The following is a 72,089-nucleotide window of genomic DNA, read 5'->3' as shown; positions in this document are numbered from 1 at the left end:
TGCCCCCGACAACGGGGCAAGCAAGATACAGCCCAGTATGCCCGGGAACGTGCCTTAAAGCAGTGCCCCCGAAATGGAAACAGAAGAATACCATAGTGCCCCCGACAACGGGGCAAGCAAGATACAGCCCAGTATGCCCGGGAACGTGCCGACACCCCCACACGGACCCCACGGGGTAGCTGCCATCAGTCGGAACAACCCCCAGCAACAACGGCATATGTCAGCCCGGGCCGTGCGTCCCTATGTCACGCAGCCACCACGCTGTCGCCGTCGTAAGAGAAGGACACTACCTTCACGGAGTGGGACTGTTGAACCAGCTAGGGGTGGAGTTGTTCTAGACACTCCAGACGGCGCCCCTCCTCGTAAGACGGCTTATTGTCGCTCCGAAAGTGTTGTGGTAGAGACGGCCTATTGTTGCTCCCGCCCTCGTGAGACGGCGTATTGTCTCTCCGAAAGTGTCCCGGTAGAGATGGCCTATTGTCACTCCCCTCCTCGTGAGATGGCCTATTGTCGCTCCGAAAGTGTCCTGGTAGAGACGGCCTATTGTCGCTCCGAAAGTGTCGTGGTAGAGACGGCCTATTGTCGCTCCGAAAGTGTCCTGGTAGAGACGGCCTAATGTCGCTCCCCTCCTCATGAGACAGCCTATTGTCGCTCCGAAGGTGCTCCGGTAGAGACGGCCTATTGTCGCTCCCGCCCTCGTGAGACGGCCTATTGTCGCTCCCGCCCTCGTGAGACGGCCTATTGTCGCTCCGAAAGTGTCCTGGTAGAGACGGCCTATTGTCGCTCCGAAGGTGCCCTGGTAGAGACGGCCTATTGTCGCTCCGAAGGTGCCCTGGTAGAGACGGCCTATTGCCGCTCCCCTCCTCGTGAGGCGGCCTATTGTCACTCCGAAGGTGCCCTGGTAGAGACGGCCTATTGTCGCTCCCGCCCTCATGAGATGGCCCACTGTCGCTCCGAAGGTGCACAGAAGGAGGCAAGGAGCGAGATGTCACCCCGGCAGGAGACAAGAGCCCAGGCCTCCTGTACCAGAGTGGCCCAGACAGGCCTCACAGCCTCCCCTGGCCTCCGCTCCCTATGCCTGGCTCTGGAACAGATGCACCTGTCAGGCCCCAGCGTAAGCCGATGCCGCAGCCCTCCCCTGTCGGCGCCCCTAGATGCTGGAGACCACAGTCTGCAGTCTCTCCCAATCCTCCCCAGGACACCCGGGCGAGATCTCCATATGCCCCCACGACGACGTAAGGCCCCCACCTCCGGCCGAAACTTACACCAGAGGTTCCTGGAGCTATTCGGCCCCAGTCCCAAGGGCCATACCCCTGAGCCCAGCCCGGAAGCCACGGGTAGCCCAGGACGAGAGAGGATGCCCCTACGAGTTGTCCCGTGCCCTCTTGGCATGCCTCCCCTTGGCGGTGCCCCTAGCCTGGCAGGATTGCCGACGGTGTGTTCCCGCCCCTGCCCCCCACGATGAATACGTGTGATGCTGCCCAGAAACAGTGCAAGTGATTCAGGTTAATTGTGACTTTGCCTAGTGTAGTATCGTGCAGTGACTTAATATAATGAATATCGGGGCAAGTAAGATCACATTGAGAGAATAAAGGACGAGTGTGCGAACCAAGATCTGATGAACTATATTTATGAGTGACGTCCCTTATATACAATTAGTAAGACTGTGCCGCCTGGAAATTCCTCCATAGTAATACCCCTCTACTGCTGTGAGCTCTAAAGAAGTAATACGAGAAAGTGTTAGTGATATTCCCTCACTCCCGCTACCCGTAAATCCTGTATGACATTCCCTCGTCCCAGTATCTAATGTAAGTGTAAACCAAGAATAGAATCAATTACCAAAGTCCCTTTGCTATTGGAAAACATGTAATCCTCATTGTTAATTCTTGCCTCTCTCCAGTATTACCATAACTCCTCCCTAGCTGTCACAAGTCACTCCCCGCACCCCCCCCTCTTTTCTTCCCCCCACTTTGTGAGACTCACTCCCCGCGCCTCACGCGCGCGCCTATATTCACTGTACCCTGAAGACACTAGGTTTGACCGGTTGGCATTAATATCAGATAAGCAAGTATCCTGCGAGATACACATGTCCTAGATAAGGGTTTTATATTGCTATATATTATGTTGTAATATCTGCTGATTTGTCCCGTGTCTAATTGTGGTAATATACGTGTAAAGGTTATTGCCTAGAGTTTTTGTGTCCTGCCTCTATTACACTAAGCTCCAGTCTCGAAAGAAGACCCCGCTCCACGTTAGGTGTTTTAGGAACGAGAAGTCGAGCCTATTTACACCTAGCATTACACTGGTGGCCAGCGGTGGTTCTTGACCTGGGCGTAAAAGAGAGGTAATCAGGAATATTTGGCAAAACGGTAACTAAACCGCACGTTCAGTTACCCAAATTTGACCCCGACCAGTATGATATACACACATATCTGGCAAATAATTAAACCCTTATTGGATATTGGCTTTGAAAATGACCAACAGAAAATTGCAGTCACACTACCACTATTGGGTAAAGCGGAGGCGAACATAGCACCGAAAATCGTCCCAGAACTCACCTGGCAGAACTTTACAAAGTTCACTGTACAAGCCATCACCCCATCATTAGGGAAAGTGGTCGCTCTATCCCAATTGGATAGTTTTCATTCGACGGGGATTTAGATAATACCCTGATACAGGCAAGACGCCTGGTTACTGCTGCCTACCCGGAGGCAGATGAGGAAACCCGGGATCAGCGTACATTTAACACTGCTCAGAGTGCTCCCGAGTGTTGTTAAGCAACACTTCACAATCCATGACCCAAATGGAGACATGGATAGAGATATACAGCTGATACGGCACCTCCTGACCGCCTGCCCTTCTCCACAGCAAATCTATGTTGTTTAAAAATTCCCCACGCGACCCCAAGCTCCCCCAGCCACACCACGTCCACCTCTGCCTCACACCAGCCCGACCCCGGCGCCTAGCCCGCCCAGGGCACACCCCTCCCGGCGCCCCACGCTGCGAGAAAACCCGAACCTAATTCTTGTCAACCCATGGGAATTCACAGTCTGCAACTCCCGCTGCCCCCTTCATGACATATGGGACCAGCTTAAAGCTGCTCGCCGCAGAATCACAGCCCCGGGTTCGTGTAAAGTGTCCGCCTTAGAAGGCGAGGCCCCAGAGGACGAGCTGATGCCCATGGACGAGCCCCATTCAGGAGAACTGGAACAGGGACAGGAGAATGAAAGCCCTAGCCAGCTGGATTTTTAGGCCCGCCCCCGCACCAACCCACGGTGGCGGGGGCCATTACCTCTAAGTATCGCCCCCCAGTATACCACAAGATGAAAATAAACGGCGTGAAGGCCAGACTGCTAGTCGATACAGGAGCGGCCAGGTCCTGCCTTTACAGCCACTATTTCTCCCGCCACAGATCACAGTTTGGCCCACTCCGCCCTACTATCACTCACCTTGTGGACGCGGGGGATGGACCCCTGCCCGTCTGTGGGGAAACTCGGGCCCTACGGGTCGACACCCACCAGCCGGTGTCCACCCAACATCCATTCATCATTTTTTATTCCTCCTGCCGGAGTTATGACGGGTATTTAGGACTGGACTTGCTCCAAAAACTCGGAGCTACGATCGACTGTCGCCACCGATAACTTCAGTTCTGCCCCCCACTCCGTTCCACCCTGGCCGTTTGCACATGCACGCCGTGGCCCCGGCCGGAGGATTCGCCCCCTTCCTCCCCCCAGTGCCCCCCTTCCCCCCCTTCCCCCATCCCCCTCTCCTCCCCCTCCCGTGCCTTTTCACCCCACTCCTGCTCCTTTCCCCGCCACCGTCTCCGCCGCTGTTACCATCCCCTCCCACCATGAGGCTTGGGTGCCCCTCCACAGGCCCTCAGGTCCCTTCGTTTTGTTCTCTCCCCTCCTCCCCTCCGAAGCCCTTTCTGTCTGCCTTGTGTCCCCCACCTTCCTCCCACCCCACCACGCCGCCATCCACATCGCCAATCTCGCCCCGTCCCCTCTCACCCTCCCCGAGGGGCTTATCATCGGAGAGATGGAGGAAGCCGAGCCTTGTGCCCCATCCTCCTCCTACCTCCCCACCCCTCTACCCCCCATCCCTGACCATCTCTCCGACCAGCAGACAGACACCCTACGCTGCCTCCTCCTGGATTTCCAGGATTTGTTTGCGACAGGACCAGCAGATATAGGGCATACCATGTACCTGTCGCATGAAATTCATATGACAGGCCCACCTATACGACAACCATCCCGACATAAGAACCCCTGACAGAGAGAAGAGGAGGACCACCAGGTGCGCGAAATGGTAGAGGCAGGTGTTATTTCCCCCTCCACCAGCCCATGGTCCTCCCCCATCATTCTAGTAAAAAAGAAAGATGGCACGATGAGATTTTGCATCGACTACTGCCGCATGAACGACATCACCATTAAAGATCCCACCCCCATCCCCCGCATTATTCCCTAGCCTCTCTCTATGAGGTCTCTTGGTTTTCTACCCTCGACCTCCAGTCTGGATACTGGCAAGTCCCCGTCCATCCGGACCATCGAGGCAAGATGGCCTTTTCCACCAGTAATGGCAAACATTACGAATTTAATGTTCTGCCATTTGGCCTCTGCAACGCCCCTGCCACTTTCTCCAGACTAATGGAATCTGTCTTGAGCAGCCTCATTGGGAAATATGTTTAGCTTATCTTGACGACGTCATTGTTTTTAGCCAGACCTGGGCCGACCACTTGCAGCGCCTCCGTCGAGTTTTCACCAGAATTCACCAGGCAGGCCTCAAGCTACATCCTTCTAAATGTGTCCTAGCCACTAGAACCGTCTCATTCCTGGGACATACTATTTCCCAAGCAGGAATTTCCCCAGATCCTGACAAGCTCCGTGCCATAGCGGACATACCGCTGATGCAGGATGTCCACGGCGTCCGCGCCTTCCTGGGACTCACGTCCTATTACCGTCGCTTCGTGAAGGGATTCGCGCAGATTGCCAAGCCTCTTCACGATTTGACACGGAAAGGGGAACCTTTTCTCTGGACCGAGGACCAACGAGCTGCTTTTCAACAGCTAAAAGACAAGCTCGTCTCTGCCCCCATCGTAGCTTTCTCCGACTATGCCCTCCCTTTTCGCCTCTACACCGATGTGTCCCTTACCGCGATAGGCGCCGTCGTAGCCCAGGTACAGGCCGGCAGAGAACACATCATTGCGTGCGCCAGTTGCACTCTGAATCCAACTGAAAAGAATTATGCTGCCACCAAGCAAGAATGCCTCGGCATAATCTGGGCCCTCCAATATTTTAGGGCTTATCTTTCCGGGACCCAAGTCACGATAATCACTGACCACCAATCACTCCAGTGGTTACGCCAGTCGAACTCCCATAACGCCCAACTCGTCAGGTGGCGCGACACCCTAGAGGAGTTTCAGTACGAAATTTCATACAGGCCCAGAAAGCTCCACACCAATGCAGATGCCCTCTCCCGCCTCCCCATCCACACGGTACAGCCAGACCCGGACCTCCTACAGCTCTGGCACCACAAGGAACGGCCCCCCTGGATACCTGCCCACCTATTCCCTAAGCTATGCCGACAGGGCGACCACCTCCTAACCCCATCCGGGCATATCCTCTTGACCCCCGATGCGGCACGTGACACCCTGCGCCACCTCCATGCCCACAACGGCATCCACTTGGGCACCAAAAAATTATTACAGGTGTTCAACGACATTTACAGTACTAGGCCCCAAATCCCTCCACCCTCGCCAAGGAAATTATCCAGACTTGCCGCGCCTGTGTGCTTGGGAAAGATATCACCCGGACCGCCGGACCATTGGGCCATATCACCGCCCACAAGCCCTGGCAACTCCTGGCGATCGACGTAGTAGGCCCTCTTCCCCCCAAATCTGGATATAAATATGTGATCACTTTTGTAGACACGTATTCAAAATTCATAGTAGCCTGCCTGGCTAAGGAACATCATGCCGTCGCTGTCGCCGATGCCCTTCTCCGACACGTGTTCCCATACTTTGGCATCCCACAAGCCATCCATTCCGATAATGCCCCCAAGTTCTCCGGAAAAGTCTGGGAGGAGCTAGCCAGAATTTTCGAATATAAGATCTCCCACTCCTCACCATACTGGCCTCGAGGGAACGCCGTATGTGAAGGTAGCCATCGCACCCTTATCAATCAGCTACGCACCCAAATCGAGGCTACAAAGAACAACAACTGGCCGGCGCATGTGAAAATTGTCCAATGGGGCATGAATTCGTGCCCACGAGAAGACGGGGTTTCCCCCCATGAGAGAATCTTTGGGGAAACTCCCCTCCTACTACCCCTACACCACCACCTGCAGCCGCCAGCTTCCGCTCCCACTACAGACCTGCTACACCTGCTAAAAGGGCGGATACACCACCTACAAAAGAATCTGGACCTTGGACCCGACACAGCCTCCAACCCCTTCAACCCGGGTGACACAGTCGTCATCGCCCAACTCCCCACTCCCCACAAGCTCGCCCCCCGCTTCATGGGGCCCCACACAATCACCCGCGTCCCCAACCCATACCAGGTGGTCATAGACTACCACGGCACTCCCCGTACCCTTCGCAACCGCCACGTGCGGCCTTTCCACACGCCCACCTCCCTCACCCTGGCACCACACCCCCAGCCCCCTCCAGCCCCCGCACCACCCTCTACATTTACATATGAGTGCTACGTTTCCTCCTCACCCTCCCACTCCACCCCCCCTACCACCTTCGCCTCCCCGGCTGCCACCACCCCCAGCACCTCACCTGACGCCTCCCCCGCCACCCCTTGCTCACCCTCACTCCTTCCCTCCGTTGCCCCCCCCTCAACGCCCACTCCCACCTCTTCCGCCCACGCCACCACACCCTCACCACAACCCACTACCACCACCCCTCCCCCACCCACCTTGCGTACACCCACTCCACCAACTGCGCCCACAACACGCGAAACAACCTGCCCACCCCATACGCCCACTTCCCCTCCCACCCCGACTCTCAAGACCACCACCACCTGCTCGGGCCACCTCTCACGCCCGCCCGCCTGATACACACACACTCCTACACCACCCACCTCCCCACGACTTCACACCATCAAGATACATCAGGCTCAAATCCCCCCTACCTGTACTACCCAGAGACTCAACGCCACATTACCATGGCACAAAACCCAGCCCTTACCCTCGGTATCCAGCATTCAGCTTCCGACCACACCGACAGCCACACCAAGCAAGATGAGAGTGAAGCGGGCTGTATGGGCGCCTACCCTTGGCAGGAACCACAGACTCCACGGGCCACACCACCTGCTAACCCTCCTCCAGTCTACCACCACCGCCTCCACACTCTTCCTCACCTGTGACCCGGAGCAGGAAGAAAACCCCTACACCGTTGCCTGGCAAACCGTGCTGCAACACCTCCAGCCCATGTACACCACCTACAACACGCAAGCATTCCACCTCCAGCCACGAGGACGTGACTTTTTACAGGGGTAGAGTGGTAAAATGCGTGACTTACAAAGCAGTGCCCCCAAAATGGAAACAGAAGAATACCATAGTGCCCCCGACAACGGGGTAAGCAAGATACAGCCCAGTATGCCCGGGAACGTGCCGACACCCCCACACGGACCCCACGGGGTAGCCGCCACCAGTCGGAACAACCTCCGGCAACAGCGGCATATGTCAGCCCGGGCCGTGCGTCCCTATGTCACGCAGCCACCACGCCGTCGCCGTCGTAGGAGAAGGACACTACCTTCATGGAGTGGGATTGTTGAACCAGCTAGGGGTGGAGTTGTTCTAGACATTCCAAACGGCGCCCCTCCTCGTGAGACAGCCTATTGTCGCTTCGAAAGTGTTGTGGTAGAGATGGCCTATTGTCGCTCCCGCCCTCGTGAGACGGCACATTGTCGCTCCGAAAGTGTCCCGGTAGAGACGGCCTATTGTTGCTCCCCTCCTCGTGAGACGGCCTATTGTCGCTCCCAAAGTGTCCCGGTAGAGACGGCCTATTGTCGCTCCGAGGGTGCCCCGGTAGAGACGACCTGTTGTCGCTCCCGCCCTCATGAGACGGCCTATTGTCGCTCCGAAAGTGTCCTGGTAGAGACGGCCTATTGTTGCTCCCCTCCTCGTGAGACGGCCTATTGTCGCTCCGAAAGTGTCCTGGTAGAGACGGCCTATTGTCGCTCCGAAGGTGCCCTGGTAGGGACGGCCTATTGTCGCTCCGAAGGTGCCCTGGTAGAGACGGCCAATTGTCGCTCCCCTCCTCGTGAGACGGCCTATTGTCGCTCCGAAGGTGCCCTGGTAGAGACGGCCTATTGTCGCTCCCACCCTTGTGAGACGGCCCACTGTCGCTCCGAAGGTGCACGGAAGGAGGCAAGGAGCGAGACGTCACCCCGGCAGGAGACAAGAGCCCAGGCCTCCCGTACCAGAGTGGCCCAGACAGGCCTCACAGCCTCCCCTGGCCTCCGCTCCCTACGCCTGGCTCTGGAACAGACGCACCTGACGGGCCCCAGCGTAAGCCGATGCCGCAGCCCTCCCCTGTCAGCGCCCCTAGACGCTGGAGACTGCAGTCCACGGTCTCTCCCGATCCTCCCCAGGACACCCGGGCGCAATCTCCATACACCCCCACTGTAATGCTGCGTTTTTAAGGCGACTTCTCGTCGTAAAAACACTAGCTAATGAAGCGGGGTCCTCTTTCTAGACCGGATGTAAAGCACTAACAAAGGAACAGGACATAAAAACCAGGCACTATACCGTATCACATCTATTACCCAGGTCCTACCCATAACAGTACACATAGAATGATATTTAGGATACAGAGACACAGAGATACAGATTTAACACTTGGCTTCACAGAATGATCATATGCATTATCACTATTACACAGGGAGATCGCGGGTATTCTTTAATAGAGTTCTCATGTCACTTGGAGGTAATATATAAATGGGGTTGTTCACTTTATGTTCTTGAATGGGATTCTTATGTCACTGGGGGGGTAATATATAAATGAGGTTGTTCACTGCAAGAATACCGAGACTGAGAGTCTGGTTCAAGGATATTACTATAATAGAGGTAGGGTGCGGATAGCGACACTCGACACTGTCACCTGGTCACAGAGACACGTATACTTATCTTTCAACTCGCCCGCGCTCCTACCTCTAGACTCACAGAAAATTCCCTGGTTCCTTGATGTGGGGAGGGACTAAACCAATTTACAAAAATACACTTTCTGCCCTGATAGCACTAGATTCTAGTGGGCCACTGTTTAATATATTCTACTGTGTAGGCACTGTCACTGTTCTCCTGGTCACTGTCACTGTCACTGTTTCCCCTTGTTTCCTGGGTTTAGTATTATCACTGTTGCACTTAGGATACAGGGAGGCTCTCCCATCTGGGGGCCTCGACCTGAGAGGCGGCCCTCGTATTAGGGCCGCGCCGGTGGGGTGCAGGGAGGCCCTGTGGTCTGGGGGCCTCGACCTGATAGGTGGCCCTCAGGACTGGGGCCGAACAACCGGAGCAGTCGGGCCTGTTTCCTCCGACTCCGGGGAGTGAGGGAGCCTGGATCGCCTTCGTCGTAGGTTGTGGAGTCAGGCCTGGGCGTCCTGGGACTGCGGGTACCAAGAGGGAGAGGCGCCGTCAGGACTGGACTGCGGCAGCGTCTCCTACGGGGCTCCGGCAGGAACAAGGAACTCCCGGGTGTGGGCGGTAGGTCCAATATCGGGCCTTGCCACCACTCTAATGTCTCATCCGGGACTATATTCCCGGATGGCGACGAAGGGCTCCCCGAAGGGAAAGAGGCTAGAGGAGGACTCACGCTGCCCGTGGTCTCTCGAGTGTGTCTGGAGGCCTGAGCCGGGGATCTCCTTCCCCTATTGCACACCTTGGCTGTGGCTGTGATCTTGCCCGGCGTAAGGGGTACACCTATAGGGTGATCGGTGTCGCCCTTTCGCCGTGGCAAGGTACCGACGGCGTGGTGTTCCTCCCGTAGTAGGAGACAAGCCGGAGGGAGGGGCACAGAGGCCGCACTCTCTCCAATACGGACTGATCCTACCTGCAGGGAATTCTCTACCCTGGTATGTGCCCCGGCCAGAGCCTAGTGTCTGCCCGTACGGAAGACGACTAATGGGCGAACTGGTTCGCCCGTCCGTTGCGGCTGGGTACCCACCCCGGGACGCCGCTTCCGTAATAGGGTAGTGCTGCACGTACGGTAGCAGGGGCTCTTTACCCTGGACCGTATTCTGGCCGTAGCCGAAGGACAGCAGGAGAGGGATGCACGAGGGCAACTCTCTCTTCCTGGTGTGTTAAGGCCGGAGCCTGGGGTCGCCTTCCCCTTTGCACACTCTGTTATGGTCAGACTCATATATGAAGTCCGTTTGGGAGGGGCCCGTGTGGGGATTTCCCTCTCTACAGCTCTGCCAAACCTCCTCCTCCTCTCTCTCTCTCTCTCTCTCTCTCTCAGTTGATTGAGAAAGTTTTTATATATTTATAAGTTTTGTTTTCTTCTATATTGTTTCGACCTTTTTTCCACACCACCACTGAGGTAAAAGTCTTGGCGCATTTTTTTTTTTATAGAGGTTTCCCCAGTAGGCATAAGTCCTCTCTCTGATCTTTCATCTAGAAAATACTTGTTCACATTGTAAATAAGTTCTTTCTCCCGACTGTGGAGCACACGAGAGCGAGTCGGAGTAGCTGCCATCGTGGGTGGGGATCAGGCAGGAAGTGACCGGTCACCTGTAGTCTGAGGTGGGTGTCCTTGACCTCTGGCAACGTCGGAAAGCGACGTTGTCACGTGGTGTGGAATTTATACAAATCATTGCTATTATCCTAAAAAGCGACACATTCATAGCACTATATAGCCTTATTTAATATAGTTAATAAGTACAGAATATTTAATATACAATTTCAAACAGTAAATAGCTGACATATGACAGAGAGAGAGATAGGTACTGGGGTTGATGCGGCAGAGCTGTAGAGAGGGAAATCCCCTCTCGGGCCCCACCCAAACGGACTTCATATTTGAGTCTGACCATAGGCCGTAGCCTAGGTTTGTCAATCTCTTTTTACTTTTCTTTAGGCCGTAGCCTTGGGCCTCCTGCCCTTGGGCCTCCTGCCCTAGAGGGTGTAACAAGACCGTCAATACGGTGTTACCTGGGACTGATTTAGCTTCAGTCCCACCCCTATTCTGACGATCACTGCTCCGCCCGCACAGTAGTTCAGTTCCCCTGATCACCTGGGGTTGGGGCACTTGCGGGGAATAGGGGCTCAGGGCCGTGATGCCCTGATGACCCTCTTGCCCGGGGTCACTAACCTCACCAGTGTGTCCTCCTGGGGTGGTGGTGGGGTGGCGGCTCGGTGGTGGTGTGGGGGGTGGTGAGGTGGGAGGTCCTGCGGCGGGCACTGCGGGCATTTTACCACCCTCCGCGTTGTTGAAGTCACGGCCCCGTGACTAGAGGTGGTAGGTGGTGGAGGTGGCTGTCTGGTAGGCCGGGGTCAGGTGTTGGGTGAGACTGACCCAGTGAGTGGTGAACTGGTTGGGCTCCTGATGGGGGTTGAGCGTGAAGTGGAGGGAGGACGGATGGTTGGTCCAGCGTAGGAGGCGTAGCAGGTGGTCGGTGCCCTTGACTCTGGTTGGTGGGCGGTTGTATGGGTGCCAGCGGACTTTCGTCACCTTCATCTCGGGGAATGGTGCCTGGTGGAGAGATGAAATTTGAATGCTGGAGAGTGACGGGAGGTTGGTGGTTTTATTGGGGCTAATTTGGTGGGAGGAGCGTCGTCCTTTGGGGAATTGGGAATTGGGAAAGTTCCAACGTGCTTGCTGGAGGTGTAGGGTTATGGGGGAGGTGTTTGGGGGGGTATGTGGGGAGGGTGGGTTTTGGGGTGGGTGTGTGATGGGTGGAGGTGTCGGTGTGTATCTTGCGGGTGGGCGTGAGAGTCGTCCTGATCTGGTGGTGGTAGTGGTTATGGTGGGTGTGGGTAGTGAGGCTGGTTGTGTGCGTGGTGGTGGTGAGGGTGTGCGGTGGTGAGGGGGGGGAATGGTTGGGGGTGCGGTGTGGCGCGTATAATGGGAGTGGTCATGAGGAAGGGCGGTGGTGGGTGTGGGGGTGGTGGGGTGGCGAGTGGTGTGGTTTTCGGGGGGGGGGGGCGGTTGTGGTGATGTGGGCGGCATGGGTGAAGTGGGCTGGGAGGTGGTGGGTGGATGGGTGTTAGGTGGGTGAATTTCAGGTTGTGAGGTAGTGGTGGTTTCAGGCTGTGGTGGTGGTGTGTCGGGGGGTGGGCTGGTTGCTGGAGAGTTTGAGGAAGGGGGTGAGAAGGAGTAGGAGTAGGAGTCTGGGGGGTGATTCTGAGAAAGGTCGGGGTGGCCAGGTGTGCTGGCTGGGGTGCAGGTAGGCTTAGTGCGGGGGTGGGTGGTGTCGGGTGGGTGGAAGGGGCGCACGTGGCAATTTCTGTATGTGCGGTGTTGTCCTTGTTGATCCACAGTGACTTGGTATGGGTTGGGTACTCGCACAATTTTGTAAGGTCCATTGAATCGGGGGGAGGTCTTGGGTGGGGTAGACAGGTTTGCGATAACAACAGACTGGCCAGGTGTGTATGGGTTGGAGTGGGTTGCGTCAGGTGCTAAGTCTTGTTGTGAATGCAGATGGTGGAGGCGGCGTTTGAGGTGGTGGAGAGGGTCGGTGGTGGAGGGTGGGGTGGGCGGTTGTAGGTGGTGGCGGAGTGGTAGGAGTAGGGGCGATTCTCTGAAAACTCTCTTGTGTGGAGTTATTCCATCTTCTCTTGGGCACGTATTTAAACCCCATTGTATGATCTTGACGTATGCAGGCCAGTCTTCGTTTCCCGTTTGCATAATGCGTGTGTGGACCTGGTTCATAAGGGAGCGATGGCTTCTCTCGCAGATGCTGTTGCCCTGGGGCCAGTAGGGGGATGAGTGAGAGATGTTGTATCCGAATATGCTAGCTAGTTCTTCCCAGATTTTTCCCGTAAATTCTGGAGCATTATCCGAATGAAGGGCCTGTGGGATCCCAAAATAAGGGAATACATGTAGGGTGAGGGCATCAGCGACTGATAGTGCGGTGTGATCCTTGGCAGGGCAGGCGATGATAAACTTAGAATATACATCCACGAAGGTAATTATATACTTGTAGCCTGCTTTTGGTGTGAGAGGGCCGACGACGTCTAAGGAGAGTAGTTGCCACGGTTTTTGTGCTGTTAACTTTCCTGTAGGGCCTGGTGTTCGGGTGATGTCCTTTCCAAGGGCGCATGCTCGGCATGATTGTATGATCTTCTTTGTGATGGTGGATGGGTTTGGGGTCCAGTACATGTCGTTAAAGACTTGTAGCAGCTTCTTCGTTCCCAGGTGGATGCCATTGTGGGCATGGAGGTGGAGCATGGTGTCGTGGGCAGTGGCTGGGCTAAGGACAATGTGTCCGTTAGGGTCGAAGAGATGTTCGCCGTGTGGATGGAGTTTAGTGAACGTGGTCTGTGGAATCCAGGTGGGGCGTTGTTTGTTGTGCCACATTTGGACCAGGTCTGGTTCTGTCGTGATGGCGTTGATTGGGAGACGGGATAGGGCATCGGCGTTGGTGTGGAGTTTGCCTGGTCGGTATGCGATTTCGAAGTCATACTCTACGAGTGTCTCTCGCCAGCATATCAGTTGGGCATTGTTGGTGTTTGATTGCCATAGCCATTGTAGGGATTGGTGATCTGTAATGACTATTACATGGGTGCCTGAGATGTAGGACCGAAAATATTCTAGGGACCAGATGATTCCTAGGCACTCACGTTTGGTGGCCGCGTAGTTGCGTTCTGCTGCATTCAGGGTGCGACTGGCACAGGTAATGATGTGTTCTCTCCCATTTTGTACTTGTGCAAGGACAGCCCCTATGGCGATGAGAGACACGTCAGTATTCAGGCGGAATGGGAGGTTGTAGTCTGGGAACGCGACTACTGGGGCGGTGGTTAACTTTGATTTGAGGGTGGTAAATGCTGTTTTCCTTGTTTCGGTCCACACGAAAGGCTCATCCTTTTTTGTTAGATCGTGCAGGGGTTTGGTGATATCAGCGAACCCTTTGATGAACCGCCTATAGTATGATGTTAACCCCAGGAAGGCTCTGGTCTCATGTACATCGCGGGGCAGGGGGATGTCTGTGATGGCTCGAAGTTTATCTGGGTCTGGGGAGATGCCTTCGGCGTTAATTAAGTGTCCCAGGAAAGACACTGATCTCTCTGCCAAGACACACTTTGTTGGTTTCAATTTTAGCCCTGCTTGGGCGTATGCAGTGAAACACTTGCTTGAGGCGATGAAGGTGGTCGGTCCACGTACGACTAAAAACGATGACGTCGTCGAGATACGCCAAGCAAGTCTCCCAGGTTAGTCCACTGAGGACAGACTCCATCAAACGGGAGAATGTGGCAGGGGCATTGCAGAGTCTGAAAGGGAGGACGTTGAATTCATAGTGTTTGCCATTTGATGTGGAGAAGGCGGTTTTGTGTTTGTCATCAGGGTGTACAGGGACTTGCCAATAGCCCAACTGCAGGTCTAGGGTGGAGAACCATGTCGAGCCATGTAATGAGTCCAGTGAGTCGTCGATGCGGGGTAGGGGAGTTGCATCTTTGACTGTGATGTCGTTGACTCGGCGGTAGTCAACACAAAAACGCATTGTCCCATCTTTTTTTCTAACGAGTACCACCGGTGAGGACCATGGGCTAGTAGAGTTGGAGATTACGCCGGTATCTAGCATGTCCTGGACCTGCCGGTCTTCTTCTGCCCGTTGCTTTGGATTCTTTCGTCGTGATGGTTGGTGAATCGGAGGTCTGGTCGTGTGTATCTCATGGCTGAGATAGGTGGTATGGCCAAGGTCGGTTGGGCCGGAGGAGAATAGGTCTTGAAAATCCAGGAGGAGTTGTCGTAGGCTGTTGGTTTGGGCAGGGGATAGGTGTGATGGTAGGCCAGGGAGAGTGGGATGGTCTGGAGGTGGTGTTTGGCATGGTTCGGCTTCTTCTGTGTCGCCGATGATGAGTCCTCTTGGTAGGGTTAGTGGGGTAGTGGCGAGGTTGGCGATACGGATTTCGTGGGCATGTGGGGGGAGGAAGGTGAGACTTACTAAACAGGAAGAGAGTGGTCCAATGGGGATGGATGGTGAGAAGACGATGGAGGTATGAGAAGGTTTGTTTAGTTTTACCCAAGCTTCATGGTGGGGTGGAATAGTGATTGAGGAGGCGATAGTGGCAGGAAAAGATGGGGAGGGATGCAGATGATGTGTGGTGGGTGGTGGTGATGGGGGTAGGGTAGTGTGAGGGGTTGGGTGTGTGGGTGATTTGGGACAGGTGAGTGTTTGATGGTAGTGTGTGTTTGTGTAGTGTGTGAGGGGAGGTGTTCCTGATTTTTCTTCGATGTGTTTTTTTTTTCTTCTTCTTTCTTGTTGACTGCTGCTTGGTTGGGATGGGCTGGACTGAAGTGGAGGCGGCGTTGATGGCAGTCGATGGTGGCGTGTAGTTTCTGAAGGAGGTCCAGCCCTAAATATCCATCATACTGATTGCATGTCGAGTCGAATATGATGAATGGGTGGCTAGTGGATATTTGTTGGTGGGTGTGGGTTTGAAGGGCCCGAGTTTCCCCACAGATAGGCAGGGGGCCGTCCCCCGCGTCAACGAGGTTGGCTGAGGTGGGGAAAAGAGGGCCGAATGCACCAATGTGGCGGGAGTAGAAGTGGGAGTAGGGGCATGATCTGGCTGCTCCCGTATCCACTAGTAGTCATGCCTTGACCCCGTTTAGCCAAATCTTGTTGTAAACTGGGGGTCTGTAGTTCTGTGAGGTGGCCCCCGCCACTGTGGGGAGGTGCGGGGGCGGGCCTAAAAATCCATCTGTTGTGGAGTTGTGTCATCTTGGTCGTCATCATCCGTTCCCGAGTAGTGTTGTGGCGGTGCGTCGTCTTCCGGGGCGGCGGCGTCTAAGGAGGAGGGTTTCTTGCGCCCTTGCTGAAAGGTTCTGCGCCTGCTAGCTTTAAGCTGTTCCCTAATGTCGTGCAGAGGGCAGGTGCGACTGCAAGCCGTGAATTCCCAGGGATTAATTGTGATGAGGTTTCCTTGCTCCCTGGGGTTTGGGCGTTTCTTCTGCGGGTAAGCTCTAGGGACTGTGGGAGACGGCTCAGTAGTTGGCTGGTGAGGCGGCAGCTTAGGTTTGGATGGGGGGTGTTGCTTTGTTGGAAAACGTGTCACCGCGTGGAGTGGCTGTGGTGTGGGGCGGGCGGCGAGCAGACGTCAGACGAGTTGCAGGTCATTTTCCATGTCCCCTGAGGGGTCGTAGATTGAGAAATGCTCCCTGACTATGCTGGGGAGGATCCTCAATAGAGCATTGAATGTATATATATCCCGGGCATTTGTAGGTGCCTCGGGATAGGCAGCGCTGACGAGGCGTCGAGCCTGGGTGAATGTATCATCCAGGTTTCCGTCGTAGGTAAGGGCGTCGAGTTGAGAGAGAGCAACAACTCGGCCTACTGATGGCGTAAAAGCCTGTCTCACTATTTGCGAGAATTGGTCCCATGACAGTTCTGGAACGATTTTTGGTGCGACAGTAGTGATTATTTTACCCAGGTTAGGTAGTGTGACTGCGATCTTTTCTCTGTCTGAGTCGAACCCTATGTCTAGGAGGGGTTTGACCATGTCTAAGTATACATCTATGTCGCACTGGTCCGGGTTGAACCTCGGCAATTGGATGTGTGGTTTGGCTGCCATTGTGTAAGTTTCCTTTCTTCGTTCCTCCGTGCTTTATTCGGATCCAGAACCACCGCTTGCCACCAGTGTAATGCTGTGTTTTTAAGGCGACTTCTCGTTGTAAAAACACTAGCTACTGAAGCGGGGTCCTCTTTCTAGACCGGATGTAAAGCACTAACAAAGGAACAGGACATAAAGACCAGGCAGTATACCGTATCACATCTATTACCTAGGTCCTACCCATAACAGTACACATAGAATGATATTTAGGATACAGAGACACAGAGATACAGATTTAACACTTGGCTTCACAGAATGATCATATGCATTATCACTATTACACAGGGAGATCGCGGGTATTCTTTAATAGAGTTCGCATGTCACTTGGAGGTAATATATAAATGTGGTTGTTCACTTTATGTTCTTGAATGGGATTCTTATGTCACTGGGGGGTAATATATAAATGGGGTTGTTCACTGCAAGAATACCGAGATTGAGAGTTTGGTTCAAGGATATTACTATAATAGAGGTAGGGTGCGGATAGCGACACTCGACACTGTCACCTGGTCACAGAGACACGTACACTTATCTTTCAACTCGCCCGCGCTCCTACCTCTAGACTCACAGAAAATTCCCTGGTTCCTTGATGTGGGGAGGGACTAAACCAATTTACAAAAATACACTTTCTGCCCTGATAGCACTAGATTCTAGTGGGCCACTGTTTAATATATTCTACTGTGTAGGCACTGTCACTGTTCTCCTGGTCACTGTCACTGTCACTGTTTCCCCTTGTTTCCTGGGTTTAGTAATATCACTGTTGCACTTAGGATACAGGGAGGCTCTCCCGTCTGGGGGCCTCGACCTGAGAGGCGGCCCTCGTATTAGGGCCACGCCGGTGGGGTGCAGGGAGGCCCTGTGGTCTGGGGGCCTCGACCTGATAGGTGGCCCTCAGGACTGGGGCCGAACAACCGGAGCAGTCGGGCCTGTTTCCTCCGACTCCGGGGAGTGAGGGAGCCTGGATCGCCTTCGTCGTAGGTTGTGGAGTCGGGCCTGGGCGTCCTGGGGTAATAGGGTAGTGCTGCACGTACGGTAGCAGGGGCTCTTTACCCTGGACCGTATTCTGGCCATAGCCGAAGGACAGCAGGAGAGGGATGCACGAGGGCAACTCTCTCTCCCTGGTGTGTTAAGGCCGGAGCCTGGGGTCGCCTTCCCCTTTGCACACTCTGTTAGGCCGTAGCCTAGGTCTGTCAATCTCTTCTTACTTTTCTTTAGGCCGTAGCCTTGGGCCTCCTGCCCTAGAGGGTGTAACAAGACCGTCAATACGGTGTTACCTGGGACTGATTTAGCTTCAGTCCCACCCCTATTCTGTCGATCACTGCTCCGCCCGCACAGTAGTTCAGTTCCCCTGATCACCTGGGGTTGGGACACTTGCGGGGAATAGGGGCTCAGGGCCGTGATGCCCTGATGACCCTCTTGCCCGGGGTCACTAACCTCACCAGTGTGTCCTCCTGGGGTGGTGGTGGGGTGGCGGCTCGGTGGTGGTGTGGGGGGTGGTGAGGTGGGAGGTCCTGCAGCGGGCACGGCAGGCATTTTACCCACGACGACGTAAGGCCCCCACCTCCAGCCGAGACTTACACCAGAGGTTCCTGGAGCTATTCAGCCCCAGTCCCGAAGGCCATACCCCTGAGCCCAGCCCGGAAGCCACGGGTAGCCCAGGACGCGAGAGGACGCCCCTACGAGTTGTCCCGTGCCCTCTTGGCACGCCTCCCCTTGGTGGTGCCCCTAGCCCGGCAGGATTGCCGACAGCGTGTTCCCGTCCCTGCCCCCCCAACATGAATACGTGTGATGCTGCCCAGAAACAGTGCAAGTGATTTAGGTTAAGTGTGACTTTGCCTAGTGTTATGCTGAGTGTTTTTAGGCCGACTCCTCGTACTAAAAACACTAGCTACTGAGCGGGGTCCTCTTTCCAGACCGGAAGTAATGCACTAACAAAGGAACAGGACATAAAAACTAGGCAGTCCACCTTTAACACATCTATTACCTTAATTCTAACACCTTGACAATATTACATAGAATGATATTATGGGCAGAGGATACAGATGTACAAAGTTACGTTAGTACAACACGGGATATTCACACACACTATAATTATACTTTACAATAGGTTAAGGGTCCATAAGTGAATGAGACTAACTTGCATTAAAGTCCAAAAGGTCTTAGTGTACTGGGGCAATCGAGATGTCTGGGCTTGATGAGCCGGGGAGGGATTATTACTATAAAAGAACAAGGGGAGCAGATCACTATAATTCACTGTTTGGGCTCGGCGCGGCAACTCTCGCCCGCGCGTACACTGACAAGGGGGGGGACTCCTCTAGACTGGACTTGGGAATAGCACTAGTTGTACGGGCCCAGAACTTATAGTCTTCTCCAAGGGAAGGTATTTACAGACACTTTTTGGTGTAATCCTGCTGGTCCACTTTGTCACTGGATCACTATCTCTGTCTCACTACAGGAAGGGAAAAGTCACTAATCTTGCCCGAGTTTCTGGGGCGATATCACTCTGTCACTATAAGGGGACCTCCGGGGGCTCTACCCGTGGCGGGAATCACCGTACCCGCTGGGGGGAGACTCGACCCGGGTCCGATGTTGCAGGGAGACCCTCTTGCCTGGGGTCTCGACCTGTTGTAGGCCCTCCTCTGGTCACGGTGAAGGGAGGCCTGTCTATGTTGGCCCTAGGGACTGGGGCCAAACAGGTGTAGCAGACGGGTCTGACGTCGTAGGGTCTGCGGCAGGAGGAGGTCGGCGTTGACGGGCCGCTGGGCTCGCCTGGGGGTCCGAGGGCTGCGGAGGTCTGCTGGGGGACGCGCCGTCAGGTGTGGGCTGCGGCCTCGTCTCCTGCTGGTACCTGGGGAAGACAAGAATTTCCCGGGGGTGGGAGGTAGGTCCCGACTGGGACCGGGCCTCTGTTCGGGTGACACTTTCGGGGCAACTCTCCCGGGTGGTGTCCAGCTACTCCTGCAGGAGTTAGCTGACTTTAGAGGACACACGGAGGCCGTGGTCTCTCTTGTACTTAGGGAGGGTAGCACAGAGGCGACTCTCTCTTTTGTCTTCACAACTGCCGTGGCACCAGGTTGATTGGTCCTGGGACCCACTTGTGGCTTTGTGTGAGGGTCTCTTATCCTTGGTGTGGCTAGGGGTGTGGGCCCCGTATAGTCCACTATTGGGCCTCCTGCCCTGTTTGTTATAGAGGGTTCTTCTCCCTCGTCAAAGGACCTCCTGTCCTGGTTGTGGCAGAGGGTATTACGCCCTCGTGGCTCACGGTGGCAGAGGGTACTAGCCCCTCGTGGCTCACCAGGGTTGTTGCGGCAGAGGATGGTACTTCCCCGTGGCTTGCGGTGGCAGTAGGTGTAAACACCTCGTGGCTCACCTAGGGACCTCCTGTCCCGTTGGGGTGAAGCTGTGGTCGTCACCACAAAACTACGAGGGACTGATGTTCTATCAGTCCCACCCCACTGCTGTCGATGGTTAACCCGCCGTGTAACTTGTTGCGGGTCTAGAATCACCTGGTGTTGAGGTAGTCGCGGGAAGAAGGGGCACAGGTCAGTGGTGGTTGGATGACCCTCTTGTCCCGGGTCACTAAACTGACCGTTATCTCCTCCTCGGGTGGTGGGATGGTGGTGGCCCGGTGGTGGTGTGGGGGGTGGCGGGGTGGAAGGTCCGGTCGCGGGCATTTTACCTAGTGTAGTATCGTTCATTCATTCATCCGTTGCCAGACGCCATGTATCCCAAACGGGGTGACCAAGGTCTTAGAGTTAATTGTTTTACAGGGAGGGGCACTAATCCTCCACCAACCCCACTTGACACGTAGGGAGAACGTTATGCCAACAGCATCTGGTGTTCCCAGGCGGTCACCCATCCAAGTACTAACCAGATCGTGCAGTGACTTAATGTAGTGAATATCGGGGCAAGTAAGATCACATTGAGAGAATAAAGGACGAGTGTGCGAACCAAGATCTGATGAACTATATTTATGAGTGACGTCCCTTATATACAATTAGTAAGACTGTGCCGCCTGGAAATTCTTCCGTAGTAATACCCCCCTACTGCTGTGAGCTCTAAAGAAGTAATACGAGAAAGTGTTAGTGATATTCCCCCACTCCCGCTACCCGTAAATCCTGTACAACATTCCCTCGTCCCAGTATCTAGCGTAATTGTAAACCAAGAATAGAATCAATTACCAAAGTCCTTTTGCTATTGGAAAACGTGTAATCCTCATTGTTAATCCTTGCCTCTCCAGTATTACCATAACTCCCTCCTAGCCATCACAAGTCACTCCCCGCACCCCCCCCCCCTTTGTGAAACTCACTCCCCGCGCCTCACGAGCGCGCCTATATTCGCTGTACCATGAAGACACTAGGTTTGATTGGTTGGCATTAATATCAGATAAGCAAGTATCCTGCGAGATACACATGTCCTAGATAAAGGTTTTATATTGCTATATATTATGTTGTAATATCTGCTGATTTGTCCTGTCTGATTGTGGTAATATACGTGTAAAGGTTATTGCTTAGGGTTTTTGTGTCCTGCCTCTCTTTATTGCACTAAGCTCCGGTCTGGAAAAGAGGACCCCGCTCCACGTTAGGTGTTTTAGGAACGAGAAGTCGAGCCTATTTACACCTAGCATTACAAGCAGGAACATGGCTATATTACGGGAAGCAGAATGCTCCTAACATCAGCATACTGAGTTTTTCAAACTTTACCTCATACATACTGTTTTGGTCCCTAAAGAATAAAATGTACTTGAGGTGGTGGTGGTGGGGGGTGAGAATGAGCCTTTAATTGCCTCAATCAATGAGTCAAATACTACATTAAGATTGCTAAAAGTAATTTGTCACTAGCATTGCTCATCTTTTGCATTAATAAACTTGTAAAAAGTTCTTTTTAATACTGCTAAACGAAGTTACTACATCGACTAACAAGGTACAATAGTTTCTGGTGACCTTATGGAAAAAAAAAAGGGGGGGAGGGGGAGGGCAAATGCTCTGCTTTAAAGTATCAAAAAGTATTGGTGCCCTGAATGATACTTTGTAACTTACGTTACAGTGCTTCACAGCCATCCACATCTGCTAGAGCGTGTCAGGGCTCATACACTCTTCCATCGTAGTGATCATTATCATCAAAGCTCCTAGGGCTGGGTGAGGTACAGAAAACACACACACACACAAAATGTTCAAAGCAAAATTTGACTTCTGGAGAAACAGACGCGGGACCCCACGAGCGTAGCTCATTTCCTGTGTATAAATACAACCAGGTAAACACACACACACACACACACACACACAAAAGAATGAGATTCTAACTATAGTCTGCCCAACTGAATGGGCCACACTCCCAATCACTCACCATCCAAGCCCCTGGAGTCCTAGCTTCAACTGATAGGTACTAACTTATTCCACATGCAGCTTCACATTCACCATTTGACGGTCAGTGAATTAAAAAAAAAATCCCTGGACACAATGAGACAAAGAAACAAAGTCAAAGAAACACTTACCAGTCCATCTTCTTGAGAGACTAGGGAACTGGGGGAACTGTGATAAAGACTTTGCTGCCAACATCTACCTAGGTTGTTTGATCTATGCTCAGTCACACCTATAAAAGAAAAAAAGTTTCTCTCTCTCAGGTACTGCATGATTAACTGATAATAATCTTTTTACTTTAACACGACCTAAAACTGCCATTTCCTTTAAAATGCCCGCGACCGGACCTTCCTCCCCGCCACCCCCCACACCACCACCGGGCCACCACCACCCCACCACCCGAGGAGGAGATAACGGTCAGTTTAGTGACCCGGGACAAGAGGGTCATCCAACCACCACTGACCTGGGCCCCTTCTTCCCGCAACTACCTCAACACCAGGTGAGCCTAGACCCGCAACAAGTTACACGGCGGGTTAACCCTCGACAGCAGTGGGGTGGGACTGATAGAACATCAGTCCCTCGTAGTTTTGTGGTGACGACCACAGCTTCACCCCAACGGGACAGGAGGTCCCTAGGTGAGCCACGAGGTGTTTACACCTACTGCCACCGCGAGCCACGGGGAAGTACCATCCTCTGCCGCAACAACCCTGGTGAGCCACGAGGGGCTTGTATCCTCTGCCACCGTGAGCCACGAGGGCGTAATACCCTCTGCCACAACCAGGACAGGAGGTCCTTTGACGAGGGAGGAGAACCCTCTATAACAAATAGGGCAGGAGGCCCAATAGTGGATTGTACGGGGCTCACACCCCTAGCCACTCTAAGGGTAAGAGACCCTCACACAAAGCCACAAGTGGGTCCCAGGACCGATCAGCCTGGTGCCACGGCAATTGTAAAGACAAGAGAGAGAGTCGCCTCTGTGCTACCCTCCATAAGTGCAAGAGAGACCACGGCCTCCGTGTGTCCTCTAGAGTCAGCTAACTCCTGCAGGAGTAGCTGGACACCACCCGGGGGAGTTGCCACTAAAGTGTCACCTGAACAGAGGAACGGTCCCAGTCGGGACCTACCTCCCACCCCCGGGAAATTCTTGTCTTCCCCAGGTACCAGCAGGAGACGAGGCCGCAGCCCACACCTGACGGCGCGTCCCCCAGCAGACCTCCACAGCCCTCGGACCCCCAGGCGAGCCCAGCAACCCGTCGACGCCGACCTCCCCCTGCCGCAGACCCTACGACGTCAGGCCCGTCTGCTACACCTGTTTGGCCCCAGTCCCTAGGGCCAACACAGACAGGCCTCCCTTCACCGTGACCAGAGGAGGGCCTACAACAGGTCGAGACCCCAGGCAAGAGGGTCTCCCTGCACCGTGACCAGAGGAGGGCCTACAACAGGTCGAGACCCCAGGCAAGAGGGTCTCCCTGCACCGTGACCAGAGGAGGGTCTACAACAGGTCGAGACCCCAGGCAAGAGGGTCTCCCTGCACCGTGACCAGAGTGAGGACCTACACCTTATAGTGACAAAGTGATATCGCCCCAGAAACTCGGGCAAGAATAGTGACTTTCCCCTTTCCTGTAGTGAGACAGAGATAGTGATCCAGTGACAGAGTGAACCAGCGGGATTACCCCAAAAAGTGTCCGTAAATACCTTCCCCTGGAAAAGACTATAAGTTCTGGGTTCATACGACTAGTGCTATTCCCAAGTCCAGTCTAGAGTAGTCCCCCCCCCCCTTTGTCAGTGTATGCGCGGGCGAGAGTTGCCGCGCCGAGCCCAACAAGTGAATTATAGTGCTCTACTCCCCTTGTTATTTTATAGTAATAATCCCTCCCCGGCTCATCAAGCCCAGACATCTCGATTGCCCCAGCACACTAAGACCTTTTGGACTTTAATGCAAGTTAGTCTCATCCACTTATGGACTCTTAACCTATTGTAAGGTATAATTATAGAGTGTGTGAATATCCCGTGTTGTACTAACGTAACTTTGTATATCTGTATCCTCTGCCCATAATATCATTCTATGTAATATTGTCAAGGTGTTAGAATTAAGGTAATAGATGTGTTAAAGGTGGACTGCCTAGTTTTTATGTCCTGTTCCTTTGTTAGTGCATTACTTCCGGTCCGGAAAGAGGACCCCGCTCAGTAGCTAGTGTTTTTAGTACGAGGAGTCGGCCTAAAAACACTCAGCATAACATCCTTATACAGAATGAGTTATAACAGTAAATTAACACTAGAATATGATGCTAGTTAAAAGGAAGTGCTATGGATAGGATGTTAAGCCTTAGGACTGTCTTTTTTGGCAGTGAAACTGGGAAATAAGCAACATGAGAAAAATATGGGCCAGGTTAAAGAGAAAGAACTACTGATATTTCTCAAGATCAACATACATACAAACATCATCTTTATTATCATCATCAACATTATTATCCAGACCTCTTCTCCATCCTGAACATGAGGCGAGGTATGGTCCAGAGAGCAAGAAATAGGCAGACAGAATAATAAGAAACCCTGTATTGAAGTTGGCCAAGATGCAGATGAGGTTTTCTATGGACAAGAAGCTAAACCAAATGCCAAAACCACCTAATTACTTCCCAAGTTTCCAGCAACTATTAGGAAAAAAGAAATCTGAGATGCGTAATAAGATTTATAATAATTTGAGAGCCTCAGCTTGAACTTTGACTCCATGTACAGTTATTCAGAAGAAAGTTCATCAAGTGACTCTACTTGTGCTGAATGTTTTCTGCCTGTGAGTGATAATGTGACTAATTACCAAGCTTGTTGCCACATCTCAGTCCCATAGCAGTACCTCCCAGGGCCAATGGTAACAATCCATCCATTATGTTTACAGTACATACAGTAGTTGGTCATCAAAACAAAACTGCAATCTCAGAGCTTTTTACATTTAATTTATGTAAAGATTCCATACACCATGCTGTGAACAATTAAACATATACCAGTGAATTTCATCTATGCAACAGTGCTAAACATGTGAGATTTTAACTCTTTCAATCCAATTACTGCATATATATTTTTAATTCACACCACCACTGGATTATTTAATTTTACTTTAGACAGATATTTAGTAAAGAAGTGGTAAGAGTCCATACACACCAGCAACCAATTGGTGTGGACATGGCCTAACTCTTCCATTCCAAATAAATAAAATAATAATCACAATAATCCATCCATCATTCAATCCTACATTGCCCCAGGAGAAGCGTAGAAGCCTGGGGCTAGACAAGTTGGTCCTGACATTTAAGATGAGAGTGACCAGCCTCACTCATCCCCGAGTGGCATTATATGAGTAATAGCCCCAACCATCCCTGGGATAAAACCTTCACCGGCTCAATCAGACTTGAGCGCTGCAATTACCCACTGAACCACCAGGTGCCGTAATTTGCTTACGTCGTTATCATCCAGCATAGTAAATGGTTCCATGGTGTACAGGAAACCATTTGGCTTATCACTCAATGTACAGTCACCCATAGGCAGAAGGAACAGGAAAGACAAAAAGGGGAGTGTAAAGTCACCCGTAGGCAGAAGGACGAGGAATGAATGAAGTAAAGACAGAAGACGGAGGCCAAAGCAGCACTACACCAAGTGAGTGGATGGTGAGTGCCCCCACCTACCTGTTAATAATAATAATAATCTATCTATAGTCCTACGCCCTAATCCCGCAAAGGGTGGTAACAGACAAAACGCCTCCAAGTTGCTCTGTCACCCACCATTTTACTGCCCTCCCCCCAACTCACATCCCCCTCCCTTATAGGCTATACCTCTCAACTCCATCCCTCCACCTCATCATCGGTCTCCCCCTCCCTCCATTTCACCTACATACACCCTCTTAATCAGTCTTTCATTCTCCATTCTCTCCACATGTCCAAACCACCTTAGTGTAATTCTCCTACTTTCCTTAATCATATCCACATCCACCCCACAACATTCACTTCTTCATTCGTCAACCTGTCCCTCCATGTCACTCCACATGCTCCTCTTCGGTAACTCATTTCCACTGCTCTCACTCTTGACTTGTTCCCCTCTAGCAAGGTCCACACCTCGCTTCCATACATCAGGGTAGGGATCACAATACTATCATGCAGTGACTTCTTAACTTCCATACTCACCTCCCTATTTCTCATCATCACTTTCAGTGAATAAAAATAACAATAATAATAATAATAATAATAAAAATAATTATAATAATAATAATAACAATTGAATAACAATAATGGACATCTAAGTGGATATTTCACAATCAACGCGGGCGTGCGACAAAGTTTCGTGATGTCTCCATATTTGTTCAATATATATATTGATCAAGTGATGAGAGAAGTAAAAACACGAGTAATGGAGAGAGGGATGGCATTGGTAATGCATGGTGATGGATGGAATACCTCAAATTTGTTGTAGGCTGATGATGCAGTGCTACTTGCAAATACTGAACAAGAACTTGTTAGACTAATGCGGAGTTTTGGTCATGTCTGTGAGTATCGTGCCTTGAGAGTAAATGTAGAAAAAAAGTAAAGTAATGGTTATTGAGAGAGAAGGTGACTCCCAGTGTGATGTTAAGGTTAACAGAGACTGGAATTGGTTAGAGTTCAAATACCTGGGTACAGTGACAGAAAAGAGAGGAAAATGTGCAGAAGATGTGGAAAGTAGGGTGACACAAAGAAGGAAAGTAGCTGGTGCTATAAATGCCTTGATAAGAAACAGTGGCTTGAGTGTTGCAGTTGCACGAGACTTAAATGAAGGAGTCTTAGAGCCAACTTTAACATATAGGTGTAAGACCATGGTGTGGCATAAAAATGAAAAGTCAAGAATGAAGGCAGTGGAGATGGGACTGCTGAGGAATGTATGTGCAGTACAGAGAGGGGATAGGATACGAAATAATGTGATTCATGAAAAATGTGGATTAACGAAGTCTGTGGACACCAGAATCGAAGAGAATGTATTGAGCTGGTCTGGTCATGTGTAGAGAATGGATAACAGAAGAGTGGTGAAAAAGTTATACCTAAGCAAATTTGAAGGTGGGAGGAGGCGAGGTATGCCAAGGAGAAGGTGGAGGGATATGGTGGACGAGTGTGTGAGGGAGAGAGGTTTGGAAGTCGGTGAAGCTAAGAGACTGACAAGAGATCGAGCTGGCTGGATGAATATTGTGAAAAGAAGCGCATGATCAGGGATTTGGCACCCTATTTTAATGTGAGAGCGTCTGGACTGACTCTATCAGATACGTTTATGTGAAGCTACAGCATGCGGTGAATGTTTTTGGCGTATCAGATAGAGCCAGGTTTCCGGGGGCTTGAATGGTGAATGAATGGAAGTGTGGCCCATTGGACTGGGCAAATTTGGGCTGTCTGGATGTTGCTACTACTCACCCTGCCCTAGGGTGGGAAAGGAGGTCCAGATGATGATGATGAAAAATGCATCAGTATCCAGTTTCTAAATATCCTCCACAAAAAAAAAAAAAAAAAAAAAAAAAAAAAAAAAAAAATCAGGTACCATTTATCTGTACTATATTTTCATTTGCACCCAGTTCTTAATGTATTTCTATTACGTTTGTACTGTACTCAACTTAAGGCTTATCTGGACATTTTTTACTTTGTTCTTGTTTTTTCCCTAATAAATATCAAGCTTCTTTTTGCCATTTTCTTACTTTTTGTTACAGAACTTTATTCCATTGTTTTAGCTACTGGTCAATACAAAGCTTTTTTTTTTTTTTTACTAGAATTTCTAATCGTCTATTTTTCTGGCTACCAGTCAGTTATTAACAAAGCAGTGTATAACATGCAAAAACAGCTGATCATAGTCATCAACAGCAGTGTCTATTCATCCTCCTAATCTGGAAGGCCTCAAGAACAGTACTATGCAAATTAATTTTCAGTTTGTAATACAAACATAATATTCTAAGCTAAAATACTAGCTATTTCAAGTAGAAATGACAATGCTCAAACTATGCTGCCAACTTCCATAGGAAATACCAACATTTTTGCTGTGGTATTAGGCTAAATGTCTTACAGTAATACCTGAATATTAGTCTCATTTACAGTAATCTATCTATCTATCTAACTACTGCCAGACGCCTTAATCGCGCACAAGGTGGCCACAAACAAATCGCCTCCACGTTGCCCCGTCCCCTGCCATTTCACTGCCCAGCTCCCAACTCACATCCCCCTCTCTCAAATACCTCTCCACTCCATCCCTTCATCTCATCCTCGGCCTCCCCCTCCCTCTCCTCCCCCCTCCACCTCAATCACATATACTCTCCTCATCAGTCTCTCACCCTCCATCCTCTCCATATGGCCAAACCACCTCAGTGTGTTCCTCCTAAAGCTTCCTATCACATCCACATCCACACCACAACGCTCCTTTATATCCTCATTTGTCAGCCTGTCTCTCCATGTGACTCCACAGGCTCCTCTTAAATAACTCATTTCCACTGCTCTCACCCTTGACTTGAGTCCTTCCAACAACATCCAAGCTTCACTTCCATACGTTAGAGTTGGTATCACAATACTGTCATGTGAAAACATTTTCACTTCCATGCTCACTTCCCTGTTTCTTATCACTGCTTTCAAGGAACCAGCAACCTTTCTTCCTTGTTGTACCCTTTCAAACACTCCACCCTCCAAACTTCCATCCTTACTCATCACACTCCCCAAGTACTTAAACGTACTCACATTTTCCATTTCCTCACCATCCAACCTCACTGTACATTCACTGACTTCACCTCTCTCAAAGACCATAACTTTACTCTTCCCCACATTCACCTTTAGATTCCATTTCTTACACACTCTTCCAAACTCATCCACCAAGCCTTGCAACTCCCCTTCATCTTCACTTAACAACACAGTATCATCTGCAAACAACAGTACAGGAGTTTCCAAACACTACCCTCTCGCAATAGGGCCACTCCAACATCCACACTGCCCTACCTTGTACATCTTTTATTACCCCATCCATGTACAGATTGAACAACCATGGAGACATGACACATCCCTGTTTCAACCCAACCTTCAAAGAGAAAAATTCATTCAGTTCACCATCCACATGCACTGCAGCCTTAGCACCATCATACGTACTCTTCACAACATTCAACAACTTCCCATCTACTCCATATATTCTTAATACTTTCCACAATCCATGTCTATCCACCCTGTCATATGCTTTCTCCAAATCGATGAAGGCCGCATACAACTAATGCACTATAAAAATAATGCATTATAAAAATAAAAGGCATTGTTCACTCAAGGATGAACAACATACCTTGGAAATCAGCCACATATTTTCTTAAATAATGCATGGGATTCCTTGTGTATAAATTTCTCTGAAACTATTACTGAAAACAAACACTTCACAGACACAACCCCAACTTCACACCAGAAATTCAAGGCCTCATCAGACAACGGGACACACTGCGACACTCCCAAACACCCCATACACAAGACACCGTACAACAAATACAAGAACTCAACACTCAAATAAACAATAAAATATCAAAACAGCAAACACTAAACTGGAAAAATTACCTCCAAAAACTTAACGACAAAATAAACATCAGCAAACTCTATAAAACACTAAACAGCATCACACTTTCCAACAGTAACACCACACAATCACACGCTGCCATCACAACAAGAGACACCATACCCTCAAACAATAAGCAAACACTTTCATCAATCACTTTTCACAAGTCAGCCATCTAAACCCCCATCCCGAAGATCGACGTATCATCCGACATAAGAGACAGTTCCCCACAGACCCAGACTACGCACCTTTCACTTACAACCAGACGAAGCACATCATTAACAACCTCAAGCACTCATCTGCCTGTGGACCAGACAACATAAGCAACATTCACCTTAAACACCTTGGACCACAAGGCATACAAGCACTCACCAACATATCAAACTAAAGCTACTCACACAACATAATATCCAACATCTGGAAGCATAACTTTATCATCAATATCCCTAAACACAGCAAAGACCCCACGTTACCCTCCTCACACTGCCCCATCACACTCTTCTGCATTCCCTCTAAAGTCACTGAACATCTGGTACTACAACTAGCCAAACTTCACATTCCCCTAGCCCAGTCACAACATAGTTTTAGGCCACTACACTCCACAAACACCCTCCTTACATACCTTACACAGAGAGTTTTCGATGGCACGAATTCAGCTAGGCCACCACACAGAACACTCCTAATCACACTAGACATTCGCAAAGCTTTTGATGCCTTCCCCTGCCACAACCTCACAAACATGCACAAGAACACAAAAAGATGGCTGGCAAACTACTTAGCAGGCAGATGTGCACATGTAACATTTGCCAGTCAGTCTTCTAACATCAGAAACTTCACAAATGGCATCCCCCAAGGATCTGTTTTGTCCCCTACATTCTTTAACCTAGACAAGCATGACATACCCACACCTCACATACACATAGCTTCCTATGCAGATGATATAACACTTACACTTATGCACCAAAACACAAACACAGCTGCACACATCATTCAACCTTACCTCAACACACTACATGAATGGTTCACCACAAACAGGCTCAATATAGCTCCAGCCAAATCTACAGTGACCCTTCTCACAAACTGGACAGCAGAACACAGTCACATCCCACACCTCACCATAAACAACACTCCCCTACCACACACACACACACACACAAAATCTTTGGTGTAACATACAATACATCAATGTCATTTAAACAACACATCACAAACATTAAAAATAAAATAACACCAAGACTCAATGCTTTGAGGTCACTTGCCCATACAACATTCGGACACAACAAAGAAACCGCCACCACAGTATACAAACAATACATACATTCAGTGATGAATTAAGCATGCCCTGCCCGGGCTTCTAACCTCATCAAAACACACTACAACACTCTACAAACCATACAGAACAAGGCCCTAAAAATAATCACGGGCTGCACAGCTACTACACTCACAGACCACCTACATCAAGAAACCAAAGTCCTCAAAGTCAAGGATCACCTAGACATGAGAGGCACCCCGTTTCTTGCTGCAGCCTCCACAAACCCACAACATCCACTATATTATATGGCAGCACATCCACCCACACCAAGCAACATCAAAACAACATCCAGCACATGATACCATGCACAAATACTGTCATCTCTCCCCCCTCAGAGCAGCTTCCACAAGCATATCCACACTCAGATCACTCACCACTCCATTCAGTAACTTAAAGACAACACACATTTGCATGCACGGTCTCCTGACATCCATCCTTCTGAATCCTATCTCCCTCGTGAGGACAGGGTCCACCTGGCCAGGCTGAGATGTGGGCACCATCCAGCCCTCTTAAGCTACCAGAAGAAGCTGGATGACTCCATCGCTGATGCCTGTCCAGGATGCAACACAGCACCCCATACTATTAAGCACATTATGGAAGACTGCATTGCACACAGTCACCTACGCCAACAACACAACATACACTTTTTGAGAGTTCTGTAGGAAAGCCCGGTCTTGGCCATGGCCTTCCTATGGGACTTGGGGCTGTTCGGCCAGACTGCCTAGGGAACTACTACTACTACTTCACAGACTAACAAATGTGATTATCAAAGTGCAAAATACAAAAAAACAAAATTATTCCTATTAACAAGGTGCAAAAGATGACAAAACACAATCATTCCTTATAAAAACGAGAATAAAGAGACTGTTTCTCTCACAAGAACTGGTAGAGTGCAAACCTTATTTACGAAAAAAATAAATAAAAGAAAAAAGGACTTGTTTATCAGGAAAACTGGAAAAGTACGGTAGCTACAAATTATGACAAAGCATAATTATTCCCGATAAAAATGAAAATAAATGGGAGACTTTTCCTTCTAAACTGGTTGGTATTTTATAGGTATTATCCCTCGCTTCACTTTGCTGGAAGCCACTCTACTGATTTTCCTTTTTCACCACCAGTACTATTATCTAACAATTTTCTTCTGTGTTTTACTTGAACGAGAACTTAAGTAGATATCTAATTCGCGCTTGGCTCTCCTTATAAACCAGGTACTCGCTCTGACAGAAGCCGCTATCCTTCCATTCCTTCTGTGGCACCGGCTTACCCACTGGAACAATCACCTCTTTACCGTCCAAAGTTATCTTCTTGTTCTTCTTGGGGTCTGAAAAGAAGTGCTCATCAATTAGGACATGTAGGTCACCATTAAAATGTAAAGGTAAGGGCAGATGGCATGAAGCACTTAAGTCACAAGAGATCATCTCTGGTCTCTGAGACTGTGGTAGGCTATTGACCCACTATCCTGGTATAAAAGCAGTGACATAGCTAGAGGGATGTCCAGGGTGGCCATGGCCACCCCTGAAATATGCCTAGCTATCTAAAACTTGGGGGAAAACCTCCACATTCACTCTGAACAGTTCTCACTGGGCCACCTGATAAGTGGACTTGACCACCCATTGGCCACCCAATATTTAAAATCCTAACAACACTCCTGCTTACAAGGCCACTGTATCACCCTAGTAATCAGTTACCTCCCCTAGATGTTAATCTAGGTATTCTTTTTACCTACCAACCCACAAAGTGTGAATGGAGAGTTGGACACCCGAGACAAGTGGCACCAGCAGCCCACATTAGAAACTGAACCCTAGCACTAATGAGCCAGCAGCTTTGTAGCTAGCAATGCTAACCACTTTGATGGTCTAGCAATGCTAACCACTTTAATGGTCAGTAAATGGGATGCATAAGCATAGTGTACATCATCATCATCCGGACATCCTTTCACAACTTAGGGCAGGGTGAGGAGTAGCAACTTCCAGACAGCACAAATCTGCCCAGTCCAATGGGCCAAGCTTCCATTCACTCACCATTCAAGCCCCCGGAATCCTGGCTCTATCTGATACGCCAAAAACACTCACCACGTTCTGTAGCTTCACATAAACTATCCGATTGAGTCAATCTGGTCACTGTCACATTAAAAGGGGGTGCCAAGTCCCAGATCATGCGCTTCATTTCACAATATTCATCTAGCCAGCTCGATCTCTTGTCAGTCCCCTAGCCTCACCGACTTCCAAACTTCTCTTCCTCACACACTCATCCACCATATCCCTCCACCTTCTCCTTGGGCTACCTCGCCTCCTCCCACCTTCAAATTTGCTCAGATATACCTTTTTCACCACTCTACTGTTATCCATTCTCTACACATGACCATACCGTCTCTGTACATTCTCTTCAATTCTGGTGTCCACAGACTTCCTCACTCTGCATCTTTGGCAAATCACATTATCTCATAAGTGGTAGGTGGTGGCAACCATCATCCACTCACTTGATGTAGTGCTGCCTACTTCTTCCTTAGCCTTTATCATTTTTTTTCTGTGCCTGCCCTCCTCTCTTCCTACTTCTCCCATCTTTCCTGTCACTACTTATTGCTTTTCTTTCTGTTACAGGTGGCTTTACATTGAGTGACAAGCCAAATGATTTCCTGTAAGCCAAGAAACCATTTACAACGCTGGGTGGTAACCATATAACCAAACCATAATTGCTCCCTACGTGTCAAGTGGGTTGGTGGAGGGTTAGTGCCCCTCCCTGTAAAACAAATAACTCAGAGTCAAATGGCCACCCCGTAAGGGATTATGGCGTCTGGCAATAGATAGACAGATTGATAGACATTATCTCATATTCTATCCACTCTCTGTACTCCACATACATTCCTCAGCAGTCCCATCTCCACAGCTCTCACTCTTGACTTTTCATTTTCATGCCACACCATAGTCTCACACCCATAAGTTAAAGTTGGCACTAACACTCCTTCATGTAAGCCTCGCACAGCTGCAACAATCAAGCCTCTGTTTCTTATCAAGGCCTTCATAGCACCAGCTACTTTCCTTCCTTGTGTCTCTCAACTTTCCACTTCTTTTGCACATTTTCCTCTCTTTTCTATAACTGTACCCATGTATTTAAACTCTCTCACCAATTCCAGTCTCTCTCCATTCACTGTAACATCACACTGGGAGTTACCATCTCTCTCAATTACCACCACTTTACTCTTTTCTAAGCTTACTCTCAAGGCACGACACTCATAGACATCAGCAAAACCCTGTTCTAGTCTACAAGTTCTTGTCTAGTATTTGTAAGTGGCACTGCATCATCAGAATACACCAAATTTGAGATATTCCATCCATCACCATTCATTAGCAACGCCATCCCCCTCTTACTTGTATTTTTACTTCTCTCATCACTCCATCCACATATATATATATATATATATATATATATATATATATATATATATATATATATATACTGAACAACCATGGGGGCATCACACAACCTTGTCACACACCCACAATGATCATGTCCATTTACCCTTACATATGCCTCATGGCACCTAGCAGCTTACCATCTACATTGCACATGCACAAAACCTTCCACAATCCTTCTCTGTCTACTTTATTATACGCTTTTTCCAGATCCATAATTGCCATAAACACCTTATAGTTCTTCTTACAAGCCTTCTCCACTATCTGTCTTACTGCAAATATCTGATCCACACATCCTCTGCCACTCCTAAAGCCACCCTGTTCATCACTCACTAGGACTTCTGATTACTCTCTCTTACTTTCTCTATAATAATTCTTCCATATACCTTTTCTACAACACTCAGTAAACCTATGCCAAGATAATTCTTGCACTCACTTTGCTCACATTATTTCTGTATGGTACTGCAATCCCTGAAATATATGAAAATGATGCCAGCCTTCCTCATAAGGAATCCCCGTACTGAGGTTGGCCATGATACTGCTGATGTTTTCCATGGACAGGAAGCTAAACCAAGTGCCAAAACCAGTTAATCACCTCCCGATCAGTTGTTGGAAGCTGATGGGGAAAAAGAAATTTAAGATGTGTACTGTAGATGATGAACAAATGAATGATGTAATAAGATGTTAACAATGTAAGAGTCTCAGCTTGGATTTTGACTATGTACAGTCACTAAGAAGAATGATCATCAACTAACTCTTCGTGTGGTTGAATGTTTCCTGCCTGAGAATCTTGAAATGTGCCTACTTTCCAAGCTTGCCGGCAAATCTCACTCTAACAGCAGTACCTCCCTGGGCCAATGGTAGCCACCCATCTACTACTGGATGCAACTATTCATTTACAAGCATTTCTTACCTGGCTCACACCTGCCTCTAGCAACAATGCTATGGTATCCTGGTGGAGCCTTGGTGAGGGAACAATCACACTGTGTGATGGAGCTTTCATTCCCTAGCGCCACCTCCACCAAGAACATGAAGCCCACCGATTCCTCACCCTCAAACTTGGCATAATGTGGACCAACTGGGGACGGAAAGAAGAAAGAATGAAATATAGGTAGATAGATAAATAGATAGACCACTCTATTCACACCCATTGTCTCCACATGACCACAAACAAACCACCTACCAGATAAACAAAATAATAAAAACGACAAAATACTCACCATACCACGAGCTTTTAGCATGCTCAGAGGCAAAGTATATGCCTTTGCCCACCAGTCCACCAGAGTGAGGCATGATACGTAGCCCAGCCTTCAAGATGGCCGCCACCACTGCCACATTGGTCCCATGCCACAGCAGCTTGCGGTTCTTCAGGTCATCGTGTGCAGAGAACCTGACCATACACCAACAAGATGAGTATAACTTTTATGTTGTTCTGACTACTGTCATACAACTATAATTAGTACAGGCCTCAAAAACTGAAGGGGGTTATAGTTGGCCTACATTACAGCGAACTTATATTTGCACAAAGCATTGTCATGATTAATACAACACTAACTTCATACTCTCAGAACCAAAGTTTTAGTCTGTAGCAGAGTAAGAACTGGATATTTTGATCTTTTCCTCTCAGTGCAAGCTACCTCACCAACCTATTCTACATCAATCTGGTGAAGAATTTCTAACTTCTTCCTAGCCAGAAGATCCAGTTCTGGTGTGAACCTGTAATGGTCTATCTGAGCATTGTTACTGTGTGTTTATAGTGAGTTGCTTTGTTCTGAGTCAGAAATATTGTATTAATTACATTATTGTGTGGTCTATCATTAAGTTTCCTCTAACTGAATTAAATCAGTAACTCAGGACCCTACTTTGCCCCTCCCTAAGGTAGGAAAAGGGTTATGGGCGATGATGATGATGATGATGATGATGATGACAATCATGATGATGATGATGATGATGATGATGACAATCATGATGATGATGATGATGATGACAATCATGATGATGATGATGATGATTAATATCACATCCATCCATCAATCATCCAATCCTACATTGCCCCATGAGGAGCATAAGAGACCGGGGCTAGGTAGTTGGTCCCGACATTTAAGCTGAGAGTGGCCAGCCTCACTCATCCCTGAGTGGCATTGCATGAGCAATCAACCCCAACCACCCCTTGGATATAAACCTTCACCAGCTCAATCCGATTGGAGCACAATAATTACCCACTAAACCACCATGCGCCAATATTTGGTTACATGGTTACCACCCAGCGTACCGTAGTAAATGGTTTCCTGCTGTACAGGAAACCATTTGGCTTGTCACTCAGTGTAGAGTCACCCACAGGCAGAAGGAGGAGGAAAGAATGAAGGAAAGACAGAAGAGGGAGAGAAATGTCACCCGTAGGCAGAAGGGCAAGGAAAGAATGACAGCAAGAAAGACAGAAGAGGATAGAAGGAAAGAAGGATGGAGGAGAGGAAAGGGCAGACACCCGACAGCAGCACTACACTGAGTGAGTGGATGGTGAGTGCCCCTAAATACCACAACCAGTGAGTTATAGCGAGTTACCACATACCACAATGACAGTTAAAATGAACCTCCCTGGTGATGTGCGAAAGTTCTGTATATCAGTAGCTTACGCAATACCAAAGGGTTATATATTTGTGTAAAAGAGCTATAGAGAGTACCACAGTGGCACTTAAGGGGATCAAACTTAAATCTTTGAGCTAAATACCTGTACCAGTGAGTTATAGTGAGTTATACCACAGTACCTGCAGTACCAGATTTACCTACCTAGTGCCTTCTTGATTCCTGTTGACCTTCCACACATCCAACAGAGGTCCCTTCCTAGTATTGGGGCAAGCCTTGGAATACTCGTGTAGCAGCTGTAGCGGGAATCAGGAAACAGGAGGATTTAATTTGAGTTTTCAGTCTCTTGCTTTTTGCTCTGCTCTGCTCTACTCTCTCTCTCTCTCTCTTTATCCTATAGCTCTTCTAGTATCATAAAAGCGTAAAATTCCGTATATCCTTCCCTCATGCCATCTCCACCACCAGTCTTACTCTTGTTGTTGTTGTTGATCACACCTAATCTGTCTGGTCAATCAGATCAATCAACAACAAGTAAGCAACTGTTCCTGCACAGCTGTCCCATGCAGTAAACCGATGCTCCTTTGCAGCTGATAGCACCTCATCACAGTAAGGCAGAGAATAATGTGAAAGTTTAGTTTCAGGATAGACGCGTCTCTCCACCCAGTTAACTGGAGCACTATAGCAGACTCCACATCACACTATAATCTGGCTAGGCTATATGGTTACCACCCAGCATTGTACATGAATGGTTGGATTACACAAACCCTTAGGCTGTCACTCAGTGCACAGCCAGTTGAAGCAGAAAGAAGGGTAATAAAAAGTGACTGGAAGGAAACCGAGGGGCAGGAGGAGAGCAGGGCAGTCACAGAGACAGAATAAGAAAGGGGATGGAAGAGGTAGGCAGCACTACATCAGGTGAGTGGATGATGGTTGCCACCACCTACCACCAGTTTTGCCCTAAATACAGTATATATGACACATACACACACCCTGCCTCTCTAGATATCACACTGTTCATCATTCACTAGGCATCCTATCTTCCATTAAATTTATATTATCATATTTCCATAGACCTTTTGCAAAATACTCATTTTACAACATAGTTCCCAAAAATACTGTACTAATTTCACAGTGGCTAATTTTTGTTCTACTTTCAGTCACTTTTACTACAGTGAATAAGAAAAAACACAAGTTCCCCACCAATTATTAATCCCTTCAATATGCTGATGTCTTAGAATCTTTACTAAAAAAATTCTTTTTACCTACAACTGACTCGATTCAATTTAGGAAAGCCACCTTCTATTCATGGGATATACATTAATGCCATATTTAACTTCTTCCCCTGTGTTTGGCAAGATTAACCCAATAAAACTGTACGCAGATTAACATGGCTGATGGAAAAACACATCACTATACTGGAGGGAGCCAATCGGTAGAGAGGTGGCCTGCGGTCATACCGGACCCAGGTTCAAATCGGTAGAGAGGTGGCCTGCGGACCTACCGGACCCAGGTTCAAATCCCCGCTGGGGCAGGGAACAATTTAAGGATTTGAATTTCATGTAAAGCAGACTTTACTGACCTACCAGATGACCTGCCGACATGTCGTAAAAATATCCCCGCTAATACCAATACAGTACACCAGTCCTGTATGAGACAGTCCTAGCATGTATTCAATCTGGCCGGTGGGTGTTAGCGCCGAAGTGGTGACATGTAGAGATGCATGATATGTAGGAGGACTACTGGGCCTTGGGAGCAGGCTGTGAAGCCTATGCCCAGAGTCGAGCACATTAAAAAAAAAAAAAAAAAAAAAAAAAAAAAAAAAAAAAATGAGGTAAAATAAAGGTTTCTATCTCACCTTGAACTCTGCCAAGCCATAAATGAGGTAAACTAAAGGTTTCTATCTCACCTTGAACTCTGCCTAGCCATAAATGAGGTAAACTAAAGGTTTCTATCTCACCTTGAACTCTGAACTCTTTGGATCAACATACTCCAGCTGGCAGTCCAACATCTGATACTTCTCCAGCAGTGGGTGGATGCCCTTCTTGGCCTGCAGGGAAATGATAACATAATGCAGGTTTGGTTGGATTCAGTTAGATTACACGGTTTAAGATAGATTATGTGAAAAAGGCTGCACTGGAGGCTTTGTAGCTCAACCTTCTTTTATCATCATCATCATCATTATCATCAACACCTCCTTTCCCACCCTAAGGTAGGGTGACGCAGGGTCCCAAGAAGGGGGGGGGGGAAAAATGATAGAATGAGATACTAACTCTCCTACACTCCTTCATGGGGCAACATTGGATTAGATGATGAATGAGTGAATGAATGAGAGACTAACCAAGGTGTGCTCAGTGGAATGACATTCCTTCACTTCTTCTTACAACAATAAAGTATTATTAATCTGACTGAGTACTGTACAAATACTGCAGTTGTTCACATACCTGGTCCTTCTGCAAACTTTGGGTAAGTTCAATGTCACTGAGTGTTAGCATGACTTCTTTCTTCTGCTGCACCACTGAGTCTGTGTCTATCACAGGAGGCACTGTGCGTCCAAAGTCATGAGGAACCAGTGTGTAGAATTTTGAGGACAGCTCAGCCAGGGTTTGTCGTGGCTGTGGAAGGGTGAATTACTTGTAAGAAAGGCTAGATTTGGTGTTCAGGCCATGTCATTAAGGCCACAAAAACAGCAACAGCCAATCTTATACTGTACTGCTAAAGCACTGTTGTTGTTGTTGTTGTTGTTGTAAGCCCAACTGGACATGAACCTTCTCCTACAGTCCACCATCATTCTTTTGCAGGACATGGAGAGAGCTGAAGAAAGTTTGTACTGCCAAGCAATGGAGCTGCCTGGTTATATCAGTGCTACCACAGGAAGATGTCCCTCTTCATCACAGTATAATGCAACAATGTACAGTGTTATGGTTTTTTTTTAAAAAAAAAAAAAAAAAAAAAAAAAAAAAAAAAAGTAATGTGCAGAATAATTTACTATGGAACTGAGTATAACCACAGGTGACTTGAGCAAGTAGAAATTCTCTCCCCCTCTAATAACTAACCTTGTTCTTCTTGATAGCATCCTCAATGTCCATGAGTGCCTCCAAGCCCTTCGCAATCTGCAGTTTGCTTAGCTTCCCAAGAGGCATTTTCTTCACGTCTGTTGACAGGTGGGGAGAAGTGAAACATAGTAGTGGTGAGTGTAATGAAGAAAATGGTGATAATGGTAATCATAATATCTATGTTGGCTGATAATGATGGCAATAGTGATGATGGAAAAAGCAATTATAATAGATGAAAGTAGAGTACGACTAAAAAATGGAATATAGGAAGCACAAAAGTAAGATTTTTAACTTGACAGCTGCGACGTACATATGATGTATGTAGCTGCTACATACATCATATCATATTTGTTTTTCCTATACAGTACCTTTTTGTGCACTCTTTCATTTCATACAAGCAAAAATTATTTTAATAAAAATTTTATCCTTTTTTTTGTGCATGCGAGGGTACACCAGGAATGTCCTCAATACTTCACCATGGCTAAACTAAGGTAAATAATGAACTCATATTGATTTTTCTTATACTTTTCCATGCACTCTTTCATTTAATACAAGCAAAAATTATTTTTGAGAAAAAAATTTGTTCCCATTTTTTTGCATATAAGGGGGTAGACCAGGAAACCTAATGCCACAGTTGTCGGATTAAAAAAATGTGAAATGAAATAAGCCAAGCATCACACCTACAACAAAGCCTCCAAAGTTCTTGGTTCCAACCTCCATTTCCCCCACATTATGTGCTTCAAATGATTAAACTGCTCTCACAATTCTTTTTTGGCTACAGTCCAAACATTCCATCAGCCATCAAACAGAAAAAATTGATGTAACTTTGTCATGTGCCAGAAACATTATTAACAAACAATACTACCAACAGAATGATTGTAAAGTACTTAGCTAATCTAGGTTTGTCACAAATCTGATATCTAACTAAACAATCTGATTAACAAACTATTGGAGCATTAGTTTGAGGAAGTGATAAAGGAGTGAGAGAGCTGGAGTGAGACAGGAAGAGTGAGGATAGGGCACTCTCTCCTCCCCATTCTATGCATGTACAGACAGACATACAGACAGACTGAGAGGGAAAGAGACACACAGAAGGGACAAAAAGACAGCATCTCACCTAGATTCATGGTGGACATTTGCCCGACAAACATGTCATCGGAGAAGATGAGCTTGATCATGATCTGTGTTCTATAGGGCAGACTGCATGGGCCAGAAGAGTCCACCACCTGCTTGGTCAATGCAACACTGCCATCAACCTGGTCTTCATCATCACTCTCCTCATCTATAGCCAAAGAAAAAGAAAGTGATGAAGCTAGGACTAGTGAATCAAGCTGGTTGCATGAATTTTATATGGAGGAGCGTATGGCAAGGGAGTAGCACCCTGTTCTTTCCCAGAGGAACGACAGAGTCAATGGACTGACTATGTGACAGGTGATGCGATGTGTGTATGTGTGGATGTTTATAACAATGATGTAGAGTCAGGATTCAGGGGGATTAAATGTAGGGTGAATGAAAGTGTGGCCCATTTAATTCATCAGAGAACAGGGTGACATGGGAGAAATTCATTGTGGCCAACACTTTCAGGATTGACAGAGAGAGAGAGAGAGAGAGAGAGAATGGGAGGACTATGGATACATAGACAGACAGACAGAAGGACAAACAGACATAAACTATCAACACTTCACACCTATCTCTATCATGGTGTACTTCCCAGCTGCTGGTGTGAAGTTGTCACGCTTATCCCAATCATTCTTGGTCTTGTCCTTGAACTTCTTCTTGAAGGCCTTGATAGCTTCATCCACGTTGCCATGGTAGTCGAAATTCATCTGACCCTCCTCACCCTGGCATAGTAAGAGGGTAAACACATTACAGGTTATTATAGCTAATCCAATACCGTATCACTTCCTTATGCTGCATTTACAAGACAGAAAAATCTTTAGTGAACTCTGGTGGGAGTGCAATTACTGCATAAATACTTGGGTAAAAAAAGGGGCCCCTATCCCCACTATCATTCCACAATTATGATCTAGACTATTAACAACTGAAAAACAGCTTATATTCTTTGTTACCAGTTAGGATATAAACACTACACAAGAATTACACTCAATCCTTAAGTAACATGTGGCTGAGTAACACGTTTTTGTTCTAACGCGGTCAGCATAATGAGACAAGTCATGTCAACACGTGGAAAAACTCGAGCTCACGCGGGAAGTCAGCTGGCCTGGGGACGAAATTTGAAAGCCGCGGGCTATGACGTCGCCCTCTAACCTCTGGGTACATTTCCTGGGTGCATATTTCCATTCTGTATGGGTATTTATCTCAGTACCACAGCCAGCCACCTCAGCCAAACAGCCCTAGTGAGATGGGATAGGTTAGGGTAGGTTAGGTTGCTGAAATTTTGCTTGGGAAGCACAGTGGCCATATTTTCGTGAAAAACCTATGGTTAGTTTTGAAACGAATGGGCAAGAGTTGTTCCTGGCTGAGGGTTCCTGGTGGTTTTTATAAATAGTCATACAGAATGGAAATATGTTTCCTGGGCAAACTCAAGGCCGAACGGTTTGACGAAATTTATGGGTTTCAGCAATTTCAGGGGACAAAATGGAAGGACAATGTATGCTAATCAGAAAAAAAAAAAAAAAAAAAAAAAAAAAATCCTTGTGTTCTCGTAAGTTAGAGTTCAGTTCCACATTCTTCGTTTGATTGCATGCTTCCCAACACATGTTGGACCAACTGGGCATATGGTTATCAGTCCTTTCTCATGCCTCATCTAGTTCTTACCCACAATTATCATGGATTTTGCAGTTTTAAGGAACGAAATGGAACGAAAATGTTTGCTAATTAGAGGAAAAGTTACTCTTTCGTCCATGTGTTCTCGTAAGTTAGCGTTCAGTTCCACATTCTTCGTTCGATTTAATGCTTCCCAACACTTCCAACTAACTGAGCATACTGTTATCAATCTTTTCTCATGCTTCACCTAGTTCCACCCCACACTCAAAATGGGTTTCGCAGTTTTAGGGGACGAAATGGAACAAAAATGTTTGCTAATTAGAAAAATAATACTTTCGTCTATGTGTTCTTGTTAGTGTTCAGTTCCACATTTTTCGTTCGGTTTCGTGCTTCCCAACACATTTAGGACCGACTGAGCATACGGCTATCAAGCCCTTTCTCGCGTCTCACAGACTCTACATCACAGTTGTGTGGGTTTCGAGTTTTAGGAGACGAAACTGAACGAAAATGTTTGCTAATCACACACACACACACACACACACACACACACACACACACACACACACATACACACACACACACACACACACAAAATACTTCTGCTTGTGTAAGTGAGCATTCAGTTTCACATTCTTCGTTCTTCTTCCTGATAGTCTTATGTTTGTCGGATTACTTCTGGGAGGTAAATAAACGTTTCATGCTAAATCTGTTTCCCCCGTCGTTTTAAGTTGTATTCCACTGTCAACTTGTTTGACACATCAGGGTTACGGCGAAATTAGGGCCTGTCCTAACCTAAGTGTTTAAACTTGACCTAACCTAGCTTAACTATACCTTATAATTTAACCTAACCTAACGTAGCAACCAGTTGGTTGGGAGACGAAATCACCTTTGAGTACATCAAGACAATCATGTTATGGCTTAAGGAACGTGATGATAAAAAGTGGGAAATTTTTCAGCAGGAAAAGTTAATTTACCACCCAGAAAATAGTCAGAAAAATACAGAAAACAAACTGGAGGAATATGAACTGAATTGGTAAGGTTCTTCCACTGCTTTAAGTGTACAAATACCAAAATGGCAAAAAAAGAACATAGCATAAAAGAAAGCACCACCATAACGATTTGGAAGGACCGGGAGAAGATAAAGATTGTGCGTAGGAAGTGATGCAATTCTGGCAGCTGTGAAAGTTTATATGTCGTCCTGAAACTGACGGAGAAGCTTATAGGGCGTTATGTGGAGCGTCAGAGAAAGCAAACTCTCACTTTTACCCCTTTTTACCATCTTACCCCACGTATTTACCTCCACCTATACGCACCATCAGATAAAACACTGAAAGAGATATAACTGTTGTAATTAAAAACATCAGTGGTACTAAAAATGGCATTAACAAAAACAGAAGTTGGACTGGGTCAACACCACCTCCACTGAGTACCCTTTTGTTGATATGGGGGGAGGAGGTGGCTGAATCGGTAGAGAGGCGGCCTGCAGTCCTGTTGGACCCACGTTTGAATCCTGGCTGGGGCAGGGAACAGTTTAAGGATTTGAATTTCTTAAAAGCAGACTTTCCTGATCTACCAGATGACCCGCCGACATGTCATAAAAGTACCCCCGCTAATACCAATCCACCAGTCCTGTATGAGACAGCTCTAGCATGTATTCAATATAGACGGTGGCCGTTAGCGCCGAAGTGGTGACATGTAGAGAGGTGTATGGTATGTAGGAGGACTACTGGGCTTTGAGTGCAGGCTGTGAAGCCTATGCCCAGAGTCAGACACATTAAAAAAAAAAAAAAAAAAAAAAAAAAAAAAAAAAACGTAGCTCCACGGTATTTTACTCCCAACCCCCAACCCCAAAGTTGTTGTCAAAGTTTCGCCTTCTCGTATCATGTGGCCTTCGGGAGTGATGTTAGGCTGTATAGTTAGACTAAAATTTACGGGTCTGGCTGTTTTAGGGAACAAATTGGAGCGAATACTCTTCGTTCGGTATCGCTCTTCCCAACACATTTTGAACTGATTGAGCAGTTTAGCCATGTTTAGTTTATCAGAAATGCGTTGGGAAACGTGATATCAAACAAAAAATGTGAAACTGAACGCTAACTCACAAGAACACACGGATAAAAGTAATTTTTTCTTGTTAGCACAAATTTTCGTCCTATTTCGTACTCTACAACTGCCAGACCCATAAATTTTTGTCTAACCATATGGCCTAAGGTCTCTCCTGAAAGCCACATGATATGAGAGAAGGTGAAACTTTGACAACAACATTGGGGTTGGGGGATGGGAGGAAAATACCGGGGAGCTATGTATCAACAAAAGGGTACCCATCCCAACTTTTATTTTTGTTAATGCTATTTTTAATACCACTGATGTTTTTAATTACAACAGTTATATCTCTTTCAATGTTTTACCTGATGGTGGGTGCAAGTGGGGGTAATTTACGTGGGATTAGGTGGTAAGAAGGGGTAAAAGTGAGAGTTTTGGAAAGTTGCCAGAACACATTGTACCATTATACATGTATACATACTGTCTTGAGTGACGCAGATTTGGGTACCACGGTCCTTGTCCAATCCCTATTGCCCGCGGTACTCAAGGTTTGAGTGTATATATGAATCAGTGTGGTGAAATGGTTAAAATAAGCATAAGGTATGGAACTCTGGTATAAAATGGATAGATACAAAACACCCACTATTAGATGAAAAAAAATCACAAAGACGCCTAAGGTAATACATGGAGCAAAAATATATATATAAAATGAAATAATGAAAACATAGTGTACAGTGTTAAATGATACATGATCCAGTCTCAAGAAACTGACACACAACTGCATTAAAAATTGGAAATTCCTAACTTCAGCTTTGACAATGGTTATGGTATAAATGTCTTGTCACTGGGTACTGACAGTTGAAACAAAAGATTACCTGGCAGTTCACAAAATGACATCAGAAAATAAATATAAACACACACACAAATAATTAAGGTAAGGGCTACAAATACCAAGTGAGAAAAAAAAAAGACCAGTAAATAATAATTGGGCATTTGTTGATGCAACCCACATCAAGATTATATAAAAAAAAAAAAAAAACAAAAAAAAAAAAAGAAAAAAAAAAAGTCAATCAAAAAAATCAAATTACACCATGTTTCCTCTTAAGGAATTCCCATACTGAGGTTGGCCATGGTACAGCTGATGCTTTTTATGGACTGGAGGCTAAATCAATTGCCAAAAATAATTATAGTAATTACTTCCCATGGACACCAACCACTCACCTGATGTAGTGCTCCTCTTGGGTGGCTGCCCTTTCCTCTTTTTCTTCCTTCTTTCCTTCCTTCCTCTTATGTTCTTCTTTCTTTCCTCTTCCTTCTGTCTACAGGTGACTCTACACTCAGTGACAAGCCAAATGGTTTCCTGTACACCAGGAAACCATTTACAACACTGGGTGGTAACCATTTAACCAGACTATGGCGTCTGGTGGTTTACTGGGTAATTAAGGTGCTCCAACTGGATTGAGCTTGTGTAGGTTTATATCCAAGGGATGGTTAAGGTTTATTGCTCATATACCGGTAGTGCCACTCATGGATGAGTGAGGCTGATCACCCTCGTCTTAAATGTCAGGACCAACTTGCCTAGCCCTAGGATCCTACGCTCCTAATGGGGAGACACATGATTAGATTATGTACGTATGTATGTACTTCCCAAATGTTACTGGAAACTGTTGAGAAAAATGTCTGAGATATGTAATAACAGTGTAATAATATTAGAGTCTCGGCTTCGATTCTGATTCTATGAATGGTACTGTACTTGTACTTGTGGCTGAATGTTTCCTGCCTGAGAATGATGACTGTGTGGCCACTTACCAAGCTTGGTGCCATATTTTGTTCTCATGGTAGTGCCTCCCGTGATCAATGGCTGAAATATTTAATAAACAAACTAGTCAATCAAAAAATTAAATTAAAGCAAAAATAACCCAAACACTATCTTACAGAAAATCTTCATCATCATCTAATCCTGTGTTGCCCCACGAGGAACGTAGCAGCCCAGGGCTAGAAAAGTTGGTCCTGATATTTAAGATGAGAGTGGCCAACTTCACTCATCCGAATGGCATTACATGAGTAATAAACCCTAATCACCCCTTGGATATAAACCTGCACTGGCTCAATCCAACTGAAGCACCTTAATTACCCACTAAACCACCAGGCGCCATAATTTGGTTATATGGTTACCACCCAGCATAGTAAATGGTTTCCTGGTGTACAGGAAACCATTTGGCTTGTCACTCAGTGTAGAGTCACTCATAGGCAGAAGGAAGAGGAAAGTATGAAGGAACCAAAGACAAAGTTTTGTTTAAAAAAAATAAAAAATACATAAACAAATAAATAAAATGGATACTTACAACACGACCCCAGCGAGTGAAGCATATGGACTGTTTCTTATCCTTGTTGACCTGGATGATGTAGTACTTGTTGTTGTTGTGGCCAATGTTGGTCTGGTTCAACATGCATGTGAAGTCCTCATGAATGGTGGCCTGCAGGTGTGAAGACAAGGGTAAAGACTAAAGCTGTGATCACCGTCCCCCCAGCAAACATTCACGGGCTAATTAGCTGTCTCTGTCACCTTCCTATGCCTTCTCTATCATCTCCCTGTGAATGCATGTGAAGTCCTCATATATGGTGGCCTGTACGTGTGAAGACCTGACAGCATATAGACAACTGAACAAAACAGTATCATCCCTAGCAGACTAATTCACAGACCATTTATGCCTACAGCATTCCAATGTTTTCCCTATCTTCTCACCAGAAACCCTCTCTCTCACCCTCTTTTGGCACTAATACACAAGTGACCACTATCCTCCCCCAGCAAACAAATTCATGGGCCACTTATGTCTATCACTGTCTCCTCTATGATCTCATAAACTCACTCTCACCCTTTTTGGAATTAGACACTTAAAACTTCCAGAGTCTTCCCTATCACCTTGCTTTAAACTTAACCTCACTCTCTACCTCTTTTGGCATCAAACAGTAAAAACAAATGCAGTAATCAGAACTATACATAGGGGAACCTGCACATTTGTTTTACAGGTCACAATACAACTCCAATTATTTATTGCAGAATTTATGGCAACAATTAATGTTATAAATGGCAGCTTATATATCAGATGAAGAGGATTTAAGGCTGCAGCAGGGAAGCAGACGATGGGAACCTAACAGTACCGGTACGGTATTTTAAGGTTGAAGCAAAGGAATAAAATGTGGCAAAAGTGTCAGGCAATGGGACAAAGCGAGGCAATAAGGTTGAGACCACGGGACAATGTAGAGTAATAAAGTCAGGGAAAAGGGACAAAGTGAGGCAATAAAGTCGAGGCAAAGGGACAAACTGTGGCAACAAGGAGGAGGAAAAAGGAAAAAGTGAGACAAAGGGAAAATTTGAGGGAAAAATGGTTAAGGTAAAGGGACAAAGTGATGCAACAAGGGCACGGCAAGGGAGAAGGTAAAGCAAACTAACCTGAGGATGGGATGCCAATACATTTTTATCACACTTATACTTCTTATCCTTGGTCTCGCCGGCTTTCTTCACTTCGTTGATGGCCTTACGAATCTGTGTGTTGGTGCTGTCTGCCCTCTGTAGCTTGTTGTCAGGTCCACTGGGGGAAGAAGGTGGTTTAACAGATGAGAAAGGGGGGGAGGGAAAAGGAAGACAGTCAGGAGGGAAAAGAGAGAAGAAGAGAAGGGACTGAAGAAAAAGAAAGAGGGAGGGAGAGAGGGGCCTTCTGAATCTTGGTGCTGGTGCAATCGACCTTCTGTGTTTTGTTGGCAGGACCAATGGTGAAAAAGAAAAAAAAGGGGAAGGGTTAAAGGAGAAAAATTGAGGAGAGGATGGGAAACAAGGGAGGGAAGAAAGAAGAAAAAGGGGGGAGGTCAGGAGAGTGAAGAAGGGAACAAAGGAGAACAACAGAGAAAGGGAGGAGCCTTCTGAATATGCATGTTTGTACTGTTTGTCCTCTGTGGTTTGTTGATTGGACCACTAGGGGAAGAAGGAGGAATAAAAGAAGAGAGAGGAAGATTGGAAAAAGGGAATAAAAGTAAAGACAAATGAAAGTGAGGCTTGGATCAGAAGGGTATGAAGGATGAAATGAGGCGCCATCTGCCTGCTACTTTGCTGGGTGGACCAATGAAGGAAGGAGATTTATTATAAGAGAGAGAGAGAGAGAGAAAGAGAGAGAGACTGCATGATGATAGCACAAAAAGTATAGATGTAACTCATCTGTCCCATCATTCTCTCTCTCTCTCTCTCTCTCTCTTTCATATCAAGTACAAACCTGTAACAAATGTACCCAGCAGTTTCCATAATCACAGTCCTACCCTTTTTCCCACTTACGGTAATCACCAGCACCGTCAGCATCATCGTCAAGATCCCAACTCTTTTTCCCACCTCCAGGTGGGATGAGGTGAGGTACAGAAAGCCAGGAAAAGGTATGATGACAGTAGTGAGAGAATTAATCACCAAAAAACCCGATGGAATGGACCACACCAGCATTCATTCACCATTCAAGTCGCCAGAGTCTGGCTCCATCTCACAGATACATCTGTCCACACCTCACTTCTTACCTGCAGCCAGACCGCCAATCCTACAACTGTCACGTTACAAGAAAAGGGAGGGGGGTGCAAACCCTTGTCATAAAATCCTCCATATAAACTTAATAAATATCTAATGTAATAAATATATAAATATGGACCCTCGTCACTAGGTCTCTACTTACTGATCTTCATTGCTTTTCCTCTTGTTCGCAGTCTTTGTAGCTGCTCCTCCCCTGCCTCTTCCTCGTCCTCTCGCCATCTGAAACGTGATTTGGGTTTAGCTGCATGAGAACGTTGGTAGCAGGTCCTTAAAAATTTACAGGATATTACAAACATGCTCCCAGTGGATGTATGGTTGTTTCATGATAGGATCTTTTGTATGAGTGATTCTTTACTGAATAATGCCTATAACTTAAAACTGTCATCTCTCCATCTTGAATACCAACCTAATATTAACGCTAAAATACGATGCCATGGAAAAGATGTAGAGCAGTATCATTGTCTTTTTCTGTCATTAGGCTACGTGAAATAAACGGTATGACGAAAATTTATACCAAGGCAAAAGTTATATAATTCTATACATCATCAACCGGGCCTCCTTTCCCACCCTAGGGCAGGGTGTGGAGTAGCAATGTCCAGACCTAAGTCTACTAATACCAAGTTTGCCCAATTCAATGGTCCATGCTTTCAATTCACTAATCATTTAAGCCCCCAGAATCCTGGCTCTATCTGATATGCCAAAAACATTCACATTCTGTTGCTTCACATAACCTAAACGAATATTGAGTAAAATCCTAAACCAAGCGATCTCCTCGGTATTCTCTGTATTTCGGGCAAAACTAATGTTGACCAGCATTTGGTTTGACTCATTCACTAAGTTACGAGGTATTTTCTGTTATTCTTATCCCATGAAACTACCTGTTAGGTTACGAGGAAGTTTTTTTTTTTTTTTTTTTTTCTATTCCCACACATTAAGTTATGACCTATCTCCTATCTTATTTCTATTCCCTGATACAAAGTTACAAGGACTTATTTTCTCGCTGATTTCTAACCCGAAACACTAAGTTAACAAGGACGTGGCCTATATTCTTATCTATTCATATCCGCAGACACAGTTACAATGACTATCTCATTTATTCCTATTCCAATCCCCAGACACTAAGTTACAAGGGCATATTTTCTCGTTTATTTCTATCTCCAGGCATTAAGTTACAAGGCCGTATTTTCTATTCTATTCTTAACCCTAGAGGATTTAATTCAGCTTAAGAGAACACTCTGGTAGTAAAAGGGTTACTGATCCATCAAACGGCATAATTCCCCCCTCCCTCTCTCTAACCAATACCAACTTGCAATAAACTTTCTGCCTTTCTGTTTTACGCGCTGCCAAAGTCAGATCTATGGAATTCTCTCTCTCTCTCTCTCTCTCTCTCTCTCTCACACACACACACACACCAATACCGACTTGCAATAAACTTTCTGCCTTCCTGTTTACGCGTTGCCAAGGTGCAATTGATCAGATCCATGGAATCTCTCCCTCTCTCTGTTTGCTCTTCTCCCACTGTTCCCTTTGTTTTGAGAAAGGGTGCAGCTACTTCAATAAATTCCTTGAGAGATTTGGCCTGTCAATCTGCTTATCATTGACGATATGTCAGGTTGAGGGGCGTTCACAGATAACATGCTTTTCTTCTGTCCATTTAAATTACTCCTATTTTTGTCATTGCGTTCAATTTGTGACAGTGCTTGCAACTGCCTTACAATGAATTGGCACCTGGCCAGGGTAAGATAGAGATTGTGATGTTATGAGAAAACCAACGTTCTGATCCAAATTCACGATAGTCGGGAATCAAGGAAGCTATATAGCGGTGTATGGCAGGCCACCCTGACATTTTTCTCCCAGGACGAACTTCGAATGCTCAATATCTGGCTTTGGTGTTGAGATACGATAAGCAATGGAAAGCTATTAATTTATATATATATATATATATATATATATATATATATATATATATATATACCAATAAAAATATGTCACTGATTTAACGATTTTCGCCTGAGGGTTGATATCAGGCATGGCAGCAACGTTCTCAGAATCCTGGTAAAAACAAGCCGGTGTGAAAGCGCTGCTGGGATGTGAAACTTAGCCCATTTAACTAAACCTCTGCTCAGCCGTAATAAAAGCCATGACACCTCGCATACCATGACGTGAATACACGTAAAAAGACTAGTTCAATCTGTGGTTATGTACTTCACTTAATACTTATAATATTACTAGTTTCCAATCAAGGTCTATACATTACTACAGTCAACATGAAACTTGGCACCATTACAAGTGTAAACAGTCATTAACAGAAATATAATCCTTCCTGTCAAAATACTTTACCATGAGGTTCCTATTTTCATGCAGGTTAAAGAAAATTTGCATTTCATGACTGTCCTTGAAATATCGGGAAGGTAAACAAGAAAATACAATATCGTTCACTACAAGCTAACTTCGCCGACTTTTACTACAGTGTCTTAATCATAACTTACCTTGTTTTTAAACGTCGCCTTGCTGAGTCTGTACCTTACTTGATTAGCTCAGAGTATTTCTGCCTAACTGCGGCCGTCTCTTCCTAGTACTCCGCCACACCACAAGTCTCTGCCTCACCACTCCCAAGCACCGGAGCTGATATGAGGTTGTGGCGCGAGGCTGCCAGAAGCTTAGGACGGTTTAAAATTCGCTAATAATATCTATTTTATCGTCACATCCAGAATAAAACTGAGCTGTACAGAGAATGAAGGACTTACAGCTTCTTGGGATATATAATAAGAAGTTTGAGTAGTTTGTAGTGGTGGTAAAATAGCTGAGATGAATTCAAACACTTGCAACTTCTCATGACAGCAGGGAAAGCCTGTTGGAACGGGCGTAGGCTAGCTTAGGCATAAATTATTATGGTGCAATATAGCGCAGACGCGTTGTAGCAAGTCGTTTTGCTGTGTTGTGTAGGTTCTAGTATGATGTAGGAATAAGTGTGGCATGTCTCAGGAGTGTGTTAATAGAGTGTAAGGGTGCGTAGTGTGATGCAATAATATTTTCCCCTTGCATGTATGACTCATTACTACTGGCGTCTAGTAATGCATAGTGACTATAGTGTAGTGTGTATGTGTACAGTATGTTCAGCAGTGACGTATGGTTTCGTACAAGGGCTATATGGTGTGTTGTGTAGGGTTGTGTGTTTAATATTGCAGGTGCACACTATATTGCAGGTGTGCACTTACTGACTGACAGTATGTTGTATAGCGAACGGCGTGCTATAGGGATGGTGTGTTGTACAGTACTATGATACAGGAACTTAATATGTTCGAGGTGCACAGTGTGCTGATGGATAAAGCAGGAATTAAAATTGTGGTGTGGCGCAATGAGACTTTTTTTCCCTGCGTGTGATAGATACCTGCCGGTGTGTCCTGGTGTATTGTAAATGTTTATGTCTGTATTATTACCGCAAAATGTTTGCTATCACTATATTATTTTTGTTCTAACTTGACCCAAAACTGTCAACTCTTCATTTTTAACGCTGAACTGTGATAGATTAAAACTTCTGCACGAGGCTAACCACGAAATGCTACGGAAAGGATGTACAGCCGTAGTACTGTCATAAACTGCCTATCATCTACGTGAAATAAGTTTAGTAAAGTTCACTAGATGAAACAACACACACCACTTATTTGTGCCACATTGTTGGGGAGATTCCACGAATTGAAATTCTACCAAAGGTCCATCATATTGCGACAATGCCTTAGGTACTGTATATTGGTTTGAGACCACATGAGAAGTGATTCAATATGAAAAAACACAAGCTAAATACTCATCATGCCTACGCACTGATGAAAAGTTCGCCCAGTCCTTGAACTGTCTGTGCAGTTAATCACTGCACACTGTGGAACAGTGCTGAATTATCTGATCCCCAAAACGCATAAAACTGTGTACCAAGCACACTGCAGCACTATTCTACTGCGAGTAGCAAGATGGCGGCCACTTGCATCAACATTCTTTTGTTGTATTATCACTCAGTAGCTTTTACAACAATATTTCAATTAATTAACTGTTGCTGCATCTATGTTTATATATATCGATGATCTATCCATTAATCAATAACCAGACTTAATCTTAAAATGGGTGGCCACATAGGACTCGTCTCCAAGGTACCCTGTCCTCCATCATCAGGCCCTCAGGCTGCCCTTTCTTCAATTCACAACCCTATCCTCATCTCTCCAACCCATCAATCAATCTCATCCTTCACCTCTCATCACTCTCCTAGTCAGTCTCCAGTTCTTCAGTCTCAACATGCCAAACGCGAGAAATTCAGTTTTCTCTCCTACACATACATAAATACCCAATTTCTTATACATCATCATCCAGACCTCCTTTCCCATCATTGGTGAGGTGAGGTGTAGCTGCATCCATACAGCCAGTTTGCCCAGTTCAGTAGGCCATGCTTCCATTCACTCATCACTCAAGCCCAAGGAATCTTGGCTCCACCTGATAGGCCAAAAGGTTTCACCATGTCATATACACATACAAACCAGTCATCTACACAAACACACTAATAAAAATGATCCTCTATTCCTGTGTTGCCCCATGAGAAGCATAGGAGCCTGGGGCTAGGTAAGTTGGTCCTGACATTTTCTTCACTCATCCCTGAATGGAAATCTATCTATCTATCTATATACCTAGGCTGCTTCCCCCAAGGAAAGGGAGGTAACCGAGACAGGACAACACACTCCCCATTTACTCATCCATTCAAACACATTCATTCGCATCTTAGCCCCAAAGGGGGGAGAATGGACAGATCCTCACCGCACCACACCGCACAAGGGTCAACTGCGCAATGCAATCAGTGACATCCGCAGCAGGGCCCAACAGCAGAACTGGTTTACCCCTGCCACATCATAACAGACCCACCCCCTTACCCGCACCTGACCTGACTAGCTGATCAGACCAAATGCGGGCGAATATCCCCTCAGGGCTGCGTCATCACTTATTCATTCACAATTTCTCCATTTATTTCTGTCACGCACAGCCACTCTTCCTTGCTCAACAGACATCCCTCTCACATCCAGCGCTCTCTTCACACTGTCCATCCATCCTATTCGTGGTCTTCCTCTCAGCCTTACACCTCTCACATCAGATCTAGTTATCTTTTTCACCAATTGCTCATTATCCATTCTCTCCATATGCCCAAACCATCGCAACACCCTCTGCTCAACTCTACCAGCCATCTCCCGAACAACTCCAGTTCTCCTTCGCACTTCATCATTTCGCACCCGATATATAAGCATAAAACCCCAGCCACACCTTTGATATAACCCTGCACCGGCTCAATCCGACTGAAGCGCCTTAAATACCCACTAAATTACCAGGTGCCATAATTTACTTATATGGTTACAACCTAGCATAGAAAATGGTTTCTTGGTGTACAGGAAACCCCCTGGCTTGCACTCAGTGTAGAGTCACCAATAGGCAGAAGGAAGAGAAAAGCATGAAGGAAAAAAAAAACAGAAGAGGGAGTGTAGTCACCCGCAGGCATAAGGAAGAGAGAAAAATGAAAGAAAGAATGACAGAAGAGGATGGAGGGAAAGAAAGTCAGAAGTGGATGGAAGGAAGGAAGGGAGGAAAGGACAATCACCCGAGAGCAGCACTACCTCGAGTAAGTGGATGGTGAGCTCCCCCACCTACCACAAAATACTACTACTACTAATAATAATATACAGATATACTATAAAGATATCACAGATACAGCACTAGGAAATAAAAATACTGTATACAATCACAGATACAAACTACAAACACCAAAAAGGGTACCATATATAAACAACACAAAATGGAACAACATATATTTTAGATATAATGTAATTACAAAAAAACAAATCTTCAGTACAACTTATTTTGATGTATTCTGGAAGACCAATGTACCCACTTTATCTATTATGTACTCTGGAGAGTGTCTGCTTATCTTTCTTTCCTTCATTCTTCCCTCTTCCTTCTCCACACAGGTGACTAAGTGACACGCCAAATGGTTTCCTGTACACCAGGAAACCATTTTCTCTGCTAGGTGGTAACCATATAACCAAATGATGGCACCTGGTGGTTTAGTGGGTAATTATGGTGCTCCAGTCAGATTACGCCAGTGTAGGTTTATATCAAAGGGGTGCTTGGGGTTTATTGCTCAAGTAATGCCACTCAGGGATGAGTGAGGCTAGTCGCTCTCATCTTAAATAATGTCAGGACCAACTTGCCTAGCCCCAGGCTTCTATGCTCCTCATGGGGCAACACAGGACTAGATGATGGATGGATGGATAAATTTTCATTTATTCATGCAAAATAATCTTAATTCTCCCTGTGTTGCTTGTTTAACCTTTGGAATCCAGGTGACATCCTCTTCACTCTGTTTTCACCACAACCTAAATTTTTTATTCAGGTTAGGCAAGGCTACTCCTACTGATCAAGTTAAGGCTATATCTAACCCCTCCAGTTCCAAGTCTATAGCTCAGTACAATCATCAGAAGATGGCAATAATATGAAAAAGGCAACCCAACACTCAATGGGTTGCATGAATCTGCCATTTCCAAACTAAAGCTCACAATGTGCTCATATAATTGATAAACAATTCCTACTACCTATTAACAGCTATCACACCTGTCCTTGTTCATCTATGTCCACCCTATTACTTGCCTTGATCTATCGCTAACTCTGCTACTCCAAACCACTGTCAATACTTCAGTGGATGATACGGATGGTAGATTTGCCAGTGATTGTCAGGAATTCATCATCCTGCAGATCTCTCAGTGCATCCTCAAACATCTCACGGGTAACCATCTGAAATGTAAAGAGTTCATGATTATCTTATCATCATCATCCAGGCATCTATGGAATCAACGAAATACAGTAATACCAAAAAGGGCAAAATATTTAATTTCTATTAATCTAGGTTGTTTGTGGCATAAACTAAAGGACATAAAAACTAAAAAGATTAAAAATGCTTTTACCTCCTACTAATCTGGCTTGCTAGCAGCATAAACTAAAGGATATAACTACCATCCTCACTCACCAAGTCTGATGAATCCTTGAGATCCTGGAAGAGTTTCTGGAAGTTAAGTGTGACAACCTTGCCCTTGGCCTGGATCAGCTTCTTGAGTGTCTGAGCCAGTTCCACACGTCGTTTGCGAGCTGCTGAACTCAGCCCAGTGGTCAAGATGCTCACATCAATCTTGCCGGACATCGGATCTGTTGCAGACTGTTTCAAGGCCTCACGGTGTAATCTGTGGCATACAGCACAAGCTAAATTCCAAGTTAGAAATGGTTGGAAGATACTAAGATGTTGCCCTTTGAGTCTATCTATCTACTGCCAAACACCACAATCCCATAAGGGGTGGCCATTGACTTAGAGTTATTTGTTTTACGGGGAGGGGCACTAACCCTCCACCAACCCACTTGTTGACACGTAGGGAACATGTATGGTTTGGTTATATGGTTATCACCCAGCATTGTATATGGTTTCTTGGCTTACAGGAAACCATTTGGCTTGTCACGCAATGTAAAGCCACCTGTAAGGGAAAGAAATGCAATGAGAAGTGACAGGAAAAAAAAAAAAAAGATAAAGGCTAAGGAAGAAGTAGGCAGCACTACATCAAGTGAGAGGATGATGGTCGCCACCACCTACCACTATCAAAGAAGGTATTTACTTGAGCATAACTACAACAAGCATTTTATGCTGTTACACCTGGTAATACAAGTTACTGAGAGGGTCTACAAGAGCATGAACTCGAGATGGGGATGTGGATGAGATTCTAACTAGTTTTCAAGAAGGAAAAGGCACTGATAGAGTGCTAAAAGAGGCCATTTAGTAGGAAATGATCTATTCCATCCATCCATCATCCAATTCTATGTCACCCCCATGAGGAGTATAGGAACATGGGGCTAGGCAAGTTGGTCCTAACATCTCAGATGAAAGTGACCAGCCTCACTTATCCCTGAGTGGCATTGAGTGAGCAATAAACCCCAACCACCCCTTGGATATAAATCTACACAGGATGAATCCAATTGGAGCACCTTAATTACCCACTAAACCACCAGGCGCCATAATTTGGTTATATGGTTACCACCCAGCGTAGTAAATGGTTTCCTGGTGTACAGGAAACCACATGGCTTGTCACTGTGTAGAGTTGCCCATAGGCAGAAGGAAGAGGAAAGAATAAAGGAAAGAAAGACAGAAGATAAAGTGTAAAGACACCCGTAGGCAGAAGAATGAGGAAAAAGTTAAGAAAAGAAAGAAAGATGAAGGATGGAAGAGACAAAAGGGCAGACACCCAGAGCAGCACTACATCAGGTGAGTGGATGGTGAGCACCCCCACAGGGAAATGATAAAGTTATGATTAAAAGAGTGAGTGGTACATATACTATACTGTAATAATGAATACATCATGGTACAAGATGTGTGTTTGAGTCAGAAAAGTAGGTTATAGCTATCAGTTACAAAGCATGAGAAATATTTCCTTACCTCCAAGCCTCCTCAACATCAGCAACCTCCACCATATGTGAGAGGCGGACCTTTGCATGGGCCTCGGCAAGCCTTATGAGGGACTCCAGTTGTCGGGGGTAGGCTGTTACTTGACCCCTTCCACTTCCAACCTTCCTCATGTCCACATAAGCAGAGATTAAGCGCTGGGATGCATCTTCAGAGAGTTTGGGATGAATGTATTCCCTTGCATAGGCTAAATAGTCCCTAAGAATACCCATGTCCAGAATCTCCTCCTCACTCAAATTCTGTGACCTGTAATAGAGGGATACGAGATGGCGGGCAAGTCGTCGGTCATACAGCTCATCTTGCGGGTCCAGAATGAGGAAGATGAGGTCAAAACGAGAAAGCAGTGTGTGGGGGAGCTCGATGTTTTCAATAATGGTCTTGTTCTTGTTCCACTGAGACTCGACTGGGTTTGCAGCAGCTAGGATTGAGGTGCGGGCATTGAGCTGACAGATGATCCCAGCCTTGGCAATGCTAAGGGTTTGTTGCTCCATAACCTCATGAAGCACTGACCTGAGGACAAAGAAATTATGAAAACACTGAAACAAGACAATACTATCATCATCATCACCTTCCCACCAAAGGGGAGGGTGTGTAGCAACATCCAGACAATACTGAAATCTATATACTGTATTTACATAGCTACAGCCAAATGTTTTCATCTCAGAGGAGATGGCCACAAATAAATTTCTTCCACATAAACTCGTGCAAAAGACTGTTCTGTAATCTGAAGTTTACTACAAAGGGTTAAATTGATTTCTCAGTACTTTAATCTTCATAAGCAACTGCTAAAGTGATTTTGATCACTTCAGTCAAGACTAAATATTACCCTTATACTATATTACCTATATCCTGCATTACAGGAATCCATTAGGCTTGTCACTGAGTGAAGAGCCACCTGACATGAAAAGAAGAGTAAAAGTAACATGAAGGAAAGGAATTGTTAGGAAGAGATGAGGGCAGAAAAAGTGACTAAATGAAAAAGGTGAAGGAAGAAGTAGGCAGCACTACATCAAGTGAGTGGATGATGGTTGCCACCACCTGTACTGGTAAAGTGAATCACTTCAAAAGTGCTGTTCCAAGTCTCTGATCAACATCCCTATAGTAATTGCCATACGAGATCTGAAGCAAGAAGTTTTAAAAAAACAAAACTGCAAGCACACACACACAATGCAGTATGAAGTATCTGCATATGTATACTGCAAGAAAACAAGAAGTGCCATGGTTCCACTAACACACCTTGTGGTGTCACTCATCTTGTCAAACTCGTCAATGCAACATATCCCATTGTCAGCCAAGACAAGAGCCCCCGTCTGCAGAACCAGCTGCCGTGTCTCTGGGTCCTTTGTGACGTAGGCAGTGAGACCAACAGCAGAAGAACCCTTGCCGCTGGTGTACTGGGAGCGTGGTAACAGATTGTATACATACTGGAGAAGCTGGGATTTGGATGTACCAGGATCTCCACACAGCAGAATGTTAATCTCAGATCTGGGGATGTACAATAAAGGGTGATTTATTTTTCAAAATCTTAACCCCTAACAGGCAGGTGACGTTACGTAACGTCTGTGCATGAGGAGGCAGGCGATGTTACATAACGTCCGGCCATTTTCGGTTCTAATTTACTAGTGAAATTGGTTGACAAGGCATCCCTGTCACCTACTGTCCTGCCCTCTATGCTCCAAAGTCGGGAAAAAGTAAAATAGAGTATTCATGTATAAGTTGTAGTGTTATAACTGTTCAAGTAAAATAGAATATATACATACCGGTACATAAGTTATATTGTTACAAGTGTTCAAGTAACATAGAAAACACGTACATAAGATTTGAAGACAACGAACAATGTATAGAATGCATAAATGATAGTGTTCAGTGGTGAACAAAAATAAAATGAATGAAGAGTTCGCTAGGCTCGCCCCAGGCGTGCTTGGTGATATGCTGCCTGCCTACACTCCTCTCTCACTACCCTCCTGCTCCTCCTCCTACAACCAGCAGATTCTGGGTTACTCAGTGTCATCACTGTCAGGGTTTTGGTCTTACATATGAAAAGTGTTCTAGAAAAAATGAGGAACCTAAATGTGTTTTTTGTGCTGGGGCCCATGTAAGTAAGATCTCTTGCCTTGGTTTTTAATCCATTTTTATCGATTTATGCATGTTTAGGCTCATTCCTTGATACTTTATTTTTCCGAAAATATGACGCCCCACACGGTCGTATAATTGATAAGTTGTCCGCCCATAAGGGGTTAAACAAGGACACATTTAACATCTGGTTCCAAAGTAGGATATCATCATCATTCTTACTATCTCCAAATGACCATTTTCAGCTTAACTGGAGACATTAAACAAAATTTTCATTAAACTCTTCACTTCTTACAAGATGCCGTGCTTTTGACAGATTCTGGGTTACTCAGTGTCATCACTGTCAGGGTTTTGGTCTTACATATGAAAAGTGTTCTAGAAAAAATGAGGAACCTAAATGTGTTTTTTGTGCTGGGGCCCATAAGTCTAAGGATTGTAGTAAAAGAAATTCTCCAAAATGCATCAACTGCTCTTCCTTCAGACATCAAGAAGCTAATACTAATTCAGTCAGTTGTCCATTCTTCATCTAGTAGAGACTGTCCAATTACGATTTCTCATAGGAATAACTTGATTGAAAACACCAATTTCGACCATTCAAAAAACTGGCTATGTTCCTCTTTAACCAGTTAAGGATGGGTCTGTTAAATATTCGTTCCATCTGTAATAAGACAGACCATATTAATGAAGCTCTAAATCAGCATGAGCTTGACATTTTGTGCTTGACTGAAACCTGGTAGTATGAGTCCGGTATTAATATTGTTCGTAGAGCTTTGCCAAAGACACATTCTATTATAAATATTCCCAGGCCTATTGCTATTTATCCAGGAGGAAGTTTGGCACTCATCTACTCAGCAGCACTTGCAAACGTTTCTCTCACAGACTCAGACCTGACCCCATCTTCAAATGAAAATATGAAGTATTAATAAATTTCCATCAGAATACCATTAGAATTGCAAATATCTATTGGCCAGGTTATTCGGGCACAGATCGAGGTTTTAAGAAGGAGTTTGGGCGTTTCTTGAAGTCTTTTCGCTTAAATCTGGAGGACTTCTTCTTTGCAGTGATTTCAGTTATTGGGTTGACAGTCCACAGTCCAAACCATTTTCTTCAGAATTCCCTGAGCTGATCACTTAGAATAATTTTTTCAATCATGTGAGTGTTCATGTCCCAGGGCATGTTCCTGACTTGATCTTGTCCCCTGTTGGTTGCAGGAGCATATCTAATGTGGAGGATGACTAAGTTGACTCCCTTATCTCTGATTATGCTCTGCTTAATTTTAGTTTTGATATCCTGAAATCCCCTTCCCATAAAAAGGTCATCAGGTTCAGAAATTACAGGAATGTTGACCGCCGTCTGATGTCGTGAAACTGATCAGCGTTTTAAATGCACTGATTCTTCAGATCTTTCTTCTGATGATTTGGTTGATATATATAACAATGAGCTTAGTCAACATTTTGTCATGACTGTCCTGAGGTAAAAACAATCATTGTATGTTATAATTCTCCGTGGTATGGTCCATCCATTAATTCTTTGCACAGACAATGCACAAAGGCAGAACGTGAGTGGCGCTTGCAACGGACCTAATTAATTTGCATTATATTTGTGCGAGAAGAGCAGTTCTTCACACTAAAAGCTCAATAGGCAAGGTATTATCAAAATGAAGTTGATTCATGTGGTGGTGATAAAAAAAAACTGTCTGCAGTTGTGAACAATTCAGTTGGTTGGAGGAATGTAACTGTTAAATCAACTTCTGTATCTGATGCCCCACTGGCTTCTGATTTTGCTTCATTTTTTACAACTAAGATATCTTGCATGAAAAATGACAAACAACAGTTCTTCCAGTGAAGTGTACTCAGTTGACTTCCAACCATGGCACACAAGGGGACATTTACTTTCAATATTTCATCCACTGGATGTAAATATGGTAAAACGTTACATCAGAGAAATTAACAAAACATTTTGCCCTCTCAATCCGTGTAACCTGTCACAACAGCTTGATTTGTACGAGCACGCAGCAGAATTTATCTGTGACATAATACAGTGAGCCCTTAAGTTTTGCGTCTAATTGGTACCATGAGGTTGGCGTGAAACCAGAATTTCGTGAAACAAAAAGTATATTCAATGGTAAAAGATCTAACTGGTTCTAGAGCCCCTCCCAAAGTCACTCTTTCTCTCACTTTTGATATATATTTCTCATTAAACTAGATACCTGAATAACTGACAACCATATGAATATGACAAAAATGTTAAGAAACATTAAATAAATGGATCACCAGCCAGAAAAATCTTTGTCTGATTCTCTACTGAATACTTTTTCCTTTTCACACTGACTCGATACTCACGACGTTCTTTTCTCTTGCCTCCATCCTTTGAACTTCCCAGTATTTCACCATCACCACTATTACCTTGTCATCCAATGAATGAAGATGATGCCATAATACAGTACAGGTAGACCAAAACAGAACAATAGCTGAACGAATGGAAAGGCAATAAAAGTGATCACGGTTGCGATTACTACCAGAGCACCTCACACTCACACACACACACACTCTCACAGCTGGCAAGAACTGTGCAAAGAATATGGCTGACAACAGCTGACGATCATCTTGCCCACCGGAACCCCATGTATTGACGCAAAAGGTAAATTTTTGATCGTGAGACGTAAGTTCTTGGAAATTTTGGGCTTTCCCGCGAAAGGTAAATTTGGGAACCTAAATAGCACGAAACATAAGGGCTCACTGTAGATGCTTCTTAGAAAGTAATTTTGTGCAGTCTGAGAAACATGCTTTGCTTAGACCCCTAATCAAGAAACCTGGCCTTGATGTCGAAAGCATGACATATTACTGTCCTGTCTTTCTTATCCAAGATTACTGAGCATGCCAAACTTGATCAACTCTTACCACTACTGGAACTTAACAGAATTGTTCCTGTTGATCAATCAACATACAGATTATACCATGCAACTGAAACTGCACTAACAAACGATTCATAGTCATTTGGTGGCAAGCATCTGTGGTGGGATGTCCTCTCTCCTAGTTCTGTTGGATCTGTCTGCAGCTTTTGATACAGCAGATCATAAACTATTGTTGGATGATCCATATTTTAATGGCATTTGTGATAGTGCTCTTTTGTTCCTTAAGTTGTATCTGTTGGACAGATCCCAAAGAGTGGTTGTTGATTACGCTAGCTCTGGTTCTGCTCCCCTTCTGTTCAGAGTCCCTCAGGGATCAGTTTTGGATCCAATTCTACTTACAATCTACAGGAATAGTTTATCGCCTTTACTCGATGCTCAGGACATGTCGTTCAACTGGAGTACCCTAATTACCCACTAAACCACCAAGCGCCATAATTTGGTTATGTGGTTACCACCCCGCATAGTAAATGGTTTCAAGTACAAAGAACCATAGGGCTTGTAACTCAGTGTAGAGTCACCCATAGACAGCAGGAAGAGGAAAGAATGAAGGAATGAAAGACAAGAGGAAAGAAGGAAGGAAGAGTGGAAAGGGCAGGTACACGAGAGCAGCATTACATTAAGTGAGTGGATGGTGAGCACCCCCACCTACCACTAGGATTATAATTAAAAAATACTGGGAAAGGCTGTGCCACGGCTTGGATAAGGCAATGAAAACAACCCAACACCAGAAATTAATCGATACTACCAACCACACTGGTATCAGCAATACAAATTCCAAAAGCACATGCCTCCAAAACTTTAACATCACTGAAGAGATACATACACTTCTGCAGATATACAAAAAATTATGTATAAATACTGTCAAGTACCTGAAGTTCCCTCTGCCAGCATTAGTGAAGTCCTTTCTGGTTCCTCCAAACAGCTGGAGGAGAATACCCTTCTTGATGTCCTCATTCTCATAAATAGATGGAGCAATAGCATGGGCCAGACGTTCATAAACATCAGGCTTACGTGATAATTCCTTCAGCAGCTCCACTCTTTCTGCTGGCAACCTTGGTGTTTCACTGTTGTAGGAGAGGGAGATTTAGCTAGGAAAGTGTATGTAGGTCAAGTGGAGGTGAACAGGGGATAACTCCTGGAATCCACTTAAAAATGAGCATCACTGATGTGTCTCTGGCAACTTACAGACAGAACAACTTAAAATGAGAACTAACCATACCACAAAATCCTACTCACCCTTCCTCCTGGCCATGCAGTCTCTTGGAATCCACTTTGCGGAAGTGCACAACATCAATGTGCGTCTTGTACACACTCTTCAGGTTGCGCACACGGGGGTTAAGACGCAGAGGCACAGCACGGTAGATACCAGTCACTGTTACACGGTCACCAGGCTGCACACCATCTACTAGGTCATTGTGTGCATAGACCAGTACTGTGTGGGGGGTCTGGCCAGGTGGCATGTCATCTACAGAGAAGATAAAATGAAATGTTAATAGCTTTGTCAGATTCTGAAAAGGGAATATGGTTTATTATTTTGATAATGACGCTGATATTATTTGCAATGAGTACAGCAGTACTGTGCTGGGGGTCTGATATGGAGGCATGTCATCAGAAAGGAAGATGAAGTCATGATATCTTCATTTGACTCTTAAACTGGGGATGTGGGTTAGGATTATTACAATGATCCTTCTACTTACAATAATTATTCAATCAAATATTTCCAACAATTACTTACAGAAATAAACAAAAATTATTTAGTACTGGTATATGTTCTGAAGGACCTCTCAAACAGAATGCAATTAGTAAGTCAGCAATTACAACCTGCAAGGATTCAATGAACTGAAAAACATACCTGGGCTTTCCTGCAGCTTGATCATCTGTTTGTCTGAGAACTGCGAGCGGTTGTGGATGAGTGTGAAGGAGTGACCGGTGTTGCAGTGTGTGCAGACGGTGGGCTCTGCAATGCGGCCGCGGTCAATCTCAACTGTGGTGGTGAAGGCACACACATGGCAGCGGAAAAAAGCCTCACGCATCTCAGGAATTATGTTGGATGTTCGGATCACCATGCCACAGATGGTTATTAGCTGATCAATGTCTGAGGGAGAGGAAAGTTACATACAGTTAGTTGTCACTTACATTTCATTCACATAAATACATTTTGTTGAGCTGCAAGTGAATTGGCATTTCTTCACTTAAAAGTTACTTATGATAACTTTACGGTTCTCTTAAAGTCAGAAATGTCTTCTTTCTCTGTGCTTATAACTTTTCAATCATGAACTAGAAGCATATATCTCTCTGAGTAACATTACATCTGCACATGTCCTCCAATAAAAGAAAGGATGACTATACTCATTATTAAACAATAACTACTGACTTCATTTTGCTACCCTAATCGTTTTTTCCACTGCCACATAGATTAAGGATAACCACAGCAGGTATCCTTTTACCTCCAACCAATGCATAGAGCAAATTTTAGGATTTAGTTACAGGGAGCAATTACATTTATTACTCCCTTAGTGTACTGAAGATGACATGATTCACATCAACTCAGTAAGCAGCGTACCATAAACTTTATCTGGGCATCAAAATGAACACACACAAAAGGTACTTACCTTCAGGATTAAGGGCTCTCATGTTCTTTGTCTTGTCAGCATTAAAAGGTCTGACTTGGATTTGGTGCTCCAGTATGGTGTCTGGGTAACGTTCAAAGAACATCTCGTTTATAGCCATGTCAAAAGTTGGAATTACCTGCAACAATTGGAATAAGTAATAATTCTTTGGCAATATATAATCACACAGGTCAAACATGATTATCTCACTAAAACATTCTTTTATTTAATTATCATACACTTCCTCCTTCACAATATATGCTTAACCTCTAAATTAATGATCTTTCCTGCCAACCAGTGAATCAGATCAAATGTAAACTACTGAATTAGATAAACTATCAACACAAACACACACACACAAAATGAGAGAGAGAGAGAGAGCAAATTCAGAGTAGTCATATTCTGATCCTCACTAGATCTGCCACCCAATACTATCAATAAACAACTGATCCTCACTAGATCTGCCACCTAACACTATCAATAAACAAACAAATGCAGATAGTACACACTGATAACTAGATACAAGCACCTTATTTACATAATCACTCAATACAGTTGTTACACATGACCTATTAACTGACCTCCTGAGGGTAGCAGACCAGCTGGCGGTATAGATCAGCATCAAACTGGTGCAGATGAGCACAATTTATGTTCAGGAAAGGTTCCTCTAGGGTGTGGATCTGAAATAAGGACACCATTGTAGTATACCTCTGACTACAGTTATGTTTCTACGAGCAGAATAAAAATGTCCTCTGTAAACTGGATTATTATCTGCAGTGAAGTAGATGTCCCCTGTTTTTTGTTGAGGACACACCTCTGACTACAGTTATGTTTCTACGAGCTGAATAAAAATGTCCTCTGTAAATTGGATTATTATCTGCAAAGGCAGTCTGGTGAAGTAGATGTCCCCTGTTTTTTGTTGAGAAGACACCAGCGAAAAGCAAAAAATATTGAATGTCCATTTAAAAGGGCACCCACAAACACAATATAACTACGTGATTGCCTAAAAATTACGCTTTGAAGTGCCCTCAGATATTATCAGACATTAGGGTACTAGAGTGGGATGCCTTCATGTGGTGGTACCAATATGGCCAGAGTTGGCACTGCCTGATAACAAAGATGTATCTGTCTTCTCCCTATTCCCCAAACAAAGAGCTGTGAACTGCAGGAAAATAACTTTAGCCTGCACTCCATTAGCCTTACATCCAAGCCTGAGGATGAAACTAGTACGGTACTACTGCCACTATTGCAGCTACCAGACATTAGGCTCTACTTATTTTAAGTCAATTTTCAGATGATTTTGCAAAACACAAATAAATTAATACTTTTTCTTCCTCATCTAATCCTGTGTTGCCCCATGAGGAGTGTGGGAGCCCAGGGCTAGGCATGTCAGTCCTGACATTTAAGATGAGAGTGACTGACCTCACTCATCCCTGAATGACATTACATGAGCACTAAACCCCAACCACCACTTGGATATAAACCTGCACCGGCTCAATCCGATTGGAGCGCCTTAATTACCCACAAAGCCATGAGGCTCCATAATTTGGTTATACGACTCCCATCGTTCGTTTTTAAAGGCTCCAACATGCTTGCATGTGTCGGCCTCGGTCACCTAATGGTGGCTCTCCACGCTGCACGATCCATTGCAGCCTCCCTGTTCAGTCCCCTAACCCTGAGGTCACACTTAATGACCTCGTTCCATGTCTTTCTTGGTCTACCCCTCATAACCCCACCCGCAATATTAACACCTCAAGCATAGTAACTGTCTTTCTGGTGTACAGGAAACCATTTAGCTTGTCACTCAGTGCAGCCACCCGTAGACAATGAAGAGGAAAGAATGAATAAATAAATAAATACATCACCCTAAAATGCATCTTCAGATGGTGTATTCTGTGATGGTTTACACATCCTGGAGTAACCTGAATTAGCAAAGTCAGAAATGCAGAAAATGAGATTACTACAGCTTGATCAAAATGAAAAATGTTATCAGATGAAAAGGGTTACTGTGGAGAAAATATACATACAAAATGCTTCCTTCACAGTCACACCAAAATACTCCATACCTCTTCCAGTTTCTGTAGATATAATGGCTCATCAGTGTTCATGCCTTCAAAACGCTCATCCTCGTCAGTTTCAGCATCAACAAACCTAATGGGGAAATTTTTTTTCATTAGCTTTCTTTCTAAGGTAACTGGAATGTTCAGGAGCAATGATCTCATCCATGTAAAACTTCCAAAACTATACCATGACATCCAAAAATTCTTATTTTCAGTGAACATAAGAGATAACTGATGCCAGTGAAAATGAGGGTAATATTGGCAGAGGGCACTATACTGAAGAGAATGGAGCTGTGCACTGGTGACAGAAAGGGAAAAGGAAGTGCACTGACAGTGAAACAGGCATATCAGGAATACCAAAACTAAATAATTACTGCATAAGAGTTGCTGGGAGCTTGGGGGGGATTGAGATGTGTAATAAAATTTGTAACAAGACGAGAATCTCATCTTAGACCATGTTCAGTTGGTTAGAAACTATAACATCTAGAATTATATCCAACCTCAGCACAAAAGCCTTGAATCGATCCTTGCACTCAGCCACGACAACATCAGTACCCCAGATGACAAGCTGAGGTCCCTCTGTCTGTTGTGAGCCTCCTGGTGGAGCAGTGCTACTTCCAGGGGCACCAGCACCAGCACCGCCATCAGGGTTCGACTCACTGGGCGGGTCTGTTGACAAGTTGACCTGGGGAAGAAGTATGGCAGATTAACATAACAAGGAAGATCTCACTCAGAGTTACCAGTACATACATTTATTTTGTCATTCATCTACCATCTAACCCTTTATTGCCCCATCTGATGCATAGGGACCTGGGACTGGGTTTGTTAGTCCTAACATTTAAGGTACAGTATGGGTAGCCAGCTCTGCTCACCCCAAGTGGCATTGTGTGAGCAATAAACCCCAACTGCCACTTGGATCTACACCATTAAGGGATTTTAAGCAGCAACATTTCCAAGCTTGCAGCTGCACTGTGTCACTCAACATTCTGACTGCATTCCTTATACCTAAGTCCCTGTTCATGACCTCTTCTTACAAATTCCTTCTTTCTCTGGCTATTCTAATCTTTAAATCAACGACCATAATAAGCTCAGCAGACATCTGTCAAAACTATAGCCCTTTCATCTTAACTTGGCCTATATTTTTATCCTTTTGTAATTTATTTAATGCAACTCACTGGCAGAAAATGAAAATGCCACAACTCTACACTCTTTCCCTTGGACTTCTCCTTATTATCACCATACTCTTGTTATAGTTCAGCTATTTAATTTTTGTTTCTGAGGGCTCCAATATACTTGCATGTGTTGGCCTTGGTCACCTAATGGCAGCTCTCCATGCTGCTCTCTCTCTAGCAGCTTCCCCATTTAGTCGCTTAACCCTGAGGTCACACTCAACAACCTAGTCCCCAGTCTTTTTTGGTCCACCTCTCACTACCCTACCCCTAACATTAATACTTCTCACCTTCTGCACCCAATTATCATCTCCCATCCTCTCCACATGCCCAAACCATCTCAATCTACCTCACCTCATCACAACACCAATACACTCCAGTCCCATCCTACCTCTCAACTCCTCCTTTGTAAACCTAGCCCCCCAGGCCTTGCACTAAGGGACACACTGCATATCCACCTAATCACTGCCATTTCAGTACGTTTGAGCCTGCAAATATTCTCTTCCTTTACTGCCCAGGTCTCACTACCATACAACATTACATTCCAAACACATGCCACATACAAAGATCCCTTAGCACGGATAGAGAGCCCTCTCAATGTGAAAAGAGGTAATATCCCTAAATTTCTTCCAATCACTCCTCACTCTAACCACAAAGCTGGCTCCTGCCCCACCTCCAGCACGTAACATGTCTCCCAAATAACAAAACTCTTCCACGCATTCACGAGAGTCACGAGCAATTTCAATCCTTTCACATCTGGCAACTTCCACATGCTCTCCCCGACACACTGCACACGTGAAATCTGCAAGTACTGACAGTCTATCTCTAATACCACTACATCTCGTGCACCCACGTATCACAAACACTGCACAAGATGAAATTATTTCCCACGTCCTTGTGACAAATTGCATTTGGTCACTCTCCCATTTCTTTGACAGTACTGCCCCCAGCCCTAGATACCATCACTTTTTTTTTATCTGCAAATTTGGGCAGTTTAAAGACAGTTTAGTTTCACCACAAGAACATCACTGTAACATGAGAAAACGGCAGCAAGCTACTCCAAACATTATGGTCTACCTGTCTAATACGGCGATCAGAACGAATATCTGATCGGTGTCTGATGGGGGTGCCTCTCACACCAGATCGAGGAGTGCGTAGGGAAGAACCAACACTGCTTGGGGTGCCATAGTTCAGTGGAGAGCTTAGGTCTACTTCACTCATAGCTGGGAAGGTAAATGATAGATTAGTAAGAAGTTTAATGGATGAATAAAAAGGTCAGAGAGCACCAAAGAACATCAACCAGATTCATTGCATTAAAGTACAAAAGGCTACATTGATAAACTCAGAACTTCCTGGTTATAGCTAATTATTCCCTCCAACAAGGAGAGTATGTTTTCACCCCTGTTTGTGTTAGCAGGATTACTCAAAAACTAAGAGAGAGATTTGGACCAAATTTGGTGGGTATATAGCCCATGTCCTAGGGAACAACTGATTAACTTTTGGGACAAATCCAGATCAAATTATAGATTCTGGATCCAGAAACATATTTTGTGAAACCCTAATCAATGATGAGAAAACCTAACCCAATATGAAGAGCGGTTTGGAAATTACATTGCCCTTGTTAGAGAGGTGTGCTCCACTGAGTGCCCCTCTAGTTTCACCTGGGTTGATGCGAGGCGGTGCTGGTGAAGTGGCTGGTAGTAGCTCCGAACTGGGGGAAGATGGAGGCAGCGGCATCAGCTCACTCGTGTCGCTGCGTTTGCTAGGGGTGGAACGGGTGCTGCGACGGCCGGGTGACGACATGGCTCAAGGGTAATTCTGGGAATTACAGTTTTAATTAACCATACTTTCTGCTATCTAAATGTAGCTCTAAGCATTTATATCAAAACAACACTTATATACCAATATACATTTGGCATAAGTTTAATTTTAAATTTTTGATAAAATGTTTTTTCAGGTGCAATTTCATTTATTCACATGACCTTCACTTTGGTATTATTATAGTTTCAGCCAAAAACAGAATTATGAGATTTTGATCCATTTTTTTGGCATTTTATAGACAATTCTAAGACTCTTCTTCTATGGCATTTCCACTGCATACCTATTATTTGCATTTTACTCTGAAAGTTACGTTAGGATAGGCTAGGTTATCTCTCACAGTAAAACACAAATAATTTGCATCAAAAATGCCAAAGAAGAAAAGTTTCTTAGAAATCTAAAATACCAAAAAAGCTATCAAAATCTCGTAATTCTGTTTTTGGATGAAACTATAATTTTCTATCTATCTATCTATTGCCAGACACCATAATCCCATAAGGGGTGGCCATTTGACTTTGAATTATTTGTTTTACGGAAAGGGGCACTAACCCTCCACCAACCCACTTGTTGACACGCAGGGAGCACATATGGTTTGGTTATATGGTTACCACCCAGCCTTGTAAATGGTTTCTTGGCTTACAATAACGGTACAGCTAACAAGAGGTTATTATCAGAAACTAACATCACCTAACTCTGGCATCCTTTAAATCTAACCTTGGCAAACTTATATTTCAAATAGCTTCTGTAAAAAATTTCTGAAATTTCTTCAGCATACAGTTATGTGTTCAGAATAACAAGGTGATGTTACGTGATAAATGAAACTGGGAATGGGAACATCAAGATGAAATCCAAACACACAAGGTTACACTATGCCACAGCTAACCAAGATGATGAAAAATCAATAAAGAGGGAATATTATGGTGGTAAATGGCATGGTATGACGTGGGACGTGTGGTAAACAACCACCTACTTCACTGAGTTCACTCAAATACCAAGCTTAGCTGACGACCACAGGCCACTACCGGTATAAGGCATCCTGTGTACTAAAAGTCTGCTAATATATATATATATATATATATATATATATACCTCTTGCTGCCTGAAGTCCTTGCACAGAGCTATCATCCAAATTCTACCGTGAATTTGTAATCCAGTCTTGTGAGCAAAAGTATTTCCGTTTATCTCCTTATATACAGTGTACTCCTGACAACCATACTTACTGAAAGGGACTGGAAAATGATCCAAATAGCTATGAAATATTGGGAACAAACACAAACTCCTCGACGCTTAAACCCACAGCACCTGCGCGCCGAAAAGTTTATTGTTGTCAAGAAATCCGCGGGAATCGAGCTGCCCAAGTGAACATGTATATAAGAATTATTTTTCTTTACAAAATGGCGATTGTACTTGGAAATGAGATCGAAATAAATATAAGGTAGACTAATAAGTGGCCTCCAGCTTTAACGAGTGGAGAGCTGTGATGATCATATTCTGCTCGCAACTCTGTGAACCTGTTTGGGCCGATCAG

At 45.6% G+C, this 72,089-nt stretch overlaps 2 protein-coding genes across 4 annotated transcripts; both read right to left on the bottom strand.

Annotated features, from left to right (window-relative positions):
• Nucleotides 1-31,081: 31,081 nt before the first annotated feature.
• Nucleotides 31,082-51,902, bottom strand: LOC145409640 (protein mono-ADP-ribosyltransferase PARP3-like). The gene is made up of 13 exons (XM_080279991.1): nucleotides 51,884-51,902; nucleotides 49,537-49,613; nucleotides 48,282-48,420; nucleotides 47,173-47,304; nucleotides 41,748-41,901; nucleotides 41,178-41,342; nucleotides 40,061-40,158; nucleotides 39,449-39,619; nucleotides 38,965-39,054; nucleotides 37,212-37,303; nucleotides 35,645-35,814; nucleotides 35,338-35,502; nucleotides 31,082-32,332 (listed from the first exon to the last, which is right to left on the bottom strand). Exons 2-13 carry the CDS (start codon nucleotides 49,611-49,613, stop codon nucleotides 32,160-32,162), a joined length of 1,626 nt encoding a protein of 541 aa, XP_080136117.1. The 5' UTR covers nucleotides 51,884-51,902; the 3' UTR covers nucleotides 31,082-32,159.
• Nucleotides 51,903-55,896: 3,994 nt separating this feature from the next.
• Nucleotides 55,897-70,546, bottom strand: dpa (disc proliferation abnormal). Of its 3 annotated transcripts, none has more exons than XM_080280031.1 (13): nucleotides 70,405-70,546; nucleotides 69,821-69,966; nucleotides 68,075-68,259; nucleotides 67,581-67,665; nucleotides 66,096-66,194; nucleotides 65,518-65,653; nucleotides 64,758-65,000; nucleotides 64,142-64,370; nucleotides 63,775-63,969; nucleotides 59,155-59,403; nucleotides 57,892-58,428; nucleotides 56,443-56,653; nucleotides 55,897-56,210 (listed from the first exon to the last, which is right to left on the bottom strand). In XM_080280031.1, exons 1-13 carry the CDS (start codon nucleotides 70,544-70,546, stop codon nucleotides 56,112-56,114), a joined length of 2,556 nt encoding a protein of 851 aa, XP_080136157.1. In that variant the 3' UTR covers nucleotides 55,897-56,111. The 3 variants fall into 3 exon arrangements, with proteins under 3 accessions (XP_080136157.1, XP_080136158.1, XP_080136159.1); XM_080280032.1 differs by having other exon boundaries at nucleotides 64,142-64,337; nucleotides 70,405-70,538; XM_080280033.1 differs by lacking the exon at nucleotides 59,155-59,403 and having other exon boundaries at nucleotides 70,405-70,538.
• Between the last annotated feature and the right edge of the window lie 1,543 nt (nucleotides 70,547-72,089).

The sequence above is a fragment of the Coenobita brevimanus genome, chromosome 82 (assembly GCF_032717465.1).
Source record: "Coenobita brevimanus isolate Jiangsu-jjx chromosome 82, ASM3271746v2, whole genome shotgun sequence".
NCBI classification, from domain to species: domain Eukaryota; kingdom Metazoa; phylum Arthropoda; class Malacostraca; order Decapoda; family Coenobitidae; genus Coenobita; species Coenobita brevimanus.
Note: the sequence above shows the minus strand (reverse complement) of the source record. Positions and strands in the feature narration are given on the sequence as shown.

Bases quoted from the DNA above. Each gene is read 5' to 3' on its own strand.
- LOC145409640 (XM_080279991.1), bottom strand. From the start codon at position 49,613: ATGGCGAGAGGACGAGGAAGAGGCAGGGGAGGAGCAGCTACAAAGACT. The intron at 48,421-49,536 runs GTAAGTAGAGAC...TTCTTCCCCCAG, and splicing joins AGGAAAAGCAATGAAGATCA to TGGACCTGACAACAAGCTAC. The intron at 41,902-47,172 runs GTAAGTATCCAT...TTACTATGCCAG, and splicing joins TCACTCGCTGGGGTCGTGTT to GGTGAGGAGGGTCAGATGAA.
- dpa (XM_080280031.1), bottom strand. From the start codon at position 70,546: ATGTCGTCACCCGGCCGTCGCAGCACCCGTTCCACCCCTAGCAAACGC. The intron at 68,260-69,820 runs GTAGACCATAAT...CTTCTTCCCCAG, and splicing joins CTGATCGCCGTATTAGACAG to GTCAACTTGTCAACAGACCC. The intron at 66,195-67,580 runs GTATGGAGTATT...TCCTTATTTCAG, and splicing joins ATCTACAGAAACTGGAAGAG to ATCCACACCCTAGAGGAACC.